The sequence below is a fragment of the Zingiber officinale genome, chromosome 9B (assembly GCF_018446385.1).
Source record: "Zingiber officinale cultivar Zhangliang chromosome 9B, Zo_v1.1, whole genome shotgun sequence".
Classification (NCBI taxonomy): domain Eukaryota; kingdom Viridiplantae; phylum Streptophyta; class Magnoliopsida; order Zingiberales; family Zingiberaceae; genus Zingiber; species Zingiber officinale.
Window position 1 is genome coordinate 8,064,296 of NC_056003.1, and position 72,089 is coordinate 8,136,384.

The following is a 72,089-nucleotide window of genomic DNA, read 5'->3' on the forward strand; positions in this document are numbered from 1 at the left end:
GTGCTTATTGCATACTTTTTTATGTACAAGAAAAATTGGACTTCTATGATCAAATGCATTCAAGCCATATGTTGGAAACTTGTAGGCCGTTAAAGATTTATATTCAAAATTAACTCCATTTCAATGACCATATGGCTCGTCATCCCAACAGGCTGACATTTCTTGATCACGTTTTGAACAAGAAACATACATGTCTCAATATCTATTTTTTACTTAGACAGACACATTTCTTGAGCCTTAACATAACACCACCTAAGAGTATGATATCCCGTCGAAGATATGTAATATATTCCTCACGAAGATCCTAAAGATTTGAGACTTTCACATCATAAAAAATTTCAACGATCACTGATTCCTTGAGAATCGAAGACGATGAACTAGAAATCAGGCAAAGTAAGAACTCATTGCAGATTTCTATAAACATCAAATTAGATTCGAGAGAGGGCAGTAGAAGACTGACCCTATAATGCAAGACTGAAGATGCAAAAATGGTGGACAGAGATGCAAGTCTGGAGAAGCACGGCTGGAGACGCACACGCACGGCTGGAGACGCAGAAAAATAGAGGGCCGAGACGCAAGGCTGGAGACGCGGAGAACAGAGATGCAAGGCTTGAGACGGACGGAGACGCAAGCTAGATAAAAAATGGAGGCACGGTTAGAGATGTGGAGGATGGAGGAACAAGCTCATGGAGAAGAAAAAACGGCGTGCGGTGAAGGCTGGAGACGCACGCTAGCTAGGGCTTGGAATTTTTTTTGAGGTTACGTTATTTATTTTAGAAAGGGTATAATAATGTTAATTATGAATTGTAGAAATTAAAAGTGAGATGGGAAATAGAAGTGTAATTAATGGCATCTGGTTCATCTTTTAACTTCACACGAAAAAAAATTATATATATTTTAAACTTTTTTACTTTAACAAAATTAATGTACCGAAGTAAAATATTGTTAAAATTAATAGTGAAGCCCTTATTTTTTAAATTTTGAAGTAAAAAATAATATTTTACTTCGCTAGTATTATTAACGAAGTTGATTGTTATATATTACTTCGTAATTAACAATTGCCGAAGTAAAGAGTGGCGAAGTAAAAAGCCAAAATTCTACTAGTGACGATAAACTCAGGGAGAGAACATAATTAATTACGACTAGATCATAACTATGATCCAACTTTAATTCTATATGATTCATCCCTTAATCTATAAAAATACGAACCAAGAAATCTTATCCCCGTATTCATTGGCATTCCTTCTTCACAAATTTGATAATATATATTGTACCACAAGCACTTCCTGCAAACATCTTTGTACAGCAGTTTTTTTTTTTTTAAATCGATATAGATCCTCTTTAACCTTCTAGGTTAGAAGCCCTCGTGTGGATACGAAGCCAACGGATTAGGATAGGTGGTAGTCAAAGTTTAAGGTAGGTCAATCTAAGTAACCTTCTCGGTAAACTCTTCTCACACCGAGTATTTAAGGCCGATTCGACATCTCCTAAGGGCTCGCCTCCCACTAGGATGCCATCGGATGTACTCCCTACTTAGCTATTTACGGGGCTCTACTCTCCACCATACTCCGATCAGTTAATGTCGATTGGACATCCTAGGAGCCCAGCTCCCCATTTGGACACCATCAAAGCTTAGTTCCCCACTTAGCTACTTACGGGGCTCTAATCCCACCACACTTCAATCGGTTAATGCCGATTGAATATCCCAAGGGCCCAACTTCCCACTCGGATGCCATCAGACCCAGTTTCCTGCTTAGCCACTTATGGGGCTCTGTTCTCAACTATACTCCGATTGGTTAATGTTGATTGGGCATCCCAGGGGCCTAACTCCCCACTCAGATGACATCAGGGCCTAGCTTCCCACTTAGCTACTATGGACTTAGTTACCCCCAATCGGAAATTGGGCTCCTTGTCCTCGACCCATCTCCCTATTAGTAGGATAGATGACCAGTGGCCCATGAACCTACTTTGTTATTAATACTTCACGTGGGTTTGCCAAAGAGTTAAGGAAACCATATCCTTATGTAGATATGGAATACTCCTCTCATACCTACGATGAGACTGTTGGATACATTAAAAGCATAGAGATTAGACATGATGTCTAACAGTGACGTAATGCCTCTTTAACATGGGAATTACAAGGGCATTATAAAAGGGGTCCTTCTCCATTGATGAAGATACACTAGTTAACGAGCTCACTTTCCATCCCATTGTTCTTCTTCCATCTAGGATATTGATTTGACCGTAAGAGTAGCTGCGGTAGGGACCTCCCATGCCTGCTTACTGATGATCTTTTTCCTCCTCCTTATGCTTGTGCTTGTAGGCATTCCTAGCTTGAAATCTTTTCCAGTCAACTTCCAAGTCATCTCACCGATAGTTCACCTTTCACCATTCCAGATGAGATCAAAATTTGACGCAGTCAGTGGGAACACTACACTTGATCTGGAACATGAAGATGGACGACGTCATAAAATTTACCACCGTCACTTTGTCATAAGAAAACTTCAACTTACTATTGATGGCTAAGGTGCAAGCACTAACACAAAAGCAACAAGTAGCAGAGCCTTCCCTCTCTAAAGCACCTACAACGTTGTCTGAGGCACCACAAGCTACGGAGAGAAGGTCCAAGCCAAGGTAACAAGCCGAGTTTCCCAGAGCCTTGGTTCGAACACCTGCCGAGGGCTTTACCAGAGCTGAGTGGTCCCATGGATCTTCTGTTTGAGATTCACATCATCAAGATCCAAAGCGGGGCAAGGCCGCTGCTACAAGTTATTCATCTGAGCAGCCAAGCGTGCCTTTCTCCTAAGAGATCCTTGAAGATAAGATGCCCAAGCGTTTCCAATCCTTGTCAGTCAGAGAATATGGAAATTCCACCGATCCTGAAGACTATCTCCGCAGATTTGAAAATGCTGCTCTGCTACACCAGTATACGAATGGTGGCAAATGCCGAGTGTTTTTAACAAGTCTTTCATGCTTGGCACAGAGATGGTTTGATCGACTCCCTGCTAGTTCCATCACATACTTCAAAGATTTCAAAAGGACCTTCCGTCACCATTTGTCCAGCAACGGAAGGTACTACAAGACCAACTTGAGCCTATTCACCTTTAAGCAGGGAGCAAAGGAGTAATTAAATGCTTATATAAGGCGGTTTAATCAAATAGCTATGGTGTTCCTTCGACCACTTATGAAATACTGATGAGTGTTTTTTTTCATAACACTTATAGAAGTCGGAGTGGAAGGTTGCTTGAGAAGGCCGAAAAATGAGTTCAGGTGAGCCCTATTCCGGATGGCCAAAATCACCCAAGCGACCGGAGCCGGAGCGGAAGCCAGACGAAAAGTCAACTTGTTGTTGACTGTGGTTCGGGCACCTGGAGTGATTAAAGGCGCCCGAAGTCCGGGCACCTGGACCACTTCTGGTGTTGGGGTCCGAGCGCCCGGAGCGGGTCCGAACACCCGGACCAGAAAGTTTATTAAGATGCCACCTATTGTTGTCCAGTATGACCAGAATAAAGTTCCATCTACGTCCAGGTACCTAGAAACCTTCCAAGCTCCCCGATCAGGGCTATAAATACAACTTTAATCCCAGTAGCTAAACACAATACTTGTAAACGTTCTACCTTCAGTTTAGCTTTGTAATTCAGTATTTTAACTTCTGTAAGAGACTTCTCTGCTTGAAGGAGGCTTTAGTAGACTATCAACGTCTTGGATTAGCAATCTTCTTATTGCAAATCAAGTAAAATCTCCGTGTCTCTTTCTCTTATTAATTTGCTATTTCTTTTTTTATACAAGTGTTTATGTTGATAAAGCTATAAGTCGAGAAAGGTATTTATTTTTTATTTTAGGCTATTCACCCTCCTCTAGTCGGCCGTAAGGGACCAACAAAGAGGACCTCAGTTAGCTATGATATAAGAGTAAGGATACATTCCTTACCAAAAGTGAAGGGCAGCTAAGCTTTGATCAAACTCAGCTAAAAAATATAGAGGGGACCCTCTTGGAGCAACTTGTGCATATTAAACTTCAAGCCGACTAAGCTTTCCATCGTTGAAATGAAAGTGGGCTCCCAAAGATAGTCGCCCAACTTTGGGACAGGGGCAAATCCATTTGTCAGTCGGTCGGCCAAGATACTAGCAAGTCTAATTTAATGAAAAAATATTGGGATTTCCATCCCTTATTGGAAGAAAGTATTTTATCAAAAAGACAATCTTCGGTCGGGCTTGAAAATAAAACCCTTGCCTTCGATTTTTTAGGATAATAAAAATAATAGAAGACATGAGGGATCAGGATGATACAGTATAAGCAGAAAAGGATGACTATCCCACATATTAGTCAGATAGAATTTGGGGCTAGCTATTGGAGAGGGAGGTGGAAGTATTGAGATACCTCAAAGAAGAAACTAGGGATGGAGAAATATAGACCTCCCAAAAGCTGATCCCTGAAAAAGACAATGTAACTAGGAGAAGGAAGATGAGGTCGATCAAGAGTGTTGGAAATGATTATATGACGGTCCTCCAGGATCTCAAAAGTGAGCTTTATCTGATCCACATCCCCACCATTAAGGTCGGAGACATGAAGGTGTACCACAAGGTGGGGACATGCATAGGGATTTCAAGGGCCATGGTTTGAAATAGAAGGAAAAGTTACATAATGCTGTGGAAAAACTTACAATAAAAAAGTCGAAGGAAAGCTCAGAGGAAATCGCTGGAGACTACGAATGATGAGTGCTAGAGAAGAAGAAGAAGAAGAATGCGTGAGTGATACACCTAGGCCAGCGGTGCTTATAAACCTTAAGGGCTTCGAAGCACAGTCGTTCGATCTCAAGGACAAAAAGGTAGGCTAATTACAACAACCCTTCAATTAAGGAGCCGAACTGCCAGAAGCCTAACCATCAATCGCTCCCTCGAAAAAAATCAACCAGGGGCATGGGTGGATCATGTGACGACACCATAGGAGATGACATTTATGATGGATATGACAAGTGAATCATCACCATGATATGCCATCATGCGTATCACCATGCATTACTGTGCATTTATGACACCTAACACACTTCTTTTCGAGGTGGATAACAATAATGGTAAGATTAACGGAGTGACGTCAGCTTGGGCGAGTAAGCCGATCAGAAAACTAAAACATGTGGAGGTCTAGTCAGTCAGTCCTTGGCCTCTTTCGATTAGACTTGAAGGGGAGATTTGTGATATAGCGAATGATGAGAAGCCCCTAGGTGGGGGTTGGAAGGTCAATAGGCTGGGATAGGTGGTAGTCAAAGTCCAAGGTAGGATAACCCGAGTAATTGACCAAGTGAACTCTTCCCATGTCGACCGGTTATAGTCTATCAGACATCCCAGGGGCTCTACTCCCCACCACACTCTGATCAGATAATGTCGTTCGAACATCCTAGGGGCTTAGCTCCCCACTCAGATGCCATCGGAGCCCAACTCCCTACTTAGCTATTTACGAGGCTCTAATCCCCACTACACTCTGATTGGCTAATGTTGATTAGACAACTTAGGGGCTTAGGTCCCCACTCAGATGCCATAGGGGCCTAGCTCCCCACAATGACTTACGAGGCTCTTCTCCCCATAACAATCTGATTGGCTAATATCGATCAGATATCCTAGGGGCCCAGTTCCCCATTTGGATGTCATCGGGCCTAGCTCCCCATCTAACTACTTATAGGGCTTTATTGTCCACCACACTCTGATCGGCTAATGTCAATCGGACATCCTAGGGACCCAACTCCTCACTTAGCTACTTACGAATCTAGTCACCCCCGACTAAAAACTGGACTCCTTATCCTTGGCCCGTTTCCCTACTAGTGGGATATACAACCAGCGACCCATAGGCTTTTTGGTTTATGAACTCTTTTAGTCATTAATACTTCACATGGGTTTGTTAGAGTTTGGGAAACCATATCCTTGTGCAGATATGAGATACTCCTCCCATACCTACGATGAGACTGCTGGATACATTGGAAGAATGACAATTAGACATGATGTCTAAGAGTGACATGATGCCTCATTAATGTGGGGATTACATGGGAATTATAAAAGGGGATCTTTCTCAGTTGGCACAGGTATGCTAGTTAATGAGTTTACTTTCCATCCCACTATTCTTCTTCCATCCAGGATATTGACTTGACAGTCAGAGTAGCTGTACCAGGAACCCCTAGCCTGCTTACTTATGATCTTTGTCCTCTTCCTTTTGCTTGTGCTTGTAGGCATTCCCAGCTTGAAATCTTCTTCGAGTCAACCTCCAAGCTAGCTCACCGGTAGTTCACCTTTCATCGCTTCCAAACGAGATCAATATATATTAACCTACACATTCAATGTGTAAACCTTGTGAGCACCAAATATATATATATATATATTTTTATTTTTTAGAGCTTAGGGTTTAGAATTTAGAGTTTAGTCTTTAATATTTAGGAGTTGAGTTATAGTATTAATGTTATAGAAATTTTAAAAAAATTGAAAAAAATTTACACATGGTGCTCACATCTTGTGCACCATTGGTTGTGTAGAATAACAATCCTCTATATATATAAAATATTTTTTTGTTTGAATTTTTTTTTATGATTACACTATAACTCAAACTTTAAACCCTAACCAAAAAAATCATAAATAGCATAATTTCAAGCTAAAAAAAATAAATTAAAACTGTGCATCTCAGTCGTGCAAGACCGATCCACAACATAAAATTACTATATATATATATATATATATATATATATATATATATATATATATATATATATATATATATATATATATATATATATATATATATATATATATGATTGATTCATTGCTCACCTTCTATGCTTGACTAAGGGGATGCACCCACCTAGACAACGCTAATTGCAGTCACATAGGTGAACCCTCTTAGTCGGCTCATGTCGCGCATGGTAAGTGAGGATCCACCCTCTATACACACACACACACATATTCATAAGTGTGCAGGGTAAGGGTGTGCAGGGTAAAAATCCCATATATATATACACATAGGTATGTGAAAAGCTGTCAACCTCTAGTCAATTGTGAAGGGAGGTAAATCACGACTATCCCTGAAGCCCCTCACAACCCATCCCTAAGTATGTCAAGGGAGGTAAATCATGGTGTCAGTTTATAGCCGACTGCTAAGTGGCTAAAGGCTGGGAGGTCCCCTAAGGGTATGTGCCTGTTGGGAATTGATCCGTTATTCCATTGTAACAAAACAGTCAACCTCTAATCAACTGGGCATCCCGTGGTAACAATATTAGGGATGACAATATACTCTAAACCTAATAGAGGATCCGATATCCGATCTGAATGAAGGAGGGTATAGAGGGACTAACAATATCCTTTGGTTGAAAGATGATAGTTGGATGAAAAGAAGAAAATTTATTAGTATAGAAGATAACCGATGTCCGATATTTTAATGAGTATGAGAATGGATATCTGATACTTAATGGATATGAGAATCCAAATACATTACATTGTCATCCTAGATGATCCTATGTGAAACTGGACAAGATGACTCATTAGGTACATGGCTTCGGCGTTGACCGTGAGAGGACTGGGCTGGGGGAGGAGGACGTTGAGCGCTCCCTTTCTGCACACACTAGAGAGAGCAAAGGAAAATGTTAGAGTGAGAACTAGGGAGGGAGTCCATAGCACAAGTGTTAGTTAGAGCCCTAGAGCCAATCATTTGATGATTGTTGTATGGACTCGTTGTATCATATTCTTATATATATATATATATATATATATATATATAAAGACATTTGTTTATGGTTATTATGCTTACTTGTATTGGTGTCAAATAACTAAGTATAATAGCGTCCTTGAGTAGAAGGTTCTTACCTATATCAATCGATTAGTTGAATCGATAGTGAGATGATATAGGGAACACTACTCTTAATCATTCCTAGTCAAGTATTAGCATTCAAGGACAATGTTAATGCAACGAGACTAGCATGTAGGTCAACTCGATGACTTGATCTCACAAGTCATGGATATAGAGATATCAAGTTGACACATGGGTATGCATTGGAGAATGTATACTGAATGACCCGCCATGAGAAAGTATCATATACTTTCTCATGTGGCTATTAGTATGACTATTAGTCATTGGACCTGAAGTCACCATGGTTCCCTACATAAGGAGTTGCATACTTTGGCTTCGTCAAACGTCACCCGTAACTGGGTGGACTATAAAGGCGATTACTGGGTATGTAACAAATTATGCGGAGGGATGTGAGTGATGTAGATGGGATCTATCCCTCCTATATGACGGGAGAGACATCGATATTCTTGATAGAGTGAGACCTCTAAATGCATGGTCATGCTCAAATGAGTCAATATGAGATGTTGAACTCATTTGATTAAGTGAGTCTACTTAGGATTCAAGATTTAGATTGATTAAAGGATGACACGGTCTATGCCTCACATTGATCGATCTAGATGTCAAGGATAGAATGACACTTATCATATATTGTGAAGAGTCACAATTAGTAGTCACAAGGTGATGTTGGATCTTAACATTCTTATAACTTGGATAGTAATGATGTATTGCTAGATATCGCTCATTACTTATGCTTATAAATGGGTTTAGGAGTATTGCCAATGTTATAAGAACCTATAGGGTCACACACAAAGGGCAATTAGATAGAGATTAGGTTCATTTGATAAACCTAAAGGATTAGGTCCATGTGATGAACCAAATTAGATTAAGAGTAATCGAAATTAGACTAATTGAGTTAGACTCAATTTGGTTCATGTGTTAGATGAGTCTAATTTGGACTTAGACTCATTGAGTCAATTTAATTCAATGAATAGAGATTCATTAAATTAAAATTGACTTGAACTAATGATTAGATTTGATCAACCATGGGAGAGAAGTGGCCAAGTTTGACTTGACTTGAGAGGAAGATGAAGGGTCAAGTTTGACTTGACCATTTGCCACCTCATTGGTGAGTTGGCAAAGAGTGAGCCAATGATGATGCTCCACAACATCATGATTGCTTAAGTGGGATGTCACCTCATGGGAGTTACCAAGAGTTGTGACTCTTGGTATTCCATGGAGGTTATTAACCTCATTCATGTGGCCGGCCACTCATTGATTGGGTGAGTTTCATTTCTTTTGTGTAACTCTCATCTTCTTCCTCAAACTCTCTCTTCTCTCCCTCTCCTCCACCTTGGCCGAACCTTTCAAAGGTGCTATCACACCTTTTGTTTGGTTTCTCCATCTCTTGCTTGTGTGGATACACATAGAGGAGTATCTACTTTGATACTCTCGAGATCCGGCGAACCTTGGACGAGCGGGATTAGCGAAGGGCATCGCATCAAGGGTAAAGCTCTTCTCCTTTGTAGATTTAGTTTAGATCTAGGCTAGAAACTCATACTCAAAGTTTTACGTAAATTTTATTTCTTCACACGGATCCGGTGGCGGGGTTTCGGGGTTTCCGCAACGCAAAAAGCGGTTTTTGCGGTCCGAAAAATTCAACAGTGGTATCAGAGCCACGTGCGAAGCGCGTACGAGTTTTTGTTTATATTTTTATGAAAAATATCAGTTCTGTAATATTCTGTAAATTTACCATTTTTATAGATTTTATGGGTATTTTTCTCGTAGAAGCGAAGCACAAGAGTTTAGACACTTGTAGGCTTCGACTACCGAGAAAATTTTTCCAAAACGGCAAGGTTTCGGCCCAAATCATTTTGGGACAGCAGATTAAGGTGCTGTAGGATCGCTTAGGAACACTCGCGATGGTTATATCGCGAGTAGGAGTGCTACCCCTAACCCCGCAAGGGGCTTCGTTCCGCGATTGCGCCCAAAAAATGTTAAACAGTACCGCCGGGAATTTTTACTCATAAAATCATAAAAATATTAGACAAAATTACATAAATTTATGGAAATTACATAATTTAGAATTGTGTATCATTTTGTGATGGTCATGGCCCAAAAGACCCCAATCTGATTGGAAATTGTATTGTAATTCATAATACAGCCTGCGTGCCGTCATGTGATTGTGCATGTTGTATATTTGATACGCGACCTGCGCGTCGTGCCTTTCTATTTATTTATTCCTGTTGTAAATAGTTTAGACTCGAATGTAACTTGTGTTTCACCTTTTGTAATGTACAAAATGAGGCGGTGGAAGGTTCACTCGAGACGGAGTTACGCGGAGGTGCGAGCAACACAAGGTGGTCAAAGGAAGGAGCTTGAGAAGTTGTTGACCTTAGGTTGACCATCCGATCTTCTCATTAGCTTGAGAAGATCGTAGTAGGGTCATGACTAATCATAAAATTAATTAATTGCTTGTGTGTGTATATGTGATGCATGCTAGATTAGTAATTAATTAGTGTCTTAACAATTAGATTAAATCTAAGTCGCGCACATGATGCACCTCCATGATTAGATTAGATCTAAATCGAGTATATGATACACATCATCGATTAGATTAGATCTCAATCACGTCAACTAAAAAATGTCTACCATGCCGTGATACCTATCACTACCTCGATCACATGTTGTTGTTGAATCTGCCAAAGCAGAGCAACACATATTATCTTGGTAAGGTACGGAGGCACAATCTTGGTCCCGCCTATCAACGCATGGGTGAGTAAAAACTCAATTAGATTGAGTACAACTAGTTAAATCAAGTTTAACTGTAGGCATTTATCCAATAGTTAGAAGATGGGACAAAATCACGTTTATATTAACTCTTGGGCGTATTAGCCAAAGCTAACTCGAGTTTTAATATAAATGCGGATCTTGATCCTATATACAAGAGTTGCATAGAGATGTAATTGGTAATTAGTTATCTACCGATCATACTAAGTCTTGGGCGATTTAGCTAAAGCTAACTCAGGGCATAGTATGATGTGGATCTTGTCCCACATGAATTATAGAATTCAGTGGGAGCATCATTTAATTAAAGGCCTAATTAGATGATTAATAGAATATGATATTTATTTTCTGTATTTTTCTGTTGTAGATTATCATGTCGTCAAACACGAATTCCTTCTCCCTGCGTTCTGTCCTCGATAAGGACAAGCTAAACGGAGCTAACTTCCTGGACTGGTACAGGAACCTGAGAATCGTTCTCACACAGGAACGAAAACTGTACGTTCTGGAGCAACCCATTCCCGAGGCACCTCCTGCCACTGCCACGCGAGCTGATCGAGATGTTTACAAGAAGCATCAAGATGACGCATTAGATGTGTCCTGTCTAATGCTTGCGACCATGAACTCTGAGCTTCAGAAGCAACATGAGTTGATGTGTGCTTATGATATGGTTGAACATCTGCGTCAACTATATCAAGGACAAGCGAGGCACGAGAGATTCGAGATCTCTAAGGCACTGTTTCAGTACAAGATGCAAGATGGGACTCCCGTAGGCCCATATGTACTCAAGATGATTGGGTACATAGAAAACCTACAGAGGTTGGGATTTCACCTTGGCCAAGAGCTGGCCATTGACTTGATCTTACAGTCCTTACCAGAGAGCTACAGTCAGTTTGTCATGAACTACAACATGAACGAAATTGACAAGCCACTGCCCAAGCTGCTTAGCATGTTAAGAACTTGTGAGCTCAACCTTAAGAAGGTTAAGCCCAACTCTATTCTGATGGTTCAGAAACACAAGGGCAAGGGCAAGCCCAAAGGCAAGGGAAAGTCCCAAGCCAAGGGCAAAGGCAAGGCACTGAAACCCAAAGGAGGGGTTGCCAAGGATGCTACCTGTTTCCACTGCGATCAGACCGGGCACTGGAAGAGGAACTGTAAAGTTTACCTGGAAGATCTTAAGAAGAAGAGAAGTGAGACTTCCACTTCAGGTATCTATGTTATAGAAGTTAATCTATCTATTTCTTCATCATGGGTATTAGATACCGGATGTGCTTCTCACATTTGTACTAATGTGCAGGCGCTGAGAAATAGCAGGGAATTGACGAAGGGCGAGGTGGACCTACGAGTAGGCAATGGAGCACGGGTTGTTGCTGTTGCTGTAGGAACTTATCATCTATCTCTGCCTTCTGGGCTTGTATTAGAATTAGATGAATATTGCTATGTGCCTGCTTTAACTAAGAACATAATTTTAGTTTCTTGTTTGGATAAGAAAGGTTTTTCATTTATAACAAAGAACAAATGTTGTTCAGTTTATTTAAATGATATGTTCTATTGTAGTGCACCTCTGATGAACGGACTCTATATTCTAGACCTTGAGAACCCTATCTATAACATAAGTACCAAGAGGTTCAAGTCAAAAGACATGAACCAAACTTATATCTGGCACTGTCGTTTAGGTCATATAAATGACAAACGCTTATCCCAGCTCCATAAAGATGGTTTGCTGGACTCATTTGATTTCGAATTATATGAGACATGCGAGTCATGCCTACTGGGCAAGATGACCAAGACTCCCTTTAGTGGACACAGCGAGAGAGCGACTGACTTGTTAGGACTTATACATAGTGATGTATGTGGCCCTTTCAATGTCGTTGCTAGAGGTGGTTATAGGTACTTCATTACATTTACTGATGACTTCAGTAGATATGGTTATGTATATATGATGACACATAAATTAGAATCCTTTGAAAAGTTCAAAGAATTCAAGAATGAAGTACAAAATCAGCTTGACAAGAGTATTAAGATACTTCGATCAGATCGAGGTGGTGAATACCTTAGCCATGAGTTTCGTGACTATCTAGCTGAGTGTGCAACTCACTCCTCCTGGAACACCACAGTGGAATGGTGTATCCGAAAGGAGGAATCGGACCTTATTAGATATAGTATGATCTATGATGAGTCACACAGATCTTCCCATGTATTTTTGGGGCTATGCTCTAGACACAGCAGCCTTCATACTCAACCGAGTTCCATCCAAGGCTGTAATAAAGACACCATATAGGATATGGACTGGGAGAGATGCCCAGGTGTCTTTTATGAGGATTTGGGGTTGTGAGACTTACGTTAGACGTCAAGTCTCAGACAAACTGGGACCCAAATCCGACAAGTGCTATTTCATTGGATATCCCAAGGAAACGAAGGGATATTACTTCTACATTCCCAGTCAACACAAGGTAGTTGTGGCTAAGACTGGGATATTTCTAGAAAGGGACTTTGTTTCTAGAAAGACTAGTGGGAGTACGTTCAATCTTGAAGAAGTTCAAAATGTGGACCATAGCACTAAAGCCTCGATGGAAGTTGAACTGGAACCACAAAGTGTTGTGGATGATGTTGTTCCACAAGGAGTTGAGGAACCATAACCAGTTCAAGTAGACCTACCTCTTCACAAATCTGATAGGGTACGTCGTCAGCCTGAGAGATACTCATTTCTCTTGTCTGACCATGATGACGTTGTGCTCATTGAGGATGAGCCTACCTCCTATCAGGAAGCTGTGATGAGACCAGATTCCGAGAAATGGCTAGAGGCCATTAGATCCGAGATGGAATCCATGTACACTAACCGAGTATGGACTTTGGTTGATCCACCTAAAGGAGTCAAACCCATTGGGTGTAAGTGGGTCTTTAAGAGAAAGATTGACATGGATGGACTTATTTATAAGGGTCACTTGGTAGCTAAAGGTTTCGAGTAAATTCATGGTATTGACTATAATGAAACTTTTTCTCCAGTAGTGATGTTTAAGTCTATTCGGATCATGCTTGCTATTGCAGCGTACCACGATTATGAGATCTAGCAGATGGATATCAAAATCATGTTTCTGAATGGAAACCTGCTCGAGGATGTGTACATGACACAACCTGAGGGTTTGTAGATCCACAGCATACTGACAGAGTATGCAAGCTACATAGGTCCATTTATGAACTAAAGCAAGCTTCTCAGAGCTGGAATCTTCGATTCGATGATGCGATCAAATAGTTTGGTTTCATCAAGAATGAAGATGAACCTTGTGTCTACAAGAAGGTTGTAGGGAACATAGTTGTCTTCCTTATATTGTATGTGGATGACATACTACTCATTGGGAAAGACATCCCTTTACTGTAGTCTGTCAAGACTTGGCTAGGGACTTGTTTCTCAATGAAGGACTTAGGTGAAGCATCCCGCATTCTAGGCATACAGATCTATAGAGATAGATCTACGAGATTGCTTGGCCTAAGTCAGAGTACATACATTGACAAGGTATTACTTCGGTTGGCTATACAGAACTCCAAGAAGGGATTTTTGCCGATGTCACATGGTGTGAGTCTTTCGAAGACTCAAAGTCCCTCTTCTAGAGAGGAGAGAGACCGCATGAATCAGATCCATTATGCTTCAGCCATAGGATCTATCATGTACGTCATGCTATGCACTCGTCCTGATGTCTCATATGCTTTGAGCATGACGAGCAGATACCAGTCAGATCCAGGTGAAAGTCACTGGATAGCAGTCAAGAATATTCTTAAGTACTTGAGAAGGACTAAAGAATATTTCTTGATATATGGAGGCGATAACGAGCTAGTTGTAAAGGGTTACAGTGATGCTACATTCCAAACTGATCAGGATGATTATCGATCACAGTTAGGGTTCGTGTTTTGCATAAATGGTGGTGTTGTGAGCTGGAAGAGTTCGAAGCAAGACACAGTAGCTGATTCTAAACAGAGGCCGAGTATATTGCTGCATCAGAAGTAGCAAAGGAGACAGTTTGGATCCGCAAGTTCATTACTGAGCTTGGGGTGGTTCCTAGCATAGCTAATCCCATAGAGCTCTATTGTGACAACAATGGAGCAATAGCACATGGCAAGGAACTTCGCTCACACCAGCGGACCAAACACATACTACGGCGCTTCCATCTCATTCGAGAGATCATCGATAGAGGAGATGTGAAGATTTGCAGAGTACCCATTGAGGTTAACATCGCAGATCCCTTGACCAAGACTTTGACACAGAGAAAGAATGATGGTCACACTAGGTCATTGGACCTTAGAGCCTATACTGATTGGCACTAGTGCTAGTGGGAGATTGTTAGTTAGAGTCCTAGAGCCAATCATTTGATGATTGTTGTATGGACTCGTTGTATCATATTCTTATATATATATATATATATATATATATATATATTTGTTTATGGTTATTATGCTTACTTGTATTGGTGCCAAATAACTAAGTATAATATCATCCTTGAGTAGAAGGTTCTTACCTATATCAATCGGTTAGTTGAATCGATAGTGAGATGATATAGGGAACACTACTCTTAATCATTCCTAGTCAAGTATTAGCATTCAAGGACAATGTTAATGCAACGAGACTAGCATGTAGGTCAACTCGATGACTTGATCTCACAAGTCATGAATATAGAGATATCAAGTTGACACATGGGTATGCATTGGAGAATGTATACTGAATGACCCGCCATGAGAAAGTATCATGGATCGTTATATGAGTGTCATATACTTTCTCATGTGACTATTAGTATGACTATTAGTCCTTGGACCTGAAGTCACCATGGTTCCCTACATAAGGAGTTGCATACTTTGGCTTCGTCAAACGTCACCCGTAACTGGGTGAACTATAAAGGCGATTACTAGGTATGTAACAAATTATGCGGAGGGATGTGAGTGATGCAGATGGGATCTATCCCTCCTATATGACGGGAGAGACATCGATATTCTTGATAGAGTGAGACCACTAAGTGCATGGTCATGCCCAAATGAGTCAATATGAGATGTTGAGCTTATTTGATTAAGTGAGTCTACTTGAGATTCAAGAATTAGATTGATTAGAGGATGACACGGTCTATGCCTCACATTGATCGATCTAGATGTCAAGGATAGAAGGACACTTGTCATATATTGTGAAGAGTCACAATTAATAGTCACAAGGTGATGTTGGATCTCAACATTCTTATAACTGGGTAGTAATGATGTGTTGCTAGATATCGCTCATTACTTATGGTTCTAAATGGATTTAGGAGCATTGTCAATGTTATAAGAACCTATAGGGTCACACACAAAGGGCAATTAGATGGAGATTAGGTTCATTTGATGAATCTAAAGGATTAGGTCCATGTGATGAACCAAATTGGATTAAGAGTAATCCAAATTAGACTAATTGAGTTTGACTCAATTTGGTTCATGTGTTAGATGAGTCTAATTTGGACTTAGACTCATTGAGCCAATTTAATTCAATGAATAGAGATTCATTAAATTAAAATTGACTTGAACCAATTATTAGATTTGATCAACCATGAGAGAGAAGTGGTCAAGTTTGACTTGACTTGAGAGGAAGATGAAGGGTCAAGTTTGACTTGACCATTTGACACCTCATTGGTGAGTTGGCAAAGAGTGGGCCAATGATGATGCTCCACATCATCATGATTGCTTAAGTGGGATGTCACCTCATGGGAGTTACCAAGAGTTGTGACTCTTAGTATTCCATGGAGGTTATTAACCTCATTTATGTGGTCGGCCACTCATTGATTGGGTGAGTTTCATTTCTTTTGTGTAACTCTCATCTTCTTCCTCAAACTCTCTCTTCTCTCCCTCTCCTCCACCTTGGCTGAACCTTTCAAAGGTGCTAGCACACCTTTTGTTTGGTTTCTCCATCTCTTGCTTGTGTGGATTCACATAGAGGAGTATCTACTTTGATACTCTCGAGATACGGCGAACCTTGGATGAGCGGGATTAGCGAAGGGCATCGCATCAAGGGTAAAGCTCTTCTCCTTTGTAGATCTAGTTTAGATCTAGGCTAGAAACTCATACTTGAAGTTTTATGTAAATTTTATTTCTTCGCACGGATTCGGTGGCGGGGTTTCGGGGTTTCCGCAACGCAAAAAGTGGTTTTTGCGACCCGAAAACCCAACAACAAGCCCTCCGACACTTAAGTCAGTATTATAGACGAGCGAAAATGGAGAAAAAGAAGATGAACAGTAGAATAGTAGTAGATGCGCTTGTGTGCGTGTAGCATAGCGTTCTCCAGCATCCCTATCCGACAGAGAGGACCCCTTTTTATACTAATCCTCATAACCTCTGTAATAGTAAGATATCTAAGAATGTTTGGTGGCAGAAGATGTTGGACAATAAAATATTCCCTGACAAGTGTTTGTTATTCTATGACAAGTTGTTAAGATTACTGATCCTTATAACCTCCGTAATAGTAAGGCATCAGAGAATTTTGGATGTTAGAAGATGTTGGGCAGTGGAATATTCCCTGACGAGTACTTGTTATTCTTTGATAAATTGTTAAGATTTTCTGACAAGGTTGTGTCATAGAGGAAATTCGACCTTCACTTTAGGTCGGCTGGCCATATACTGGAGACATTGCAAGAGTGGAGAGTTGAACCCCAAAAGTCCGACAGACTCTGTGGCCACCTGGGAGTATGTTGGGAGTTGAGCTCGTGAGAAAATGAGGAACTGAGCTTTGGGGGTCGGACCGACTATGTGCTTGGTCAGGAGTGTGTTGGGAGTCCGACCGATTCTAGGAGTTTGTTCGGTCTAATATCCGCTCAATCATGAAGTCCAGTCGGCTATGGAGCATTTGAACGTTTCGAGGGCTTGGCCTCTTGCAAACTAAGTATTCACCCAGCTAGATAATCTAGACGGCTAACCCTCTGTTTGGATGTGGTGAACAAAGGTTCATTAATGGAAGGGAAAGGCAGAGGAAGGGAAGGGAAGTAAAATATTTACATTTTCCTTTCTTGGGAGGGAGGGAAGACTCATTAATGTAACATGTGTCACTATGTTTGAGAGAAAAGTGAGGATAATGAAGGTTAAATATATAAAGTTACAAAATTACCCTAACTTTTGTTAAAGATTTAAGCATTCAAAAATCTAGTGTATCTTGCATACATTTATTAGTTAAGACTTACATGTTTAAGTAATTGTAGGTCATTTGTTAAAGTCGGCATTGGCGTTGGCATCGAAGTTACCGTCGATGTCGAAGTCGGTGTTGGCATCGAAGTCGGCGTCGAATTCGGCTTCGGTGTCGAAGTCGATGTCAGCGTCGACATCGAAGTCGACATTGGTGTCGAAGTCAGCATCGGCGTCGACATTGAAGTCGTGAGCATCAACATCGGTGTCAAATATAGCATCGACATCGAAGTTTGCATCGACGGAGTGCGAGCATCAAGCAGTGCAAGTGTTTTCATTACAACACAAATAATATCTAAAACAATAATTTTTAGAATTAATATAATAAAACAGAGAAAATTTAAATATAAATTTTTTTAGTTTTCCTTACCCTTCCTTACATTCTAAATCGGGATGTAATCTTTCCTTTTCATATCTCACTTTCTCTCAAACAAAATTTCAAGTCTCCCTTCTCCTCTCCTACCCTTTACTCCCCTCTCCTTCCTTCACCTCCTCCCAAACAGATGAAGGTCGGCCCTAACTTGGACCCTGAGCAGAGCATTAACCCTCCTTAATTTTGACCGTCAATATTAGCCCAACTTCGATCCCAACTTTCATGCTCTACTTTATTCGCATTCGGAGTATCACTGGACAATACACTAGACAAAACACACACAAAATAGACAATAAACCAACGGTAATTAAGAGCATCCATAGTGGGAGCTCCGAAGGATTCGGAGCTCCCACTGCAGACGTGGCAAAATGGAAGAAGCTCCCTCCCATAGTGGGAGGGAGCTTTTTCCCCATTGCTAAGAAATGGTTCCATTTGTATGGAACCGCTTTTTTACCATTTTTTTTATTTTTTAATTAGAAATTATTTTTAAATTAGGAAAAAAAATATATGATTTGGAGGTTTAAAAAATATAGGATCATAAAGTTTAATGTTAGCAATTTATAAATTTAAATTTTATAAAAATTTAATGATGTATAATGTAAAATAGAAAAGAGAAATAGAAAATATATATAGTGAAAAATGTAAGATCCATGAAGGAGTTGTTGAGAGATTTTTTTATTGTGTAAAGAAATATGAGGTTTTTAATTTTTTGACGTGGCACAGACGTGTTAAAAAAGGATACTCTAATAATCGATTGGCATGCTGTGCATGACGACGGTCTCGACGGTGAATCCAGGGCCAAAGCCGAAGAGGACACCCCAGTGGAAGCCGTCGCCGGTGGTGGCCTTCCCATCCTCCGCTGACCTGCGCCGCATCTCGTCCAGAATGAACAGAACGGAGGGGCTGGACATGTTGCCGTACTCGCTGAGCACCTGCCGCGACGCCGCCATTTTCTCCTTCCCCAGTGCCAGTTTGGCCTCGACCTGGTCCAGGATGGCAGAACCCCCCGGGTGGACAATCCAGAAGATGGTGTTCCAGTCGTCGATCCCCAGCGGCGCGAACGCCTCCACCAGGCTCTTCTCGATGTTCTTGGAGATGAGCGCCGGCACGTCCTTGACCAGGTGGACCATGAACCCCGCCTCCCCCAGGCGCCCGTAGACGGCGCCCTCCGAATCCGGCAGGATCGTCTGGCTCGCTGACACCAGCTCGAACAGAGGCCGCTCTGTTTCTGGGTTCGGGTCCGCCCCCACGATCACCGCCCCTGCTCCGTCCCCGAACAAGGCCTGCGCCACCAGGCTTTCCTGGTGCGACTCCGACGGCCCGCGGAACGCCAGCGCCGTGATCTCGGAGCACACTACCAGCACGCGCGCGCCGCGGTTGTTCTCCGCCAGGTCCTTCGCCAGGCGGAGCGCGGTGCCGCCAGCGAAGCAGCCCTGCTGGTACAACATGAAGCGGTTTACCGAGGGGCAGAGGCCGAGGAGCTTGGTGATCTGGTAGTCGGCGCCCGGCATGTCTACGCCGGAGGTGGTGCAGAAGACGAGGTGTGTGATCTTGAATTTGGGCTGCCCCCATTCTTCGATGGCCTTCGCTGCGGCCTCCTTCCCCAGCTTGGGCACCTCCACCGCTACTATGTCCTGCCGCTCGTCCAACGAGGGCTCCATGTACGCGCACATATTCGGGTTCTCCAACAGCATCTCCTCCGTCAGATGCGTGTATCGCTTCCGTATCATCGTCTTTTCGCCTGAATATTCAACAATTAAGTAGAGAATGATTTATCATAATTCATAACAGAAAGAGCAATAATAAAGAGCATTTGAAATATCAAAATCGTGACAGATTAATTGACTGACTTTTCAGTCGAATTGAGTCAAGACGAAAGGAAAATGAGAGTTGAAGATATTTGAAAACTATTTTACATATTTTGGATATTTTAAAAACTAAAACTAAACTTTATAACCAAAAAGATAAACTTTTTAATATTTATTTGTCTTCTTCCTCCTGAGAATTTAAACATATAGGAGTTGCGGAGATACGGCCCTGCAAGACCAGGAGATGAGTCTATTTGAAGAGGGAGGTTGTGGATTTTTACCGTAGCAAAACATATGTAAAAAAATAGCAGACGTACAAATCCTCTTAAACTTCTCCTTGAGCTCAGTGAGATGCTCGCTCTTGGTCATGCGGAAGTACTGATCAGGGTAATCAACTTGGTAGACGACGTTGGCCGGAGTGGCCGTGCCGATGGCCAGCACAGCCGCCCGACCCTCCGCCCGCTGAGCCCATCGGATCTCCTGGAGTGTAGCCATCGTAATATACGTGTGAATATACCTGCACCACCACCGCCACCGCCGCCGTCCGGAATCTATTAATTATGGGAAGTGCAGAGACGGAGCGGGATATTTATTGACTGCAAAAACAAAAAGAAAGAACAGGACCGATGATTTGGTACGACGGCTGGGTCTGTTTGGTGCATGAGTTAGCCACGTCGCCTGTCGACATTTTTCTTTTGGCTGATGGGACGAGCAGATCTATTCGCCTGTTAAAAAAAAAATAAAAATCAGAAAATGGAATATGTGTAATTATGTTACGTTCCGATCGTAATTAATTATAATCTTTTTTTAAAATTTTCATCTCTATTATATTATAATTTAAATTAGTACGGACGTTAAGAAGTCGCTCAAAGACCGTTCCCACTTAGCATCACTTGAACAGGTTGATAGCTTCACCGCTATATTGTCGTGCAGATGCAAATTCTACGCGAATTTTCCTTAAAAAAATAATAAAAGTTCATGAGAGATTTCCTTATTTCCCCGTCTAGTCTTTTCGCTATTAATTATGAAATATACGATTTGGAGAATAATAACAATATAAATTGTATAATTAAGAATGGTAAATTGTAAAAGAATCTAAAACCTATTAAAATAAAAACTATGGTTACGTTGGCACCATATATTATCTGCCATTCATTTTTTAACATCAGAAATATTACTTTTACTATTTTTTAATTTTCTGAGTCTTTGTCTTCGAGATAAAAGATTATACTTAACCACTGCATTTTAAAAAAAAATAATTTAGCCATAATTTATCTAAACGTATTCATTTTAATCTCAAATTACTCTTCACCCATAATTATTCGATCATCAAATTTTAAATTTATGCTCTTAATTATCTGAAGTAAAGAATATATAAAGTAAATATTCTAATGACTTGATCTCTTTACTCGGAGAGAAAATAATAAGAAAGACAATGCCCATATAACTTGATCCCTCAAGTCGGACAACCCCATGGAGTCTAATTAAGAATAAATAGTAGAATATATGAACAACTCGATTTCATGACTTAGACAAAACAACGAGATTGGCAATGGCGGAGTCAGCCCAGGTCAATTACTTGGACTGATCTCAAGATGTAGGTCACAAGCGTTGACACAGAGATTACCAACGTCGTCATTCTAACCTAGCCGCTGACGGCGACATCGCCGCCCCGGGCTAGCCGTCGACACCAACATCGCCGCCCCAGGCTAATCCCTAATTTTTCTCATTTTTTCCCTTTCTTGCCTTGTAATTTTGGTTCTCGCCGTCGTTGGCTACCCGGGCTACAGCCCGAGTAGCCATGAACTTGGCTCCGCCCTTGGAGATTGGGAAGCGAAGAATAGAAGACCAACGTCAATCTCGTAGCTCGGATAGATAGATGAGGAGAGAAAAATAAAAGACCATGTTTAATCCCGCGACTCAAATAGATCGATGAAGTTAGGGAGAAAATAATAAAAGACGAGGCTCGATCTTGCAACTACTTGAATAGATCGGTGACATTAGGGAGAGAATAATAGATATGCCCAAGTTCAATCATATGACTTGAATAGATTAACTTAGTTGAGTGTTGGTGCAATCGACTTTTGGTTAGGATTTGATAAAGTTAACTAAGTTCGAGTTGACTTGAGGTGAGATTTTGATATTTGATCAATATATTATTTTTGTCGAGTGAGATGTCAAATAGGTCAAGGTTGACTGAATTAAGAGTGAGCAAAAGTTCGATTAAATTTAACAAATCGACCGAACCGATTGAATTTAAAAATTCAATTCGATGATTTTAGTATTTCCTTTTTCTTAAAAACAAATCAATTTATTCGGCTCGGTTTCGGTTTTAAAAATCCTTATTCGGTTAAACCGAAATAAAAAGTTGAATATGTAAATCTCCCATATTAAAAAAACACCAATTTCGATTAAATCTCCCATGATTTCATCATTGTGAATAAACATGGGCTAATTCGATTTTTCGATCGAATTAATAGATATTTTATTGGTTCGATTTGTTTGATTTTTTATTAAAAAATTTAGTCGATTCGGTTAGTTTTAAAAAAAATTGGTTGATTTGATTTCGATTAATTTGATTTGGTTTTAACTGAATACTCAGTCCTAAATCGGATACTTGACAGCCGATCAATATGTTAAGTTGTTTGATTGAAAAGTCACGTAGGTCAAAGTTGATCGAATACATGACAAGATATGAAAAGTCCAAGTGAATCACGGTTGACTAGACATTGACGGTCAGAAGTCCAATATGGAGTTGGCATGAGATGAAAAATTCAAATGGATCACAGTTGACTAGACACTTGGTGATCGGAAGTCCAATAAGTAGTTTTCAAGAGAAAAGTCTAATTGAGTTACGGTTGACTTGACACTTATCGGTCGGAAGTCCAACAAGGAGCTACCATGAGGCGTGAATTCCCAGAAGGTCAAGGTTGATTGGATGCCAAGCAATAATAAAGTCCCGCTAGGTCAAGATTGATCGGATGCTAGGAAACGAGAAAGTCCCGATAGAGCAAACTTCCAAAGGTCATACCTGAAGGCGCTGGAATTCCGTTCTGTTTAAATTTTCCTGTACAAAAATTGTACAAGTATAGAACTATTCCTAGCAACCCGCATGTTCGATCAGACATGTGTTTGGTTAATCAAGCAAGTTCTTGATTGATCAAAGCACACCTTGATCGAAGTACAAGATAGCTGGTCTCTTGTGTTGGTATTCAAAATTGATACGAAGAAAACAAAACTAATTACGCAGCGGAATTAAAGAACTAGTTGTACCTTTCTTCGTAGCTAAAGATCTCTTGATCTTCTGCCGTATTCCACTCATTTTCTTGGACGTCGTGTGGGCGACGATCTACCAAGACAAAACCACCCTCCTATTCTCGATTTTCAAACCGCCGGTTACAAAAGGAGGCTCTAGGATGGGGCACCTTCTAATCTTCTTCCTCTTCTTCAAGTCGTCGTCCACCAATGGATTGCTAGGAAGGGGAAGGGGCGCCGGCCCTAGCTAGGAGAGGAAGGGAGCGCCGACCCTAAACAAGGAGAGGAGGGGCGGCCCTTGGTGGAGGTGGCGCCGACCCTAGGTGGAGGATAAGGTGGCGTCGACCACAAGGGGAGAAGAGAATTGTGGAATTAGAAAATTAGGTTTTTGGGGCCACCACCTACTCCTTTTTATAGGTTTACTGTTTGTTACCAAGAAAGAAAAATAACAGAATTCTGTTTAGAAAAAATCTCTCTTTCTATAATGGAGAAAACTAACCAAGTTAAGTTAAACCAAGTTAAGTTAAACCAAACCAAGTTATGGATGGGTGGATGCGAGACTTTATATAGAGGCTACAACAGGGACCTAGAGGAGGAATTAGTTTAGGCCTCCTAATGGGCTTGGGCTTCCTGTGTTCGGCCCGAACACCCAACCTAAGTCCATCAATAATGACTCATATCACTAAAGGGTTATTATTGAACTACCGCACCAATTTCATATTACAATATAGGCTCTTTCTTATCATGAGTGCATTAAACTCCCTGTATTTAAGATATCATATGTCCATTAATTAAACGAGTTACTGACAACTCAATTAATTAACATCTGATTCCAAGAGTAGTACCACTCAACCTTATTATCATGCTGGACTAAGTCCACCTGCAGAGTTTACATGATAATCCTTATGAGCTCCTTAAGGGGGCATCATCAGCCTAAATAATTAGGACACAGATTTCTTTTATAATCAACAACACACCATATAAATAGTATTATTTATCAACTCATCGGGCCTATTTATTTAACTAATAAATCTCACCCATTGATAAGTTAAAGAAATAAATACTAAGTATACGTGCTTATTATTATATAGGAATTAAGAGAACGTACATCCATAATAACAGAGGTTCTATTCTTTTATATAGTCAGTATAAATCGAACAACCTCAAATGGTCCTGCTCAATACACACTTAGTGTACTAGTGTAATTTTATAGTCAAGATAGACTAATACCAAATTACATTACAACCGTCCCAATGGTTTGTCCCAATCCATCTTAGTTGTGAGCTATTATTTATAATTTATAAGGAATTGATAACATGATCTTCTGTATGGCACCACACATCATGTTATTTACAATATAAATTAAATGGACAACTGCATTGACATATATATAAATATAAAATGCAAATATTTGACCAAAGTGATTCTCATTTCAAAATATTTCAAAACAGATGTTTATACAAAAGCTAGGCTTATAGTATACATCTCAACAATCTCCCACTTATACTAAAAGACTATGCTGTCATACATCTGATTCCCATCCCCTCAATATGCCTATCAAAAGCTCTCACCGGAAGGGCCTTAGTGAAAGGATCTGCCAGGTTATCTGCTAATGTAATCTTGGCGACAACAACCTCTCCTCATTTTACGATGTCTCGTATCAGGTGGTACTTGCGCTCAATGTGTTTACTTGCCTTATGAGCTCATGGTTTCTTCGAGTTTGATACTGCACCACTGTTATCACAATAAATTGTGATAACTTTAGGCAAACCAGGAATCACATTTAAATCTATCAAAAAGTTTCTGAGTCATACAACTTCTTTGGATGCCTCAGAGATTGTCACATACTTAGCTTCCATGGTGGAGTCTGAAACGTATTTCTGCTTAACACTCCTCCATGTTATGGCTCCACCTCCCAAAGTAAACACATACCCCGAGATTAATTTACTGCTGTCCTTATCTGATTGGAAGTCCGAATCCATGTAACCCACATGGAGCAAATCATCTGCCTGGTAAACCAACATATAATCTCTAGTCCTCTTCAGGTACTTTAATATATGCTTTATGGCAGTCCAATGTCTCAGTCCTGGGTTAGTTTGATATCTGCTAACCATGCCCATGGAAAAATAGATATCCGGTCTCGTACATAGCATCACATACATTAGGCTTCCTACAGCCGAAACATAAGGAACTTCCTTCATCTCCTCTATCTCCTTTGATGTCTTAGGACACATCTCTTTAGATAAAGGTACTCTATGCCGAAAAGGTAAAAAACCTTTCTTGGAGTTTTGCATACTAAAACGAGCTAGGATAGTATCGATGCATGAAGCTTGGGATAAGCACAACATCCTTTTCTTGCGATCCCTTATTACTTTGATCCCAAGAATATGTCCACATTCTCCCAAGTCCTTCATATCAAACTGCTTGGACAACCATATCATTACGCCTGACAACACTTTGACATTATTGCCAATGAGCAAAATATCATCTACGTATAGTACAAGAAATACCATCACGTTTCCGTCACTTTTCTTGTATACACAGACACTAAATGAATCCATAAGACTGGATCACTTCATCAAACCGGATGTTCCAAGATCTCGAAGCTTGCTTCAGTTCATAAATGGACTGATTGAGCTTACATACAAGATGCTTTTTGCCCTTCGCAATGAATCCCTCTGGTTGCTTCTGTTGGAACCCCAAGGCTGTTTTAATGTGATCAACAAGTTAAGTTAGGTCTTGTGTATTTTTAACCTTGTGTCTAAGTGTGCAGGAGCTTAGGAGCATAGGTAGTCGAGCGGAAGATGCATCTACTGAGAAGGACGACACGCGGTGCGTCCGAGGGACGAGGCGCTGCAGAAGAGTACACCAGCAGATGAGAAAGAAGCGTGCGGTGGTTCCGAGGGACGAGAAGCCGGAGCGGAGGACTGCTCGAGGAGCAAGAGACGCAGCTAGCGAGAAGGTCGGCACAGGGTGCGACCGAGGGACCAAGACTGCGGATGAGTACACTGGCGGACCAGAAGGAAGCACGCGGCGATTCCGAGGGACGAGAAGCTAGAGCGGAAGCCTACTCGAGAAGACCGGAAGTTGGGTTCGGGTGAGTCCTATTTCAGATGGCAGAGATCACCTAAGCGAGCAGAAGACTCGGTCTGAGGTAAACGGAGCCGGAGCAGAAGACCCGGGCTGGAAAAAGTCAACGGGGTTGACTTTTCCCTCCGGGCGCCTTGAGCCGTCCGGGGCGCTCGGAACCCTTCTGGGTGCCCGGAGTTGATTTTTTGACCAGATTGCATCAAACGTGATCTGAACGTTGGGGGATAAAGTTTTATTCCCCCCAGGGCACCCAGAATCCCTTCGGGGCGCCTTGACCAAGGCTATAAATACAGCCTTGGTCCAGAAGCTTTTCAATAATCAGAACTCAAGAATTGTAATTCCAACGCTTATGTGCTTTAGTTTAGAGTTGAGCTTCTGTTTCTGTGCTTAAATGTTGTAAGGGGCTTCTCTGCCTGAAGGAGATATTCTAGTGCGCTTCATCTTCCTTGGATTAACAACCTCCCCGGTTGTAATCAAGTAAACCTCTTGTCTCTTACTTTTAGTTTATATGCTTACTTTATTTATGCAAGTGTTAGTTTAAGAGTTCGAGAAGGGTTGGTTTTGTTTTTGTGTTTACAAGATATCCAACCCCCTTCTATCGGGCCCGCAACGGTCCAACAAGTGATATCAGAGCCGAGATACTTCAGAAGGACTAACCGCCTACTGAAGCAACAAAACGATGGCCGGAGCTAACGTCTACCCACCAACATTCGAGGGGGAGTTTACTCTTTGGAAGCAACAAATGGAGGTATATCTAAACACAGATTTTGGTATTTCTTTAATAATGAAATTTGGTTATGATGCATCGAAGAACACGAACGGAGAAGAAATCAACAAATGCCTCTGGACCGAGAAGCTACGTGACGAGTCTATGGCAAACGCTCGGGCAGAATTTCACCTTCTAAGCGTAATACCAGATGAAGATCTTAATAGAATCGGAGAATACAAAAGCGTAAAAGAACTTTGGGAAAAGTTCTTGAAGATCTACGATAAAACAGTTGAAGTTGAATCCAACTCCTCGATGGACACCAAGTCACCATCAGAACAGTCCGAGAACGAGGAAACTGCCGAGATAGCTGAACTCCATCTCGAGGACACAGAAAGATTATCCCAGATGAGCATCAATGAAGGGGGAGAATCTTCGAAAGAAAGCAATTCAATAGGGGGAGAATCAACGACTGACAAGGTAAGTAAGGTATGGTTTCCACCTCCTGACCAGTTGACTTATTCAATCAAAACGTTGCCGCAAGATTTCTGCAAATTAGAAATATTATCGAAAGAGTTTTTTGGATTAGAAAATCTTTTATTGAAAGACTTTTGCAAATTAGAAGCATTGCCAAAAGATTCTTGTGAGCTATAAAATACTTTGTCGAACGAATTGTCAAAATATTTTTTACCAATTATTTTGTCAAAATAATTTTCTACATGTTTAATATTGCTTGTCTTAAATCTGAAAAATTATGATAGATTAAAATGGAAATTTAGATATCATGATGATGTTAAAGAAATGGCAGTAACTTAGAACGAATTTTGTTTAAATAATAAAAAAAATAAATTATCTTTGCCTAAGTCAAAAGTTTTTCTGAAATTAGAAATTTCTGCTTAAAATTTTTACTTAGAAAAATCTTCAAAAAAAAAAAAAAAATATATATATATATATATATATATATTTGCAATTTTGCCTAAGTCAAAAAGTTCTTCTGAAATTAGAAATTTCTGCTTAAAATTTTTACTTAGAAAAATCTTCAAAAAATATTTTTGCAAAGTTGCCTAAGTCAAAGTTTTTTTAAAAAAGTTTAACTTAGAAAATTTTCGTACTTAAAATTATTTATATGAAAATTATTAAAAAAATTTTGAAAGTTCTCAAAATTTTCTAAGCTTTTTTTCCCTTAGATTTTTTTTCTTGGAACCCCATTTTTTTTATGTGATCAAAGGGGAGAAGAAAAAGTATAAGTCTAGGGGGAGGTATGTTGGACCCCGTGGTAGTTTTGATGTGATCAACCAAGTTGGTTAGGTCCTGCTGTATTTGATCCCTGTGTCTGAGTGTGCAGGAGCTTAGGAACACAGGAAGTCGAGCGGAAGACGCAGCTAGCGAGAAGGACGGCACGGGAAGGGAGCCGACGGGCTCGGTGCGTCCGAAGGACGAGAGAGCTGCAGAAGAGTACTCCGGTGGGCGTGAAGAGCGTGCGCGGCGTTCGAGGGACGTGAAGCCGGGACGGAAGGCTGCTCGAGGAAAAGGCCATAAATTGGGTTCGGGTGAGCCCTATTTCGGTTGGCCGAAATCACCCAAACAAACGGAGCTTCGGAAGACAAAGTGAAGAAGAAAAGGAGTCAAAAGAGGCTGGAAGTTACTGTAGCAGAAATTACTGTAGCAGGAACCTTGAAGGCGCCTTAAACACATTGAAGGCGCCTTAAACACATTGAAGGCGCCTTGAATGGATTGTTTAAGGCGCCTTGAGCAGGCCAGTTTGACCGTTTACGCTGTGGATAAAGTTTTATCCGCAGATTGAGTTGGAGACGCCTTGGACTCTCGGGATAAGATTTCCAGGGCCTATATAAAGGCCCCTGGAGCTTGGAATTCAACAACAACTCAAGCAATCAACTGTGTAGTGTTTCCTAACAATAGTTCTGAGCTTCCAAAGTGTAAAAGGCTTCTCCGCCTTCAGAGAAGGAGAATTTTTCTACTGCACTTTTTCTACTGCCCTGGATTAACAACTTTCTTGGTTGTAACCAGGTTAAAATCCTGATCTTCTCTGTATTTCTTTATTTAGTTTTTATTGCTTTATTAATTTATCACTATTGCACTAATTGAGTTGAAAGTACGAGGAGGGTATAGTTTAATTTTTGTTTTCAGCAATTCACCCCCTCTTGCCGGCCTCCGCTGCACTAACAAGTGGTATCAGAGTCGGACCACCTCAGAAGGACTAACCGCCGACTGAAGCACGAAGATCTAGACGATGGCCGGAGCCAGTGACTACCCACCTGCATTCGAGGGGGAGTTTGCTTCATGGAAGCAAAAAATGGAGGTATACCTTAAGTCTGATTTTGGTATTTATTTAATAATGAAATCTGGTTATGAAGCACCAAAGAAAGTAAACGGAGAAGAGCTCGAGAAATACCTCTGGAACGAGAAGCAACGTGATGAGTCGATGGCAAATGCGCGGGCTGAATTTCATCTTCTAACCACAATACCAAATGAAGATCTCGATAAAGTCGGAGAGTACAATAGCGCAAAAGAACTTTGGGAAAAGTTCTTAAAGATCTATGAAGAGTCTGAATCCAAGGTAAATGCCGCAACAGCCCCAACAGCCGAATTCCATCCTGAAGCCATAGAAAGCTCATCCCAGATGAGCATCGATGAAGGGGAAGAGACTTCGGAAGAAAGCAACTCGACAGGGGGAGAATCAACAGCTGACAAGGTAAGTCAGGTATGGTCTCCACCTTCTGAACAATTAATTACATTAATCGAGAAGGTACCTGAAAATTTTTACGAATTAAAAATTAAATCTTCGAAAGAATTTTTTGGATTAGAAAAAATTTTGTCGATCGAATCTTTCCAATTAAAAACACCTTCGAAATATTTTTTACCAACTATTTTGTTGAAAGAATTTCTGAAACTAAAAACATTGCCAAAAGATTCTTGTGAGTTACAAAATAATTTGTTGAACGAATTATCAAAAGATCTTTTATCAATTATTTTGTCAAAACAATTTTTCGTATACTTAATATTGTTTTCCTTAAATCTAAAAAATTATGATAAACTAAAGTGGAAATTTAGATATCATAATAAGGTTAGAGAAATGACAATAACTTGAGAATGAATTTTGTTTTAATAATAATAATAATAAAAATTATTATTTTCGCCTAAGTTAAAAGTCTTTTCTATAATTCGAAAAAGTAATTTAACTTAGAATTTTTTTTAAATATTCTTCTGAAAAATTCAAAAATTCATTTTACTAAAAATTTTTGGAAAATTTTTTAACTTGAAATTTTTTTTTTGTGGAAACTTTTGACTTGCAAAATTTTACCTAGAAATTTTTTCAAAATTTCATTCTTACTTGGAATATTTTTGAACCATTTATTTTACCTAACATATTGTTGGATAATTCTCTCTATTTTTATTAACCCCGTTTTTGCTGTGATCAAAGGGGGAGAGAAAAGTACAAGTTTAGGGGGAGTTAGAAAATTTTAAAATTTAAATTTATTTTTCTATTTTTTGTTGCAATTTTACTAATTGCAAAAATTATACTTAACTTGTTAGTTTAGTAATTTTTCTTTAAAATTACTTTTTATGTCTATTTTTAACCCTAACTTGAACTTGGGTTAATGCACATCAAAACGGGGGAGATTGTTGGACCCCGTGATAGTTTTGATGTGATCAACCAAGTTGGTTAGGTCCTGCTGTATTTGATCCCTGTGTCTGAGTGTGCAGGAGCTTAGGAACACAGGAAGTCGAGCGGAAGACGCAGCTAGCGAGAAGGACGGCACGGGAAGGGAGCCGATGGGCTCGGTGCGTCCGAAGGACGAGAGAGCTGCGGAAGAGTACTCCGGTGGGCGTGAAGAGCGTGCGCGGCGTTCGAGGGACGTGAAGCCGAGACGGAAGGCTGCTTGAGGAGAAGGCCGGAAATTGGGTTCGGGTGAGCCCTATTTCGGTTGGCCGAAATCACCCAAACAAACGGAGCTTCGGAAGAAAAGGAGTCAAAAGAGGCTGGAAGTTACTGTAGCAGAAATTACTGTAGCAGGAACCTTGAAGGCGCCTTGAATGGATTGTTTAAGACGCCTTGAGCAGGCCAGTTTGACCGTTTACGCTGCGGATAAAGTTTTATTCGCAGATTGAGTTGGAGGCGCCTTAAACCTTGTTGGAGGCGCCTTGGACTCTCGGGATAAGATTTCCAGGGCCTATATAAAGGCCCCTGGAGCTAGGAATTCAACAACAACTCAAGCAATCAACTGTGTAGTGTTTCCTAACAATAGTTCTGAGCTTCCAAAGTGTAAAAGACTTCTCCGCCTTCAGAGAAGGAGAATTTTTCTACTGCGCTTTTTCTACTGCCCTGGATTAACAACCTTCTTGGTTGTAACCAGGTTAAAATCCTGATCTTCACTGTATTTCTTTATTTAGGTTTTATTGCTTTATTAATTTATCAATATTGCACTAATTGAGTTGAAAGTACGAGGAGGGTATAGTTTAATTTTTGTTTTCAGCAATTCACCCCCCTCTTGCCGGCCTCCGCTGCACCAACAAGGTAGACATTGAAAATTGAAAATTTTTGAAATTTATTTTTTCTATCTTATTGCACGTTATTGCAATATAAATTATTTATTTTTATGTCTATTTTTAACCCTAGCTTAACTTGGGTTGATCACATCAAAAAGTAAGAGATTGTTAGAACCCCAAGGCTATTTTAGTGTGATCAACAAGTTAAGTTAGATCTTGTGTGTTTTTAACCTTGTGTCTAAGTGTGTCGGAGCTTAGGAGCACAGGTAGTCGAGCGGAAGACGCAACTAGCGAAAAGGAAGACACGCGGTGCGTCCGAGAGATGAGGCACTGCGGAAGAGTACACCGGTGGACGAGAAGGAAGCGTGCGGTGGTTCCGAGGGACGAGAAGTCGGAGCGGAAGACTGCTCGAGGAGCAAGAGACGCAGCTAGCGAGAAGGTCGGCATGGGGTGCGACCGAGGGACGAAGACTGCGTATGAGTACGCTGGCGGACGAGAAGGAAGCACGCGGTGATTCCGAGGAACGAGAAGCCGGAGCGGAAGCATGCTCGTGAAGACTGGAAGTTGGGTTCGGGTGAGCCCTATTCCGGATGGCAGAGATCACTCAAGCGAGCGGAAGACTCAGTCTGAGGCAAACGGAGGTGGAGCAGAAGACCCGGGCTGGAAAAAGTCAACGGGGTTGACTTTTTCCTCCGGGACACCCGAAGTTGTAGGGGGCGCTCAGACCCCTCCGGGGCGCCCGGAGCTGTCGGTTGCGCCCGGACCCCTTCGGGGCGCTCGGAACCCTTCCGGGCGCCCGAAGTTGATTTTTTGACCAGATCGCGTCAAACACGATCTGAACGTTGGGGGATAAAGTTTTATCCCCCCTAGGGCGCCCGGAATCCCTTCGGGCACCCCGACCAAGGCTATAAATACAACCTTGTTCCAGAAGCTTTTCAATAATCAGAACTCAAGAATTGTATTTCCAACGCTTGTGTGCTTTAGTTTAGAGTTGAGCTTCTGTTTCTGTGCTTAAATGCTGTAAGGGGCTTCTCTGCCTGAAGGAGATATTCTAGTGCGCTTCATCTTCCTTGGATTAACAACCTCCCCGGTTATAACCAAGTAAACCTCTTGTATCGTACTTTTAGTTTATATGCTTACTTTATTTATGCAAGTGTTAGTTTAAGAGTTCGAGAATGGTTGGTTTTGTTTTTGTGTTTACAGGATATCCAACCCCCTTCTATTCGGCCCGCAACGGTCCAACAACTTCATATAGATGTTTTCTTCAAGACTTCTGTTAAGGAAACCTATCTTGACATCCATTTGCCAAATCTCATAATCCATATGAGCAGCAATAGATAAAAGAATCTGGATATACAGCATGACTACCGGGGGAAAAGTTTCCTCATAATTGATTCTCTCTTTCTGAGTATACCCCTTTGTTAGGACCTTCGGATAGCGGCTAGAGAGGGGGGGTGTGAATAGCCGACCCCAAATTCTCGTTTCTTCCTACAATTTGAGTTAGCGCAGCGGAAATAAAAAATAGAAACGAAAATGGAGAAGATCAAACCTCAAACGCGATGATATAACGAGGTTCGGAGATGATACTCCTACTCCTCGGCGTGTCCGTAAGGTGGACGAATCCTATCAATCCGTCGGTGGATGAGACCTCGGAAAATCGGCTAATAAAAACTCCTTCTGGGTGGAGAAATCTCGCCACAATCTCTCTTGCAACAGCAAGATCAGAGTACAAGAAATATAGCAAGAAGTCAAGAACAATATGTATGTAAAACACTAGTTTGCTTGCCTTCTCGTCGACTGTTGATGAAGCAGCAACTTCACGGATGCCAACCACAGCAGCAGCTGATCAGTTGGAGTCCAGCCGAGGGAAGCTCACACGAAGCTTCAGCAGTGGAGAGCTCAACAAAGCTCAGATCGCAAGTAGGAAGAAGAGTAAGTTCGTTGCACTGTTGATGTAGAGGCCCTTTATATCCTGAACCTACGAAGAAGACAAAGAAGAAGCAGAAATCTAGCCGTTGTGACTCAACGGCTAGGCCTGGACCGATCAGGCTCCACCCTGATCGGTCCAGGGCGGATCTGATCGGTTTGGGGACCGATCAGGCCCTACGCTGATCGGTCCCCAGACCGATCCCAACTCTCTACGCTGATCGGTCCCCGACCGATCCCAACTCTCACATAGAGTTGGTTGCGATCCCCGATCGGTCTGTGGACCGATCAACCTTCTTACTGATCGGTCACCAGACCGATCAGATAACTCACAGAAAGTTTCTGTGTGGTTACTGATCGGTCCACAGACCGATCAGATAACCAAGGTATCACTGGATCGGTCGACAGACCGATCCAGACAGCCAAAGTATCACCGGATCGGTCAACAGACCGATCCAATGCCTCTGTTGGTTTTAGAGCTTCCCAACCCTAAACCCTAACGTCTTCCTGGTCTAGAGAACGAGCTACCGAGCCCTCTCTGACCTAGTCCGGAGAACGAGCTACCGAGCCCTCTCTGACCTAGTTTGGAGAACGAGCTGCGGAGCCCTCTCCGACTTCGTCCGGTCCAGAGAACGAGCTACCGAGCCCTCTCTGACCTAGTCCGGAGAACGAGCTGCCGAGCCCTCTCCGACTTCGTCCGGTCCAGAGAACGAGCTACCGAGCCCTCTCCGACCTCCCATGCTAAGCTTCCATACTTGGACTTTTCCCCGTGCCAAGCTCCCTGCTTGGACTTTTCCCGTGCCAAGCTCCCTGCTTAGACTTTTCCGTGCCAAGTCTCCATACTTGGACTTTTCCCGTGCCAAGCTCCCTGCTTGGACTTTTTCGTGCCAAGTCTCCATACTTGGACTTTTCCCTAATCAGGTCAACTCAAGTCGGGTCAACCAGATCAACCTTGACCAAAGGTTGCACCCACAATCCCCGAAGTTCATATTCTTGTCAAACATCAAAATACAACTTCTCTATTCTTGTCAAACATCAAAATATACCTCGAGTCAGGTCAACTCGAGTCGGGTCACCCAAATCAACCTTGACCTAAGCTTGCACCAATAATCTCCCCCTTTTTGATGTTTGACAAAAACCATAATCAAGTTAGGTTAACCCGATAACCTAACTTAGGTTTTCCAATAGTTCTCCAATGTTCTTCCTCGAACATTCTCTGAACATTCTCCCCAAACTCCAATGTTCTTCCTTGAACATTCTCTAGACATTCTCCCCCTTTTTGACACACATCAAAAAGAGTGGATCAAGGTCAAGAGTTTCTTCCTAATGAAAGTCCCATACCTTTCATTGAAACCCTTAATTTCCCCCTTGATACTAAAATCAACAATCAACTTAGTGATAATCCCATATCACTCATCCTCAAAAATCTTTACGAGTAAAAACTCCCCCTAAAGGTCAACTCCCCCTTGACCATTAGGTAAAACTCCTCCTAAAGGTCAACTCCTCCCTGACCATTGCACCAACAATGTCTTGGAGAGTTTCAACCCTTTAGAAATCTAAAGCACCAACTTCCATAGCTGAAATTTCAGACAACAGTCGAAAATCAGCATTTTGGCATGCTCTGATCGGTCACCAGACCGATCAGGACTCCACTGGATCAGTCACCAGACCGATCCACACTGCCCTGGATCGGTCCAGTGATCGATCCAGGCTTCCTTGGACCGATCAGTATCTTCTCTGATCGGTCCACAACTCTCTGATAAGGATTTCTGATTTTTCTTTCGAAATTCAGAAACCCCTAAAAAATCACAGAAAATTCCAAAAATTGTAAAATTTTGAGGATACATTCCTCATAACATATATTATCATGGAAAAATAGTTTTCTATGAAAATAACTTCCATTTTTAAATCTTGATACAAAGTTCGAAAGACTTTGAAATAGCTCAAGGTTAATCCATCTTTGTATCAACTTGCTCAATGATGAATGCTATCACTAGAAAAGCTTCATCAAGGTTTTTCAAATCAATTTTGAAATGATTTTAAACCATTCAATTTAGGACCGCAATCTTAGGGCTAAATGTACATGACTTGTACACAAGTTTTCCCTATGATCCTCAATTTCGAATTAGGCTCATCTAGGTACAAGAACTATGCACCTTGATCCTAACTCATCATCCTAATATCTCACACACATCTAAGGTGTATCAAACACATCCAAGTCAATTTTGATGTGAGATATGAGTTTAGATCATCTTAAGCTAAGTTCTCATGCATTTTCTAAACAACAATTAGATCTCCATATCAAATTATGTTTTTATCCTTAAATCAATTTAATTGATCATAAATGCAAGAGATGATGACATGACATAAAATAATATCATAAGTGGAAATAAGTGCCAATGTCATGATGTCATGGCATAAAGTATGAAACTTAAATAAGGCATGACATATAACTAACCTAAGTATTATCATGACATTTTAAATGATAATAAGTTAAATATGATGTCATGACATGGCATATGACAAACAATGTATGGCAAATAACATATAAAGGTATAGAAAATACCTAATTCTAGCCTTAGTTGTCATTTTTGATAATTTTGATCATTTTACCATAAATTCTATATTCCTAAATGTAATAGACCTAAAATCATATACTAAAGATTTTTAGATCACTATGTGCCAATTAGATTGACCCTAGAAAACTCCTCAAATGTGGTTGACACATCCTAATCACCTTAGGAATAATTTTTAATTTCATTTTCAAGGCTTGATTACACCTTGAAAATTCCTAAAATGCCACCTTTTGCCATGAGTAGGTTAACTACCTATCCAATTAAGGTTGGCACACCCTAAACCATCTAGCGTGAAGGAATCACACTCCTAGGAACTCAATACCTATTTGAGCTCATTGGGTTCACTAAATATTCACTAGGGATGACTTCCCTAGCAACCCTCCTAGGCTTTAAAGCCTTGGTCATTTGGGATTCATCAAGATCAACTCTAGGGGTGACTCCCCTTGTGACCTTGGTGATGGTCTTCCTAGCCCTAGGTCTTGTTCCATAATCGAATGGAACATTATGATAAGCAGGCTTGACCACTTGAGACTTAGGTTTGTGACCCAAACCTCTCATGTCCTTGGGCTTTGATTTTTGACCCTTAGACCCTAGAGTTGACTTCTCCAAATTCTTAAGGGCCTTTTCTAAAGTGTCAAGTCTTGACCTCAAGACTTGATTTTCCTTCTTTAATACCTCAAGCTTTAATTTTCCATTTTTCTTTGAGGTATTCCTAGGCATATGTCTAGTTGTTTTGGGATTCCTATCTAGGTTTTCCTTAACCTTAGATGAGTTAACTCTAGGGTTGGCATTTCTAGCATTGTCCTTATCTAGGCTAACATGTTTGGCACCTAAGCACATGTATCGATTTCTATGGTTATCATGCTTATCATTATTGACAATTGTAATAAAACTACTAACATGTGTCTTATTAGAATTGCAAGAATGAGCCTTAAAGGATACCTTAGGGTTTGCCTTAGCTCCCCCCATAGATGTGCTTGGTCTCTTTTCCTTGTGAGGTTGCCTCCCCCTTGGACATTGACTCCTATAATGTCCCCTTTGCTTTCATTGGAAGCACACCACGTGCTCCTTGCCCTTGCGTATCGGGACTCCGACTTCCTTGACTTTTGGTGCCGGTGGAGTCTTCCTAATCCTCTTTGGACATTTACTTTTGTAATGCCCATATTCCCTACACTCAAAGCACATTATATGTAATTTACTTGAAATTAAGTTACTTGAGTTACATAGGGTTGAGGATGGATATAAGCTCTCTCCTTCATCCCTTCCGGAGGTAGAGGTTTCTTCTTCTTGCTCCAGTCTTGAAGAAGAACTCTCCTCCTCTTCTTCCTTAGATGTTGAGTAGCCCTCAACTTCTAATTCCATACCTCCATGATGTGATCTACTTGGCTCACTTGACTCCTCTTCATGACTTGAATTGGAGCTCTCCTCATGGAACTTAGCCAAGTTGTTCCACAACTCCTTGGCATTGTTGTATCTACCTATCTTACACAAGATATCATTAGGTAATGAAAATTCAAAGATTTTCGTTACCTCGTCGTTGATTATGGATTGGTGGATTTATTCCTTCGTCCACTTCTTCTTTTCGGGAGGTTCTCCTTCTTTATCCACCGGAGGAATAAAACCTACTTGTACACAATTCCAATTTACTAGGTTAGTCATAAGAAAATACTTCATTCTTACCTTCCAAAACGCGAAGTCGTCGCGATCGTAGAAGGGTGGAATCGTGACGTCTTCTCCAAGTTGATCCATTCTCTAGCTTGTGCTCCCCCGGGTGTTAATCCGACGAAGAGCGACCTCGCTCTGATACCACTTGTTAGGACCTTCGGATAGCGGCTAGAGAGGGGGGGTGTGAATAGCCGACCCCAAATTCTCGTTTCTTCCTACAATTTGAGTTAGCGCAGCAGAAATAAAAAGTAGAAACGAAAATGGAGAAGATCAAACCTCAAACGCGACGATATAACGAGGTTCGGAGATGATACTCCTACTCCTCGGCGTGTCCGTAAGGTGAACGAATCCTATCAATCCGTCGGTGGATGAGACCCCGGAAAACCGGCTAATAAAAACTCCTTCTGGGTGGAGAAACCTCGCCACAATCTCTCTTGCAACAGCAAGATCAGAGTACAAGAAATACAGCAAGAAGTCAAGAACAATATGTATGTAAAACACTAGTTTGCTTGCCTTCTCGTCGACTGTTGATGAAGCAGCAACTTCACGGATGCCAACCACAGCAGCAGCTGATCAGTTGGAGTCCAGCCGAGGGAAGCTCACACGAAGCTTCAGCAGTGGAGAGCTCAACAAAGCTCAGATCGCAAGTAGGAAGAAGAGTAAGTTCGTTGCACTGTTGATGTAGAGGCCCTTTATATCCTGAACCTGCGAAGAAGACAAAGAAGAAGCAGAAATCCAGTCGTTGTGACTCAACGGCTAGGCCTGGACCGATCAGGCTCCACCCTGATCGGTCCAGGGCGGATCTGATCGGTCTGGGGACCGATCAGGCCCTACGCTGATCGGTCCCCAGACCGATCCCAACTCTCATAGAGAGTTGGTTGCGATCCCTGATCGGTCTGTGGACCGATCAGCCTATAGGTTGATCGGTCACCAGACCGATCAGATAACTCACAGAAAGTTTCTGTGTGGTTACTGATCGGTCCACAGACCGATCAGATAACCAAGGTATCACTGGATCGGTCTACAGACCGATCCAGATAGCCAAAGTATCACTGGATTAGTCAACAGACCGATCCAATGCCTCTGTTGGTTTTAGAGCTTCCCAGCCCTAAACCCTAAGGTCTTCCTGGTCTAGAGAACGAGCTACCGAGCCCTCTCTGACCTAGTCCAGAGAACGAGCTACCGAGCCCTCTCCGACTCCATCGTCCGGGTCAGAGAACGAGCTACCGAGCCCTCTCTGACCTAGTTTAGAGAACGAGCTGCGGAGCCCTCTCCGACTTTTTCTGGTCCAGAGAACGAGCTACCAAGCCCTCTCTAACCTAGTCCGGAGAACGAGCTGCCGAACCCTCTCCGACTTCGTCCGGTCCAGAGAACGAGCTACCGAGCCCTCTCCGACCTCCCATGCCAAGCTTCCATACTTGGACTTTTCCCCGTGCCAAGCTCCCTGCTTGTACTTTTTCGTGCCAAGTCTCTATACTTGGACTTTTCCCGTGCCAAGCTCCCTGCTTGGACTTTTCCGTGCCAAGTCTCGATACTTGGACTTTTCCCGTGCCAAGCTCCCTGCTTGGACTTTTCCGTGCCAAGTCTCCATACTTGGACTTTTCCCGAATCTGGTCAACTCAAGTCGGGTCAACCAGATCAACCTTGACCAAAGGTTGCACCCACAATCCCCCAAGTTCCTATTCTTGTCAAACAACAAAATACAACTTCCCTATTCTTGTCAAACATCAAAATATACTTCGAGTCAGGTCAACTCGAGTCGGGTCACCCAGGTCAACCTTGACCTAAGGTTGCACCAACACCCTTTGCAACAAGGCTTGCTTTAAAGGTTTCCACCTTCCCGTCTGTTCCTCTTTTTCTTTTGTAGACCCATTTACATCCAACGGCTTTTACACCATTTGGTGGTTCTACAAGCTCCCAGACCTGATTAGAATGCATAGATTCTATTTCAGAGCTCATTGCACATTGCCAAGATGCTGCATCTTTATCTTGGAGTGCTTCATCATATGTCAAGGGATCAACTTCATGTTCACTAGGGATTAAGTCCGAAGACTATCCTAAAATATGAATATGTCAGGTTGCCTAACAACCCTCCTACTATGACGAGGCACTACTTGTAATTGTGCATCATTTGTGGCACGTGTTACAGTTACTTGTGATATCTCATCTTGTACCGTTGGTACTAAAGTAGAAGTGTCCTCTCTTATTTCCTCGAGAACAATTTTACTCATGGGCTTGTGGTTCATTACATAGTCTTCTTCTAAAAATCGAGCATTGGTGCTAACAATGACCTTATGATCTTTAGGACTATAAAACAAACCACCTTTAGTTCCTCTATGATATCCCACGAACAAGCGAACTTCTGTACGTGATTCCAACTTATCATCGTCTCCCTTCAGCACATGTGCTGGACTACCCCAAATCCGAATGTGTTTTAAACTAGTCTTACGCTCATTCCATAATTCTGTGGGAGTAGAGGGTACTGATTTAGAAGGTACCAAGTTCAGAATGTACGCCATCGTTTCCAGAGCATATCCCTAAAATGAATTTGGTAATTCTAAATAATTCATCATTGATCTAACCATTTCCATAAGAGTCCTATTCCTTCGTTCCGCCACACCATTCTATTGGGATGTACCAGGTGCAGACAATTGGGATTGAATCCCGACCTCTGATAATTAACTCCTAAACTCTCCTAAGAGGTACTCTCCACCACGATCAGACCGTGGTGTCTTGATACTTTTACCATGACGTTTCTCCATATCAGCCTTGTACTTTTTGAACTTATCAAAGCACTTGGATAGTCATGCCTTTAATTTTCTTAGCTATCGACTCTCTTACCCTTGTCTTCCATTGGAGCTCTAGTACCGGTGGAGAAACAAAGGGTGGGGGAAATCTTCTTAGGGCCGACAGCAATGAATATCCCACGTTGGATTCTAGGTGAGGATTTTTTTTATAAAGTGGAGACGTTAATTTTGTCTAAATTCTATCAACTATACCATATAAATCTTATTATATGTATACCAAGCAGTCAATTTGATATTGGATAAAAATTTCCTATCCATATCCATATCATATATACATAGTAATATTTAATTCACATATTAAAATTTATTATACATACGTTTCTTATATAATCTATATTACCATTACATTTACTTTATATATATAATATATCATTAATTTAATATTGAATCAAATCTCTTATACCTATCCATATATATCATATACATAATTTCACGTTCAAGACATATCCATATCTTCAATTAAAATCTCCTAAGTATAAAATAGACACAACCAGGAGCATGTATATAAACATAGGCATAAGCATACTAGCTAGCATAAACGTACATACTTTGGATGAACAGAAGCATAAGCATATAATTAAACTAAGCATGAAATAGATATAATCATGAGCATGTATATAAACATAGGTATAAGCATACTAGCTGGCATAAACGTACATACTATGGGTGAACAGAAGCATAAGCATAAGCATAAGCATAAGCATAAGCATAAGCATGTAATTAAACTAAGCATGAAATAGATATAATCATGAGCATGTATATAAACATAGGCATAAGTATACTAGCTGGCATAAACGTACATACTATGGGTGAACATAAGCATAAGCATAAGCATGTAATTAAACTAAGCATGAAATAGATATAATCATGAGCATGCATATAAACATAGGCAAAAGCATACTAGCTAGCATAAACGTACATACTATGGGTGAACAAAAGCATAAGCATGTAAATAAGCTAAACATGGAAAAGATCATAATCACATAGAGTTAGTGAGCTCCTAGGCTAAGGGCACCGATCACACTCAACTACATAATTTGGCGAGCTCCCGGGTTAAGGGCACCGGTCACACTCTGCCATGTAAGATTGGCGAGCTCCCCGGCTAAGGACACCAGTCACACTAAGGACACCGGTCACACTCTACCACATAAGATTGGCGGGTGAGCTCCCGGGCTAAGGACACCGGTCACACTCGACCACATAAATTTTGGTGAGCTCCCGGGCTATGGACACCTGTCACACTCGACCACATAATTACATAAACATAGACATAAACTTAATCATGCACTCAACATAAATTTGATCACTACATAAACATGGACATAAACTTAACACTTAACATAGCATGCAAATTCATAACATAAGCTTAAACGTAGACTTGTGCATCAACATAGCATAAGCATGTATAGCAACTTAGACATGGCATAATCGTAAACCTAAATATATGCATGCAAATTCATATCATAAGTTAAGCCTAAACTTATACATCAAGAATTGGCTACTTCTACCTAGCAATAAGTGTGGGAGCATTAACTCGTGCATGAAATCTCCTAAGAACCACGGGGATTCATTTATCTTAAAGCTAATTCTAACAAACTATATTCTAATTTTAATTCCGTTGGTTAAGTTAAGAGGAAGGGTTTGCCATTTCATCCCAAATTATCCATAAATCATCTTGGTCCCATTATAAAATAAAGAAATGAATTGGTGGGATCATATATAATCTAATCATAAAAATTCATTTATATCACAAGACAGAAAGGGCATGTAGATAAGTTTCCACCATTATATATATGCAAGTGTCTCCTTAAGCGTGCAAAAATATTGCTTCATGGAAATCAAAAGTAACCTACTACATGGCTCCATTGCATGAACATGGCAACAATTAATAGCAAATGTCATGACATCTCTTGTATAAATAATTTTCAACCAAATAAATTTCTCTTAACTTTAGAAGGGAGAAACACGTCAGCAAATTATAATGAAACACCTTAACTCAAGAATCGAACATAGAGACATGAATAAAAATTAAGATGATTGCACTTATAGTTGCCGCATGTAGGAATTAAAACCACCGAAACTAGACTCTACAAAATCTGAAATCTACATCAATACAATAATTTGGAGAACAAGAAAAGAACCTAAACTATGGGATTATCTTCCTAAAACAGTAAAGATTATTAGAAGTCATAGGATCCAAATTCCACAAAATATAAGAACTAAATAAAGCATTACACAAGTAGAGAACGTGCCTTTAATTTTCTTAGCTATCGACTCTCCGAACTTTATCTTCCCTTGGAGCTCTAGTACTGGTGGAGAAACAAAGGGTGGGGGAAATCTTCTTAGGGCCGGCGGCAATGAATATCCCACGTTGAATTCTAGGTAAGGGTTTTTATATAAAGTGGAGGCGTTAATTTTGTCTAAATTCTATCAACTATACCATATAAATCTTATTATATGTATACCAATTTGATATTGGATAAAATTTACTATCCATATCCATATCATATATACATAGTAATATTTAATTCACATATTAAAATTTATTATACATACATTTCTTATATAATTTATATTACATATTACATATACAAATTTATAAAATATATTTATGATACTATAGTTTTCAAGTTTCCAACTATATAATTCCTATTACGTATTTTATATCATATAAAATATTTTATTCCATATTAATTAGATATCCATCTATCATACATACATAGTAATATTTAATTCACATATTATGCATATAAATTCATATATTTTTATTTACTTATTAGTTATGTTTCCTAAATGATAAGTCCTATATATTATTCTTATAGATCTTGATATTAAGACTTTGTTTGGGAGTTTTAAATTGGAGAGAAAGGTGGGTTGGGTAGGTTTGGATTGGGTTGAAAATCAGTTTTTTAAAAAATTACCCAACCTGAACCCGACCCGAACTCGACTCTAACTCAAAACCTATAAACCCGAACCCGAACCCGTTCCACCCCGGACAACCCACCAACCCGGTAATTTTTTAAAAAACTGATTTTCAACCCAACCCGAATTCATCCTATTCATCCGAATTGACACTCCTGGCTAAGCCCCTAATTAAAAGTTTAAAAGTTAAAACATTAAATACAAAAAAAATGGTTTGGTCTAGTGGGTTCGGGTTGGTTCGGGTTTATGGGTGACCTGATTCTTAATTCAGGTCAACCCGGGTTGACCTGAACCCAACCCAACCTGGAAAAAAAAATCGGGTCAGATTTCGAGTTCAACCCAATCTGACCCTAATCCAAAAACCCCAACCCTAACCCAATATTTTTCGTGTCGACTCGGGTCGAGTTATGGGGCCGAGTTCATTTTTGACACCCCTAGTACTAACCTAGCTTTCAAGTCACACTATGTGAAAAATGACTTTTTACTTCGCCACAATTTACTTCGTCAATTTAAATATACGAAGTAAAAGTGTATAAGCAACTTCGCTGAAAAAATCGACGAAGTATATACAAATATAGACTTCGCAGATTTAAAAACACGGGCTTCGCTTTAAACTGAAATAAGCTATTACTTCGGAAAGTTGTTAAATACCGAAGTAGTAACGTCGTGAATACAATTTTTAGTGTTTACTCCGAAGTAATAGTACAAGAGTTAACTTTTATTTTGAGACAACTTTTATTTCCCCCCACTTTTTCGTTTTCTTGGGTTAGGGCTTTCCTCTGCCGAAATTGATTTTTTGGACCTCCTCTTCCTTCCCCTTCATTTCAGTCCTCTCCGTTCTTCCTCGTTAGGGCTTCCGATTTGGAGTCTTAGGCAACAGAGACGAAGGTTTCCTCGTTAGGGCTTCCGAAATAAGGTTTGGCAACTTGAACTTTCTTACGCAGGGTTTAGGTTGCAAGTGTTTGAGATATACCGTATGTTTTCAATTTGACAGAGCTGGCAGAAGGCTGAGGTACAGGTTTCTTTCCTTCGATTTCTTTTTCTTATTCTTCTTCTTTTTCTCCTCCTTTATTTTGCAAAATCATGTTTTAGACGGTCTCCAATTTGTTGTAGGTTTGGTGCTATTCTTCCAACAAAGACAAGTGTTTGAAATTTTTTTTTGCTTTTTTTTTCAGTCTCTATGTTTACGAGGTCATTACCTAAAGGGCTGATTCATGATGCTTTCTTGGAGTAGATACTTCTGTTTTCGGTTGTTCTTTATTTGGTTTGTTGTTGTGGATCGTGATGAGACCAGTGGTGGGGGCTGCCATAGTCCTCACTGGTCAGTGGGAAGGCAAGGAACACAAATTTCCAGCGACGGCAACTGCTTCTGGTGGCCAGCAGACCTTCAAAGGTTTCTCCTGTGAAGTCTTGGGGAAGAAGAGTGTGGCAACCTTGGAAACCGTGGCCAGCAAGGCAAGAGAGGTTGCATTCAAATTTTGTGCCCCGAAAGTCAAAATGAACAGGGAGGGCAGTGGTTTCAAGAATGGCACGTCACCGCTGGAGCTATGCACGGCATTTTCCAAAGTCGAGATCAGTCAAGGCACGACATTTGAAATACAAAATTTGAATTCATTCTAAGCAATTCAGTCAAGACACGACATTTGAAATTTTGAAATTTGAATTCAGTCAAAGAAATTCAGTCAAGACACGGCATTTGCGGCATTTGAAAGTCGAAAATTGAATTCAATAAAAAAAATTCAGTCAAGGCACGTCATTTCAAATTCAAAATTTGAATTCACAATTTGTTGATGTAAAATAGTATCAACTACTTCAATTATTACCAAAAATTTCAAAGTAGTATCTATCTATTATTTCGATCCAGAACGAAGCTAAATGTAATTTAATCGATAATTACTTCAGGAATTAACGATATGACGAAGTAAAAGTAATCCATTACTTCATTTTTAACCGAAATTAAAGTAGATATATTACTTCACAACAAATACTAAACGATGAAGTCGAAAAAGATTAATTACTTCGGTGTTTTTAAAAACCGACGAAGTTATATGCACTTTTTACTTCGTAATATGTCCGAACCCGACACCCAATACGACTTCATTTTTTCTGGGCCTACGACTTCGGAGTTTATCCGAAGTAAAATGAATCTTTTTACTACACGCATGTCTACTTCGGTAAAAATAAGTCTTTTACTTCAGGTAATCAACGAAGTAAAAAGTCGTTTTTCACATAATGGATCACCGCTATATTCTGACCATCGAGCCACTATTTCATTCTCTCCGTATTGTGGTTGTATTTCAATCTGCGCACTGTTATTACTATTCGACTTTGTATCGTTATTATATCTCAACCTGCGTACTGATATTATATCTTGACCTACATGCTGACGTCATATTTTTTTTTTTTTTTGATGGACTACACCTCTTTACCTTCTCAAAAATAGAGAGATAATCCCCGGGATTATGGTATAGCGATAGGATATTTAGATTGTCACCTAAACACTATCTGTTAGAGCCTAGCTATGACAAATTTACATAAATTTTTTACATTACCGGCTTGATTAATCATTTTTGTCCCAATATCGGCCTGATTAATCATTTTTGTCCCAATATTGAGAGGTGATTAGAACGCAGATAACATCATCGATATTATTATTAGAAAGAGCATACGGAAAACATACATATAAAATGCGACGATCCGTTGTAGTAATTAATAATTGATTGGCTTGCTGTGCAAGACGACGGTCTCGACGGTGAGTCCAGGGCCGAAGCCAAAGAGGACGCCCCAGTTGAAGCCGTCGCCGGTGGTGGCCTTCCCCTCCTCCGCCGACCTGCGCCGCATTTCGTCCAGAATGAACAGAACGCAGGCGCTGACCATGTTGCCGTACTCGCTGAGCACCTGCCGCCATCTTCTCCTTCTCCAGCCCCAGCTTGGCTTCGATCTGGTCCAGGATGGCGGGGCCCCCCGGGTGGGCAATCCAGAAGATGGAGTTCCAGTCATCGATTCCCAGCGGCGCAAACGCATCCACCAGGCTATTCTCGATGTTCTTGGAGATGAGCTCCGGCACATCCTTGAGCACGTGGATGATGAGCCCCGCCTCCCGAAGGTCCCCGTGGATGGCTCCCTCCGAGTCCGGCAGGATCGTCTGGCTCGCCGACACCAGCTCGAACAGAGGCCGTTCTGTTTCCAGGTCCGGGTCCGCCCCGACAATCACCGCCCCTGCTCCGTCCGCGAACAGAGCCTGACCCACCAGGTTGTCCAGGTGCGACTCCGACGGCCCGCGGAACGTCAACGCCGTGATCTCGGAGCACACCACCAGCACGCGCGCGCAGCGGTTGTTCTCCGCCAGGTCCTTGGCTAGGCGGAGCACGGTGCCGGCGGCGAAGCAGCCTTGCTGGTACATCATGTAGCGGTTTACCGAGGGGCGGAGACCGAGGAGCTTGGTGATCTGGTAGTCGGCGCCCGGCATGTCTACGCTGGTGGTGGTGCAGAAGATGAGGTGAGTGATCTTGGATTTGGGCTGGCCCCATTCCTTGATGGCCTTCGCCGCCGCCTCCTTCCCCAGCTTCGGCACCTCCACCACCACGATTTCCTGCCGCTCGTCCAGCGACGGCTCCATGTACGCGCACATATTCGGGTTCTCCCTCAGCATCTCCTCAGTCAGGTGCATGTATCGCTTCCGTATCATCGACTTGTCGCCTGAACTCAACAATTAATTAGAAGTAAATCATATAATAACAAAATAAACATATGCATAAAAAATAGTAGCAACGAACGTACACATTCTTTTAAACTTCTCCTTAAGCTCAGTGAGGTGGTCGCTCTTGGTCATGCGGAAGTAGTTGTCAGCGTAATCAGCCTGGTAGACGACGTTGGCTGGAGTGGCCGTGCCTATGGCCAGAATCGCCGCCGGACCCTCCGCCCGCTGACTCCGTCGGATCTCCTGGACTTTGGCCATCGTAATATACGTGTGTATATACCAACCGCTGCACCGCCGCTTGCAGGAATCTACTACTTATGGGGACTAGGTGAAGAGACGGAGCGAGCAATTTATAGACAATGAAAAGAAGAGTAGGGGACGGATAATGTGGCACGTCGGCTGTGTTCGGTTTAGTGCATCCGCTGGCCACGAGGCTTACCCAAGGGTGGAGCCAGCCCGCCTGATCTATGATCTACTCGGGCTGATGCGGAGTGGAATCCGTCTGAGTGATTTATCCGGGTTGATCCCAGACTATGGGCAATGAGTGTCGATGCTGACACCGCCGCCCTATTTTTTTTCCCACCATAAATCTTAATTTTCTCGTCGCTGTCGGTCCGGGCTATATCCCGGTTAAACCATAACCTGGCTTCATCAGTGTGCCAAGTTGATTTTAGGCCCCGAGCTGGCTTCCTCTTATTCTTTCTCTTCTCGTTATTGGCTTGTTCTCAACTTCATCGTCCCGATCGAGCTAAAGCCTGGATAGACTATATAGCATGGCTCCACCCGTAGACTTACCGACTCTTCCCTTCCGGTTAGCAACTTAGCATGGGATCTCACGCCCAACTGCCTCTGAGGGGTGGTATCTTCACCGCTATGTATACTTAGTTTTACGTATTATTCAAAATAAGTAGTCATTTTTTAATTCATCAATATCTCTTTCTATGTTTTTTGAAATAAATAGTTAAAAAATATTTCGATATTATTATTTAATTAAATTTTAAATTTCACGAGAATTCTGATAAGATTAGAAAGTGTTAAAAAAATATTTCTGTTTAAGATCATTTCTTCTGATAAGATTAGAAAGTGCTATTAAGACAGATGAACTTTATATTCTATAAATGATAGATTATGGTCGGTTATTGCTTAATAATTTTCAATATTGCTACACATTCTATATTAGAAATAGATAGTTCTTAGTTATCGGATATGTGTTGTGATATGTGCTTATTATAAAATCAAAAACATCATACTTAACCACTATATTTTTAAAAAATAATTTAATCATGAAATAATTTACCCAAATATTTCATAATATTCATTTTAATCTCAAAAATACTCTTCACCACTCTTAATTATCTAATTTCATACGATGATGGACCCAACTCGGATGATCTATCTGGATTGATCTTTGGCGGTGGGCTATGAGACACTGTCATCTCTCTATTTTTTTCTTTCTCAAGTGCCCCGCTCATTAATTTTCTCTGCTATGAGCTTACCTACCTTTTACTGCCTTAGGGCATCCTTGATATGGATATTTCTTTAAATATCCTTAGATGTTAAATTTTCATGACAAAGGAATATTAGAAATCAACAGGTAAAAATTTCTTTTCAGGGGATATTAAAATAAAAACTTATATAATTAAGCATGATAAAGAAAATTTAAAACTAATTACAATAAAATTGAAATAAATACCGACACCCCAGTTTCATAATTTAAGGCTTCAAGCATGAAATAATTTATCCAAATATTTCAAAATATTCATTTTAATGTCAGAATACTCTCCACCCTCTTAATTATCTAAGTTCATATTCTAATTTTCTATTTCACTCATAAAACTTGAGTTTATGGGCCAGTTTTTTCCATTTAATACACAACCATTAAAGTAGGTTTATTATAAATCTATGACTTCCATTTTTATTTCGCATTTAATTTTTTTTTTCATAAACCTACATCTGAGTATTCATGATTCATTTTATCTTTTTTTTTTAAAAAAAAAATATTCAACTTCAATATTTTTACTCGGGGGTGTTTAATTTAAGGGAATAGGAGTCGGGAATAGAAATAAAAATCATTGATTGTCATTGTTAATATTTGGATTATAGGAATAGGTAATGCTAAATGACCAGAATCTAGCCAGCTATAATTCATGTATGCATGTATGTACAAGGGTATTTTAGTAATATCATATGCATATATTAATTACATGCATGTATTATGATTGGCCGATAGAAAATTCTAGCTGGCCAGATTCTGGCCAATAAGATTTACTCTATAGGAATAGGAATACAAATAAGGGAATGAATCCTTGAAATTAGGTAATAATTTATTCTCATGTACCTCCCCTTCAATGAGTCATTACCCTATTTTCATCAATAAAAATATTCTCTTATTCCAAAATACCCTTGACTTAAAACTAAAATTTGCTCCTTTAATATCAAATATCAAAATATATTTATTTATTTTTTCTTTCATATTACTTCTCTCTCCTTATTATCTCTCATCATATTTTCTCTCTCATTGTTTTATCACACAATTTCTCTCTCCTTAATCTCTTCTATCACACTCTCTTTCCTCTTTTTTTTTCTCATTATACTTTCTCTCTTATCATACTTTCTCTCTCCTCAATCTCTTCCATCGCACTCTCTTCCTTCTTTTTTTCATCATACTTTCTCTCTTCTCAATCTTTCCCATCACACTCTCTTTTCTCTTTTTATTCTCTCACACTTTTACTTTCATCACACTTTTTCTCTGCTTAATCTCTCTTGTCACACTTCCTCTTTTTTTTCCTTAACACACTTTCTCTCTCATCATACTTTCTCTCTCACAATACTTTCTCTCTCCCCAATCTCTCCCATCACACTCACTATTCTTTTTTTTTCTTATTACACTTTCTCTCTTATCATACTTTCTCTCTCGTCATATTTTCTCTTCTCAATCTCTCTCATCACACTTTCTCCTCATTTTTTTCTCATTACATTTGCTCTCTCTTCATCCTCTCTCATCATACTTTCTCTCACATCATATTTTCTCTCTCATCATGCTCTCTCCTATCACATTCTCTTTTCTCATTTTCTCTCATCACACTTTCTCTCTCTTCATTTTTTCTCATCATATTTTCTCTCTCCTCATACTTTCTCTCTTATCATTTTCTTTCATCATATTTTTCTTTCGAATTTATCTTCCTCTCACATTTAATTTTTTCTCTTATTTTCCTTAAAAAGTAAAAAATAAAATTTTTAATTTATTTCGATAGAAAATATATCATTAGTTAAACATTAATTATAAAAATGATATCTATATTCATATTTATTTTTTATTGTATAATATAATAATTTTTATTCCAATTCTTATTGATTGAAAAGAATCAAACGTCCCCACATATTTTAACTTCAATATTAACATCCCTTCTATGACAATTCATATTATTGGTTTAGTGCAGCAGGTAATGCCATTAATTCAGTCACTTCACGAGATGCTCATACAGTAACACATCATCCATGCAAGTTTTAAAAATAAGGAAAAGGTCCTATTTATAAAATATAGATCTTTTTAGCCCGATATGGCGTGATGGCAAATAGCTGGACATATCTCTCGAGAAGTGGGTCGGATCTCTCATGTCAGGATCTGTTGAATTTTTTTGAATTTACTCGATGATTGAATAAGATCTGAAGATCTGAATACATGATTAAAAAAACTCTAAGCACTGAAATCGAAATACAGACACCCCATGTTCATAAAAATTAATTTAAGCATGAATTAATTTACCCAAATATTTCATAACAGGACACATCTCGCTAGAAGTGGGTCTGATGATCTGTCACGTCACGAACTGTTGTATTTTTTTAATTTACTTGACGATTGAATAATATCTAAATATTACCCTAACTCCTCCGTCATCTAAATTTTACGTACAGTCTTAATATTTTAAAATTTTTAGTTTTACTCCCTAATTAAATATTTTAATTATTCTTTATATTTATATATAAAAATTTTAAAAATAAATATATATAGTTTTTTAAATTTAACACATTAAATTAAAATTTAATTTATTTTCTAATAATTTCATCATGACTTTTTAAATGATCCCGAATTACATTAAAAAAATATATATATTAAATTATCTTTAAATGATATTGAGTTTAAAAATAATTATATTAAGTAGAAAAAAAATCAAGATGAATTTAATAAAAACTATACTTGATTTTAATTTAAAGTATTAAATTTAAAAATATATATATTTATTTTTAAATTTTTTATATAAAAATATAAAGAATAATTAAATAATAATATCTGGAAAGTTGAAATAATAAAATTTTATATAGAGTGGAGTGAAAATAAAATTGGTTAGACATAAAAACTACATATAAAATTAAATTTATGAATAAAGGTTTTTTCTTCAATTTATTTTAAAAAAATTACACATATTTTTGAAAATATCTCTACGCACTGTTCTGAAGAAGGCTATAGGAAGATAGCTCGCAGCGGGACTGCCGCCACTTTTGACCGCTTGGACATTGCAGGTCGTGTAGCCGGTGACCATGGCAATCATTTTGCGGTCAGTGAAATCGTGGCCGCTCGTTGACGATAGGGTCTGGTGGTCATGATCTACTATGAGCCTGTTGCTCACACTATGATTGTCTGAACGATTTTTTTTTCTAAATGTTATTGTTAAAAAGAAAGATAAAAATATAGAAAATATAAATGTGCATGTGCTTTTCTGCTAATATGAAAGTCAGTCGTGGGTTTTAGACATTTTTTAAACTTGAATGGGTGATACGGTAAATTTACTAAAATTTAATTAGGATGAAGTGCAAGAGCCGATGAAAAACAATATGAAAACTTTTTTTATTTTTTTAATAATTCTATTTGTCGTATAGTGGATCTAAAAGCAATGTAAAATTGTGAGAATAGATTTCAAATGCAAATTTTTTTTTTCTCCCCTACAACCGCACACCCCACCCCCTTCCCCCTCTCTTCCATTCAAATGACCTTTCTATCCCTTTTTTTTTAATTTTTTAATTTAGTTTTATTTTTAAATTAATTCTGTTTATTATTTTTCATTAAAACTTATATATATATTTTTAATTTTATTTAATTTTTATATTTTTTAATTAATTTTATTTATTATTTTTCATTAATACTTATATATATTTTTTAATTTTTTTAATTTTTATTTAGTTTTATTTTTAAAATTAATTTTGTTTATTATTTTTTCATTAATACTTATATATATTTTAATTTTATTTAATTTATATTTTGTTTTATTTTTTTAACTAATTTTGTTTATTATTTTTCATTAATACTTATATATATATATTTTAATTTTTATTTAGTTTTATTTTTTAATTAATTTTGTTTATTATTTTTTCATTAATACTTATATATATTTTTTAATTTTATTTAGTTTTATTTTTAATTAATTTTGGTTATTATTTTTTAATTTTATTTAATTTTTATTTACTTTTATTTCTTTAATCAATTTTCTTTATTATTTTTATCAATTTTTTTATTTTTTATTTTATATAATTTTTAATATATGTCAAAATCTCTCTTTACTTTAAATTACCTTCCTAATTCGATATTTAAATTACCCCTCATTCAACTCTTGACACATGTCAAATCTTCTCTCCCTTTAAAGCATTCCTCCCTCCAACTATTGACACATAACACATGTCAGAATCTCTCACATTCTTTAAATTACCCATCCTCCAACTATTGACACATGTCAAAACACCCTCTCCCTTTAAATTACCCCTCTTTAACGCTTGACATATGTCAGAATCTTCCCTCCATTTAAATTACCCCCTTCCAACCCTTGACATATGTCAAAATCTCTCATCCCTTTTAATTAATTTTATTTAATTTTATTTAGTCTTATTTCTTTAATCAATTTTGCTTATTATTTTTTAATCAAATTTTTTTATTTTTTTTATATCATTTTTAATATATGTCAGAATCTCTACCTTCCTAATTCGACACTTAAATTACACTCATCCAACTCTTGATACATGTCAGAATCTTCTCTCCCTTTAAATCATTCCTCCCTCCAACGCTTGACACATAGCACATGTCAGAATCTCTTATCCTCTTTAAATTATTCATTCTCCAACCATTGACATCTGTCAAAACACCCATCTCTTTAAATTACTCCTCTTCAACGCTTGACATATGTCAGAACCTCCCCTCTAGGGGTGAGTATTCGGTTAAAACCGAACCGAACCGAACCGAATTAACCGAACCGAACCGAACCGATTTGTTTTTGAATAAACCGAACCGAACCGATTTTCGATAAAAACCGAACCGAACCGAACCGAATTTTCAAGAAAACCGAACAAACCGAACCGAAAAAACCGAATAAACCGATTTTTTCTAAAAATTTGGTTTAGCTTAATAAAAATTTGGTTTGGTCTAAAATTTATGGTCTAAAAAACCGATTTGGTTTAAAAATTCGGTCTATTCGGTTTATTCGGTTTAACCGAATAAAAAAAATCAAAACCGAACCCGAACCGAATTAACCGAATTAACCGATTTTTTAGAAATAAAAAACCGAATTTCCGAATAAACCGAACCGAATTTTTAAATTCGGTCGATTTAATCGGTTTATTCGGTTTAACCGAACTTTTGCTCACCCCTACTCCCCTCCCTTTAAATCACCCCCTTCCAACCTTTGACATATATTAAAATCTCTCATCCCTTTAAATTACCCCCTTCCAACCCTTGACATATATCGAAATCTCTCATCACTTTAAATTACCCCCTTTCAACCCTTGACACATGTTAAAATTTCTCATCCTTTTAAATTACTCCACTTCCAATTCTTGACACATGCCAGAACTCCTCACTCTCTTTAAATTACCCATCCTCCAATCCTTGACACATGCCAAAACACCCCTCTCCATTTAAATTACCTCCTTCAATCCTTGATAGATGTCAGAACCTCCTCTCTCCTTAAATTACCCACCCTTTAACTCTTAACACATGTCAGAACCTCCCCTCCCCTTAAATTACCCACCCTTCAACTCTTGACACATGTCAAAACCTCTCCCTTTAAATCCTCCTCTCACACTTTATTTTTAGTCACTCTTCAGTCACACCTCCCTCCACTGCTATCTCCCTCTCAGCTCTCATTCTCTCTTCCTAAAACATAGTTATTTTCATAGCCATTACTTTTCGTAATTCATAGAAGGAAACTATGGATGATTATTTGGGTTTATTTTCAGATAGTTGGTCAATTGAGAATGATGTTCCTAGTAGAAAGAGTATCTCCAACAACAGTCACGATTATACAGTCAAATTTACCACAGATCAGGTTAGTTATTATCATTATTTTATGCATATTCGTTATTTATTTTATTAGTAGAGAAATTATATTAAAATTGGATAATGTCATACTTGTATGTCTTTGTTATATTTTTTTATATAAATATTTAAAAGTAGAGAAGATATGATAAATTGGGTAAAGACAGTTGATCTGAAGAATGATATTATAGTGGTTATTAAAAATTTTACTAATTTAAAAAGTGGTAAGCTACCAAAGTGCCATCTTATGTGTGAAAGAGGTGGAAAGTACAAACCGCCACGATATCTAGTTGATGGACAATTCTTAAAAAGAAATATTGGGATTAAAAAATGTAAATACTCATTTGAGCTGCGAGGTATACCAATACCTCCAGATGGCGTGATGTGGGGTTTAAGGTGTTGGATCGCGGCGGCCAACTAAAAGGGGGGTTGAATATCCTGCAAGAAATAAAAACACAAAACCCTTCTCGACTTTTCTTAAACTAACACTTGCATAAAATAAATAAGCAGAAAGTAAAAGAAGAAGCTCACAAAGATTTGACTTGGTTACAACCGGGAAGGTTGTTAATTCAAGGAAAATATCGCACTAGTACTCCTTCAGGCGGAGAAGCCTCTTACAGCAATAATGCATAGAAAAATAGAAGTTAAACTACAACTGGAAGCGCACAAGTGTTGAAATACACAATTTCTGAGTTGTTGAAAAGCTTCTGGACCAATGTTGTATTTATAACCTTGGTCGGGGTGCCTCGAAGGGTTCCAGACACTCTGGGGGGATAAAACTTTATCCCAAACGCATAGATCTCGGTTTGACCGAGATTTCGATATATTTTCGGTCCGGGCACTTGGAAGGGTTCTGAGCGCCCCAGATTGTTCCGAGCGCCCGGGTGGGAAAGTCAACCCCATTGACTTTTTCAGCCTGAGTCTTCTGCTCCGACTCCGTTCACCTCAGTTTGAGTCTTCTGCTCGCTTGGGTGATCTCTGCCATCCAGAATAGAGCTCACCCGAACCTAACTTCGGGTCTTCTCGAGCAGACTTCCGCTCCGACTTCTCATCCCTCGGAATCGTTGCATGCTTCCTTCTCGTTCGTTAGTGTACTCATCCGCAGTCTTTATCCCTCGGTCGCACCCCGTACCGACCTTCTCGCTAGTTGCGTCTCTTTCTCCCCGAGTAGTCTTCCGCTCTGACTTCTCGTCCCTCTGAACCACCGCACACTTCATTCTCGTCCGCCGGTGTACTCTTCCACAGCGCCTCGTCCCTCGGACGCACCGCGTGTCGTCCTTCATGCTAGTTACGTCTTCCGCTCGACTACCTGTGCTCCTAAGCTCCTGCACACTTAGACACAAGGTTAAAAATACACAGGACCTAACTTAACTTGTTGATCACACCAAAACAACATTGGGGTTCTAACATAAGGGTTGTCTGTGGTTTTCATAATCATCAATTAGTAGAATATATTGATGGTCATGAGTACCCGAGTATGTTAAAACCAATAGAGAAAGAATTTATGCTCAACATGACTAAAAACATCACACCTCATGAAATTCTTAGTATTTTGAAGGAAAGAGACCCGACAAATACTATGAGGATCAAAAGCATTTACAATATCATTTTCACAAATAAATCCGCTAAACAAGCCGACCTAAATTATATTCAGTATGTCTTGGACCAATTAATCAAGAAAGAATACCTTCATAATTACTGTACAAATCTAGACACCAACGAAATCACAGATATTCTTTGGGTTCATCCAAAAAGTCTAGAGCTGTCTGTCAACTTTTCATCCGTGTTGATCATTGATGCAACATACAAGACCAATGAGTATCAGATACCACTATTGGAGGTTGTGGGTATCACATCCACAATGTGAACTTACTCACTTATGTTCGCATATCTTAGTAATGAGAGGACAGAGCAACTGACATGGACATTAGATACCTTAAAGAAGTGAATGGTTGAAAAGAAGACATCGTTGCCATTGGTGTTTGTTTCAAATTGGGATTTGGCGCTTATTAATGCCATCGAAACATGTTTTTCCAATGGACGTCACATCCTTTGTATTTGACACATAAACTAGCGCGTAATAAAGAAATGCACCCTTATGCTTGGTCTGGAGTGACAACATTTTTATGCATCGTAGCACGCACTCATTAATTCATCGATACAATGATCTTACCAGCAGAAGTGGGATGTCATGCGCAAGGAGTATCAATGATTCGAGGGTGTTCTAAATTACCTTTAGGATACATAGTTACACCCTTACAAAGAGTGGTTTGTTTCAGCATGGGTTGATACATGTATGCACCTTGGGAGTAATTCAAATCAAAGGTATAGTCACTTTATAGATTTATTATTTAAATTTTGTTCATTATTGTAGTGTTTCAATTCTTTTCAATATTAAAACACAATGCATTTTTTTTTATTACAGGGCATAGTCTGCACATGCGAGATTGAAGTTATATTTGAGAGACACCATGCCATCCCTACAGACATCTTTTGAAAAAATACATAAGATGTTGAGAATTCAGTTCGGGGATATTAAGAAGTTGTTCGAGAAATCTCTCAATATTTCACGCCATCAACATTCACATGATGACATTTTCAATCAAATAAGGTATCATATTTCATTATAGGCAATGTAGTTGATTTCTCGTCAGCTAAAATGCATTGAGGAAGTATCTCACCAGCTAGTCGGTAGATGTAACTGTTCTATCAAAATTGTATACGAATTGCTACGCGAGCATGATCTTGCACATTACCATTACTTTTCCATTCCAATTCTGCTTCAGAGTATCAACGCTCATTGGAGGAGATTGTCGATGTACGCACATCAGTTTAATGACGAGGGAGCACAACCTAACAGGACATCCCACGTTGTTGAGATATTAGATGGGATGGATCCACATATACGAGAGCATATGATAGACAAGTTCTTCGATATGATAGATCCATCTCAAAGTACAGTTCGAGCCCATTCATATATACAACATAGAACATAGAGGTCGACCTACGAGTAGAGATGAGCAAAGTGGACGTCGTATATCTTCTTTTGCAGATGCATCTACTTCAGGATCTAGGGTCTCTCAACCGAATGCAACATCTCAAGGGAGAGAAAGTATTATGAAAAAATAATAAATAAAATTAAGTAAAAAATAAAACTAAATAAAATTTAAAATTAAAGTATCGATAAAAAATAAAAAAAAATTAATTAAAAAATAAAAATAAATAAAATTTATATAAAATTATTTAAAATAAAGTATTGATTAAAAATAATAAATAAAATTGATTAAAAAATAAAATTTAAAAATATATCGTATTGATAAAAAAAAATTAAATTAATTTAAAAATAAAACTAAATAAAAACTAAATAAAATTTAAAATATATAAATATGAGAATTATTTTTAAACAAAATTAATTTAAAAAATAAAACTAAATGAAAAATAAATAAAATTTAAAAAATAAAAAGAAAAAGGCAGAGACATTTGAAACGGAGAGAGAGAGAGAGAGAGAGAGAGAGAGAGAGGAGGTGAGAGGGGATGGTGTCAGATTGGGGGGAGGGCAACTCTTTTTAATCTTCAGTCGACAAGTATTGAGTGATCGATGATGTCATAATTAATAAAAATTAAATTGAGAAATTATTGAAACGATTAAAGCATGTCACCTTTCTAAGGAATTACAGTCATGATTTTCATAGATTTTTCACTTCTATCTATCGTACCCAAAATACCCAAGTACGAGCATCATCCACGGATTTGAAATCTATCCTCATAATTTTACTTTACTTTTAGATCCATTATACGACAAATAGAATTATTAAAAAAATAAAAAAAGTTTTCATATTGTTTTACAAATTACCCAAAGTACGCGCATCATCCACGGATGAGAGCATCATCTCAATTTAATTTTTAATTTGATTTTTATTAATTATGACATCATCGATCGCTCAATATTTGCCGATTGAAGATTCAAATCATGGAGAATAATCAAAGGCCAAAGGCACACCACCTCCCGTGTACTTCCCATTCTACTCCTTTCGGAAACATTAATACTCTATTTACTCTCAAGTGTGGATAAAGGAAGGAAAAAAATTTATGGTGAAAAATTATTCTCAGAGGAAGAGAAGAGAAAGGGTAAAGAAATCTTTTTTTTTATATTTTTATTTATCTTCATTGAGGAAAATGAATACATGCAACATAATTTTATAAATAAAAAAAGGTACATGCGTCATTTTTTGATACATGGTATAATTTTATAAGTTAAAAAGGGTACATACATCATTATTTTTTGGTATATGATATAATTTTGTGAATGAAAAGGGGTACATGTATCATTTTTTTTTTCCATCCGCTGTTTTCCGTCCGATTTTGAGATGATCGATTTTAACTCCAAAACTATCCGTGGATGGATTGCGTGTCTCTTCCATCTGAAAATTTCAATAAAATAAACGATGAAAACTTTTTCACTACAGAAATTTTTCCTTAATTTTATTTTCCGCTCTATAAAATAAACCGAGCATCATATTTCAAACATTTAAATTTTAAAATAATTTCAATCATTCTTACAATTTCAAGATTTCTCCCCCTAAAGCAAATATCACTCCTGTTTTTTGTTTTTATCTATCGATTATACAACTCAATTTTTTTTTAAAAAAATTAACTACTAAATTCTTAATGAAGATTTAACATAATCTACTTTCTTAAAATCTACTCTTTCATACTATTACAAATTTATATAAATCCAAATAATTTAGGTTCATTGGTGAATTTTGATAAAAACCTACTAATCTACTTAGAGAGCTTCAATTGTACTTATTCTAACTCTCATGAGTTTCTGAAGTGCCAATCATTACAAAATCTATCAAATTTACCGACGGAATTATATTCTATCGTACTTATTTAATATTGTTGACGAAATTTCACTTCCGCTGGCAAGTGAATTTTTTTTCGAGATTCCCGATAGAATTCTAAATTCCGTCAGGAATTTCCGACGAAATTAGGATACCGTCGAGAATCCCAAAATTATTAGGGCACCCGTGCCCTTCCTTCCTCTCGCACGTGCGTGTCTTTCTTCGGTGGCAATTTCTCCAGGTAATCTTCAACCCTGATTTTTTCCCTCTTCCCAATCTTCAGTGGTTGCCGGTGTAGATGGTGCTAAGCATAGCAGCATTTTCTCTCACCAGAGTCTGACAGCCAGCACGCGGCTAGCGGCGTGTCCAATCGCCAACACATGGCTGGCGGCATTTCCCCCGCTAGCACGTGGCTGTTGTAGTGTGCTGCCCCAGCCGCGTGCTGGCAGCGTGTTTGACCGCCAGTAGTGTGCTTGCAACGTATTTGACCGCCAGTCGCGTGCTGGCGTCGTGTTCGGCCGCTAGCCGCATGCTAGCGGCTGTGCTGTTCACTAGCTGTTGGCTGCCGGTCGCTAGCTGTTGGCCGTCGGCCGCCAGCTATTGGCTATCAGCCATCAGCTATTGGAAGCCACCTGTTGGCAGTGTGGTCGACCACTACCTGTTGGATGTGGTTGGTCGTGTCGCCGACCACCGCCTGCTAGATGCGGTTGTCAGCATGCCCGGCCGCTAGCTCGCAGCCAAGAGCTTGTACGGTCATCAACCTTTACTAAATTTCTAACTAATTTTAGTTAAATTTTTGTTATGATGGTTTTTGTTTAATTTTAGCTATTTTTTTATTTTTTATTTTGTTGCATTCGTTGCTCTTTTCTGATTAGACTACTCTTTTTAAGTATAATTTCTTAAACAGTACATTTACATATATGCTATATTAAATAATTGACATCTTGATGGTGATTTATAGGTTAATAGTACATATATGTTTTATGGTGATTGTTATGCTTGTGTAAATTTTTGCTTTTGATAGTTGACATCTTGATTTTAATAATACGAGTATTAAACATGTTAATTGATTGAGTTACATAGTTCTCGGCATATTAACCAATTTGGAGATACAAATACTTGTGTAAGGTATGCAACTAAGTGAGAGCACCCTAGGATAAGTGCTATATTGAAATTTTAAATGAACAAGAATATTTAATATCATATGAAAGAATTAAAGTTTCCTTAATTCCTATTTTATATTTGATTGCTTTATTTAAGTTTAAATAAAATTATACCAATTTAATAGTGTTTTAAATTGTATCTAGGGATGTCAATAGGTAGGATTTCATATCCTTCGTACTTATCCCCATTTATTATATCTATACCCATACCCATCGGGTATTTAATTTTCATACTCATCCCCATACTCGTCGGATTTTCGGGTATCCATATCCTACCCATCATCCTTATTACTCCCTACCATTCTCATTTTTTTTAAAAAAAATTATTTCAATATATATCGGGTAGGGTATGGGTAGGATTTTACCATATCCGTCTCCATACGCATACTTGAATACCCATTTACTATAATCAGGTATAAAAATTCCCTCCATATCCTCCTCTATTCAGGTCGAATGTCAGATTATCTATCAGATTCAGGTGAAATTACTATCCCTAAATGTACAATCGATTAGAAAATAGATTTGTTAGAGATGATTTTATTGCTAAAGTTGAAGAGTTTATGAACTTTGCTAAAAGTCATCTAGAATGTATGAATGGTGTCGAGTTACGGTGTTCGTGTAATTATTCAAAATGTAAAAATAGAGCCTTCCGTGATGAGGATACCGTGAAAGTACATATATGTAAAAATAGTTTTGTGCTAAATTACTACAATTGGTATTGTCACGAAAAACCTTATTTGTATGAACTAATTGGACCTTCTAGTGGTTCGTCATCTGGCACAACTTTTACTGCGCCTGAATCATCAACTAATGATGTTTCAATGCAATTAATGGTTCATGATGTGATGAATGCTGCAGTTGATTATTCCAATATAAATGAAATACTAACACCTAAATATCAACAACTATATGAAATGTTAAAGACTAGTGAAAGATAAGTGGGGGAAGACATTCCTGTATGACCGTTGCAACCGGCTAGAAGGGGGGTTGAATAGCCCTGTAAAAATAAAACACAACCCTTCCCGACTTTTCAAACTAACACTTGTATATAAAATAGAAAAGCAATAAATCAAAACAGAAAAAGACGAGGCACCAGATGTTTACTTGGTTACAACCGGGGAGGTTGTTAATCCAAGAAAAATGATCGCACTACTATCTCCTTCAGGCGGAGAAGCTTCTTTTACAGTAATGTAGGCACAGCAAGAAAGAAGCTAATCTAAACAGTGGAAGCGCACAAGCGTTGTTACAATTTCTGAACTGATTAAAAAACTTCTGGACCAAGGCTATATTTATAGCCTTGGTCGGGGCGCCCCGGGCTGGTCCAGGCGCCCCGGACTGTTCCGAGCGCCTCGGACCCTAAAGTCAACCAGTTTTGACTTTTTCATCTGGAGACCACTGCTCCGGTTTAGTTCGCCTCGGTTCGGGTCTTCTACTCCGGATCCGCTCGCTTGGGTGATCTCTGCCATCCGGAAAATGGCTCACCCGAACCCAACTTCTGGTCTTCTCGAGCGGGCTTCCCTCTGGCTTCTTGTCCCTCAGAATCGCCGCGTGTTTCCTTCTCGTCCGCCGACGTACTCATCCGCAGTCTTCATCCATCGAACGCACCGCGTGCCATCCTTCTCGCTAGCTGCGTCTCTTGCTCCTCGAGCAGTCTTCTGCTCCGGCTTTCATCCCTCGGAACCCCCGCACGCTTCCTTCTCGTCCGCCGGTGTACTCTTCCACAACGCCTCGTCCATCGGACGCACCTCGTGTCGTCCTTCTTGTTAGCTGCGTCTTCCACTCAACTACCTGTACTCCTAAGCTCCTGCACACTTAGACACAAGGTTAGAAACACACAGGACCTAACTTAACTTGTTGATCACACCAAAACAACCTTAGGGTTCCAACAATCTCCCCCTTTTTGGTGTGAGCAACCCAAGTTAAGCTAGGGTAAAAATAGACATGAAATAAACTTAACTAAATTTGCAATTAAGTGAAAAAAATAAAATAAGTTAAATTTTGGTCTACCTCCCCCTAGACTTATACTAATCCTTCTCCCCCTTTGATAAAAAAAAATGGGATTTTTAAAAAAATCTAAGGGTTAAAGACTTAGAAAATTTTGAGATCCTTAAAAATTTACAATAATTTTCACATAAACAGTCTAAAAAAAATTTAAGTAAAATTTTAAGAAATTTTTCTAAGTGAAATTACAAGAAAATTCTAAAACACTTAAGCATAAATTTTTAATTTCAGAATAACTTTTAACTTAGACAAAAAAAATCTTCTGAAAATTTTCCTAGGTATAAATTTAAGTCTTTGCAAAAATTATTTTAAAAAAAAAATCCTAACTTAAGATTTTTCTAAGTAAAATTTTCTAAGTAGAAATTTCACGTAAAAGTATTTTTATAAGCATAAAAATATTTTGAAAAAATGTTTGAAAAAACTTTTAAAAGCATTAATTAATTCTAATTTTAATGCTTTGACAGAAGGTTAATTAAACATTTATTTCAATATTTTGGCTTTCGGATCGTGGCGAGGCACTAGGCATTCTTGGTTATTGGAGCAACAACCACTTCCTTAAACAAAGTCTCATAGAGAAATTCACTGTTTAATTTTCTCACTAAAGGCGCTAATTTCGTTTAAACTTTAGACTAAGCAAGATTTAGGAACCCAATATAGGTTCCAGCCTATTGGATTAACTAAATATTTCTTAGGTACATATTTTCTTGTAATATTCCTAATTTGTCCCTGGTGATATCGATAATACAAATTTAAATTTTTAAATTTTCTAAAATTAGATGAGCATGCATGATTTTTCAAATTATCTACTTGAATTTCCAGATTTTTATTTTCTGATTTCAATTTCTCATTTTCTAATTTTGATTTGTCTAATTCTTCTAAGGGACAAGACTTAGCTAAAATTACTTTAAAATTTTTATTTTTATTTTCTAATTTGCAGCAATCTTTTGTTAAAAGTTTAATGAACTTAAACATTTTGTCGGGAGGAAGAGATCGTACCTGACTTACCTTGTCGATCTTGTTGTCCGTTTCTCCCCCTGAACTACTGCTTGCTTCCGACGTGGCTCCCCCTTTATCGATGCTCTCGATGCTCATTTCGGAAGAGCTTAACTCGCAGTCGCCCTCTTGATGACTTGCCATTAGAGCAAGTCCGGAGAATGCCTCGACTTCCGACTCCGATGACGTATCGTCCCACATCGCCTTTAGGGCCTTTCGCTTTTGGATAGGCTTCTTACCCTTCTCCTTGTCTTTGTTCTTCAGCTTGGGACAGTTGTCTTTGATGTGCCCTTCTTCGTCGCAGTGGTAGCAGTAGATCGTCCTTTTCTTCTTCCCCTGCGGATGGTTAGTAGATCTGGATTTACAAAGTTTCTTGAATCTTCTTACCATCATTACCATTTCCTCATCGTCGAGAGAAGATTCGACTTTGGTTCATCTCTCGAAGCTTTGAGGGCGACGTTGTTCTTGGGCTCCTTCATTCCTGCACATCTTGACTCATGCACTTCAAATGTTGAAAAGAATTCTTCTAACGAATTTTTTTCTAAGTCTTTAGAAATGTAAAAGGCATCTACTAATGATGCCCATTTGGTATTCCTAGGAAAGGAATTCAAAGTGTACCTTAGCGAATCATTCCTTACTTTTCTCCAAGATTCAAGAGTCCGGTGATGATCTCCTTGATTCTCAAGTCCAGGTGTGCAACCGTCTCGTCTTCCCCAAGTCGCATGCTTGTGAGCTGATTGCAAAGTAGATCTCTTCTGGCGAGCTTGGCTTCGGACGTCCCTTCGTGCAACTCGAGGAACTTCTCCTAAAGTTCCTTTGCCGAGTCATAGTTCCCGATCCTATTGACTTCTTGAGGTGGAAGAACACTTAGCAGATGGTATTCTGCTTTGCCGTTTGCCACGAAGTCGGCCTGCTCCTTTTTCATCCAATTATTTTTCTCCTTACCTTCCGGTGCTGTAAAACCAAATTCCATTGTAAGCATTAATTCAAAATCGGTGGTAAAGAATACCTGCATCAGCTTTTTCCAAGTGGCGAAATCCCCTTCGAATTTCGGTGGATGGATGCTTGGTCCGACTATCTCGTTGCTTCATTCGGCGGTTAGTCCTCCTGAAGCGCCTTAGCTCTGATACCACTTGTAGGACCATTACGGCCGGCTAGAAGGGGGGGGGGCTGAATAGCCCTGTAAAAATAAAACACAACCCTTCCCAACTTTTCAAACTAATACTTGCATATAAAATAGAAAAGCAATAAATCAAAACAGAAAAGACGAGGCACCAGATGTTTACTTGGTTACAATCGGGGAGGTTGTTAATCCAAGGAAAATGATCGCACTACTATCTCCTTCAGGCGGAGAAGCTTCTTTTACAACAATGTAGGCACAGAAAGAAAGAAGTTAATCTAAACAGTGGAAGCGCACAAGCGTTGTTACAATTTCTGAATTGATTAAAAAGCTTCTGGACGAAAGCTATATTTATAGCCTTGGTCGGGGCGCCTGGAGGGTTCCGGGCGCCCTGGGGGGGGGATAAATTTTATCCCCAATCATTCAGATCGATTCAAAGCTCGATCTGGTCAAACTTCACGGTCTGGGCGCCCAGAAGGGTTCCGGGCGCCCTGGGCTAGTCCGGGCGCCCCGGGCTGGTCCGGGCGCCCCGGACTGTTTCGGGCGCCCCAGACCCTAAAGTCAACTAGTTTTGACTTTTTCATCCTGGGACCACTGCTCCGGTTCAGTTCGCCTCGGTCCAGGCCTTCTACTCCGAATCCGCTCACTTGGGTGATCTCTGCCATCCGAAAAAGGGCTTACCCGAACCCAACTTCCGGTCTTCTCGAGCGAGCTTCCCTTCGGTTTCTCGTCCCTCAGAATTGCCGCGTGTTTCCTTCTCGTCCGTCGGCGTACTCATCCGTAGTCTTCGTCACTCGGACGCATCGCGTGCCATCCTTCTCGCTAGCTACGTCTCTTGCTCCTTAAGCAGTCTTCCGCTCTGACTTTCGTCCCTCGAAACCCCCGCACGCTTCCTTCTCGTCCGCCAGTGTACTCTTCCGCAGGACCTCGTCCCTCGGACACATCTCGTGCCATCCTTCTCGCTAGCTGCGTCTTCCACTCGACTACCTGTGCTCCTAAGCTCCTGCACACTTAGACACAAGGTTAGAAACACACAGGACCTAACTTAAGTTGTTGATCACACCAAAACAACCTTGGGATTCCAACAATCCCCTCTGGTCATTCTTAACTATCAGCTACTGTAAGATTATTGAATATAAAAGTAGAATATCATTTTTCAGGAAGATGTTATGATGACACATGCCAATTGATGTCAGAGTTGCTTCTTGCTGATAACATAATGACTGATAGTTTTTATAGTACAAAAAATTGGTTAGAGATTTAGGTTTGTCTGTAGAGAAGATTGATTGTTGTATAAACAACTACATGATATTTTGGAATGAAGATAACAATTTGAGTGAATGCAAAATCTGTACTCACCCTCGTTATAAGTATCATACTCATATACCAGGGAAGAGAAGGAAAAATATTACTTGGAAAATGATGTATTACTTTCCTTTAACTGCTAGACTTTAACACTTATATGCATCTCCCACTACATCTTGCCATATGATGTGACATCATGAACATGAGCATGGAGGTATTATGTGTCATCCTTATGATTCCCCTACATGGAAACATCTTGATACTGTATTTTCCTCCTTTGCAATGAAACCACATAATGTCAAATTAGGATCCGTAGATAGATTATAGCCATTTGGTCAATCGGGACAACAATATTCATCTTGGCTAGTTATATTAACATCGTACAATTTATCACTATGGACGTGCATAAAAGATGAATTTATGTTTCTTATTGTGCTAATTCCTGATCCAACCAATCCCAAAGAGAAGATTGATGTTTTCTTACAACCTCTGATTGATGAGTTGAATGAACTATGGAATATTGGGTCAGTGACTTATGATGTTGCAAGTAAAATTAATTTTAGATTGTATGTTGCATTATTATAGATGATTAGTGATTTTTCCAACATACTCAATATTGTCGGGATGGAGCACAGTTGATAAATTAGCATACCCACACTGTATTACAGATTTTGATGTATTTTTATTTCCTTGTAGTGGAAAGGTATCTTGATTTGATAATTACTATAAATTTTTACCTATTGATCACCCTTTCAGGAGAAATAAAAAAAACTCATAAAAAATATTGTGGTAAGAAAATCTTATCCAACAGTCCATTCTTCAGGTGAAGAAATCATTGAACAAATAGACAGTTATGTATTTCTACCAGTCTCTCAACTTGGTTCCGATGAGTTAAATAAATACATTGTTAGGATGTGCAAGTGTGGTTGGAAGAAAAGAAATATTTTTTAGGAGTTACAATATTAGAAGTATTTACTTATTCGACATAATTTAGATGTCATGCATATTGAAAAAATTTCTTCGATAACATCTTCAACATTGTGATGAATGTGCCTGGAAGAACTAAAGACCCTACAAAATTACATGAGGAATTAAAAGAACTAATCAACATACCAGAGTTGCATTAGGATGAAAAAACCAATAGATTTTCAAATGCTTGTTATACATTGGATAAAGATGGTAAGCAAGCTTTATGTAATTGGTTGAAAGAAATCAAATTTTCAGATGGGTATGCCTCAAATATGGCTCGATGCGTGGATATGAATAGGTTAAAGATGTTTGGAATGAAGAGTCATGATTGTCATATATTCATGCAAAGACCTATTCTAGTAGTTTTCCTTTATTTAATTCCTTATAATGTTTGGCAAGCACTTACAGAATTGAGTATACTTTTTAGAGATTTGACAGCGAGGTATATTATGATGGATGATATGCTTCGACTATAAACAAACATTCCTCTCATATTATGTAAGCTAGAGCATATATTTCCACCCAGTTTCTTTGGTTCACTGGAACATCTACTATTCCATTTACCATACGAGGCACAAATAACAGGTCCTATGCAGTATAAATGGATGTATCCATTCGAATGAGTTTTGAGAAAATTAAAGAATAATGTTGGTAACAAAGAAAGAGTTGAGGGGTCAATATGTAATACTTATCTGGTTGAAGAAGCATCTTCTTTCTGCTCATATTATTTTGCTGATAATGTGCAAACAAGACATTGCATGCATGTGTCCTAGAAATTTTGATGATGCTTCTTAACTGATAGACCCATCAATGCTTTCTATTTTCAAATTTCCTGGTAAGCTAATAGGTGCATCACTTTCTAGATGGTTAGCCCAAAAGAATATCATGCTGTAACTACATACGTACTCTTAAACCGTGAAGAGGTTAAATCATACATAAAGTAAGTTAACTTCTCTAATCAAACATTTATCCCTCATTTAATTAATTTATTTGATATCCCAATTATCTTAAAATTACATTCTTTCCTAGCTTGTATGAACATCAACTATATCTATAAAATTCATCAGTGGGTGTAAGTGAGGAAGCTGAAAAGTTAGTGGCCGAATTTGTATTATGATTTCAAATATATGTAAGTTAGAGAATTTATTAAATTTTTAAGTTCATGTGTATTAAGAAGTGTCCTAATTTATACTATTTTTATAGGTAAAAGACCGTAGAATATCAAGTGTCCAAGATGATAGGATAATGAATCTTGCATCAGAATAAAAGTTGATTATGGTTACTATGTTAATGACCTAAAATTCCTCGTGGCACAACGAGATTCACAGAAATTAACCTATCATTCTGGTGTTTGCTTCAAAGGATCTATGTACAACAATAACACTCAGTTTTATTACTATGGTAGACTTGACGAAATTATATAGGTTGAATATTCTGTATTACCTATAAAAAGGTGTGTGTTATTCAAATATTCATGGTACGATCCTACCACAAGAACAGGTACCATAATACATCCAAATTATAATTTAGTTGAGGTTAATGCAAATAAAAGGTTTAACAAGTTTGAACCTTTTATTTTGGGGTACAAGCGGGATAAGTTTTCTATCTTTAATATCCTATGAAGAGAAGATGTAGTGAATGGTTGTTTTTAGTTAAATGAAGCCTCGCTTGATTATAGAAATGCTGAACACCATCACTGCTCAAAATCATGATGCATTTTAGAATGAAGAAGTGGAGAGATATTCAGTTGATTTATAACTCCAATCCACATCTCAATTACTTATAGATGTTAATGTCACTTAAAAGGAGATAGATGATGGAGAGATGCCAATAGTGAGGATGAATTTGTACTAACAGAGTCTAGCGATGAACACTGATGTGCGTAGTTTACATATGCATTTATGCATGCTTTATCGCACATCTACGGTTTTATCTTCAGTATGTCCTACGCTTTTGCACGCCTTCAATCACTATTTCAATATATTTACTCTTTTGGTTCAGAGATCTACTCTTGTGCATTTTATGATGATAAGAACGCTTTTGAGCGTAAACACACTAAGGAGGAGCATGCAGAGAAAATAGCAGAGTAGGGCCATGCCTTTTGGCACGACTGTGTCACTTAGCCCGAACACAACCAGAACATGACCATGCCCTCAAGCACGACCATGTGGCATTTCCTGTGGACAACAACTTCAGGCTATGTAGATCTACAAGGCCGTATTGTTCCTTCAAAGCTCAACTGGAGTGGGGCCGTGCCTTTTGGCATGGCTATGTCTCATCTCCAGGGACCAACTCTACTTAGGCCATGTGGATTCAACACGGTCGTGCGCTAGTTCTAGCAGCCAACATACTTTGACTATTTTAAAGGGGCACGACCATGGCTGTCACGCCCCAGGTAGTCCCTGCCAGAAGAAATTTTGGCAGCATCTCCCTTGTACGGGTGACAATATGAAACTTCTACTACAAGCCCTCAGGGCCACATATACCTTAGCCAACATGGCCGGAACAATAACAATAAACATAACTAAACAACCACGTAGTTTATATATTTCAGCCTCTGGCAGACACAACCACGTAGTTTATATTTGAAAACCACCTACTCCACTACAACGACGGAAAACGTAAACCCACGACAGAAAATCCAACGCAGCGGGAAAAAAAAAATGCAATAGACCATAAGTCGATAAAATCCTCGAGTACAATCCTACATCACACATTATAAATCAACATAGTAGGTTAACACAAACAAGGTACCCAAGTCCGTAAACAAAAAATTGTCGCGATACGAAGTGGTGGGAGACTAGCGATTGAAATCTCCTGACAGCATCAACCTGAAATGGTAATATTAACGGGGTGAGTCAAATCCTCAGCGGGTATCGGGCTGACATGCATAATACGAAATAACTAGTAGTAATAAATATGTGTACAGTCTCCTGGAGTAATGGAAAATGCATAACTGAAAGAAAAGGAGAAGCTGTACTCACCAGGGCCTCCTATCAGAATAATAAGGTCGTCAGACCAAAAGTAACATGTCCCTGTATGAATGTCAAACATATGCATCTATCCAATATGCAACAAATAAAATGCAGTAAACACAAGCAATAAATGCAATCATGCATATGATGCCAATGACATGTCCTGGTCACTCCTGACGCCAGTCAACCATCTCACACACGATGGTGAGACCGAGTGGGTAGGGCTATGACAACTGTGCACTCTGCCTTCACTGCTCCTGATGAGTGACTGAGTGGACAAGATACTGTCGGAGTACACATATCCTCCTACCCCAAATCATAAGTGGGGGAGCTCAATGCTCTCATCTCCCTGAGCCAGTCCAAAGGAGAGATCCCTGACGTGCTACCACGCTGCGCCACACTACCCATGAGTGGACCAGCGGAGCATTGACAGAGCAAATTGCCACACACCCTGCCTGATATACCACTAACCCATGAGTGGTTGTGTGTGCAAATCCATGTAACTGACGATGAGCTCAACAATAATGGGCCTACCAATCGCACAGCATACAATCATGTAAGATGGTGCATGACACTAAGCATGCAAATCCTGACCATATCTACCTCCATAAAACATGTACCAAAAATAAATGGATCAAATAAACAGATCTAGGTACACGGGTTAGATATGGTAAATGTCTAGTCTGGTATATCACAAGGCATGGTATGTCACTATCTCTATGAGCATAAATAATCATGGCAATAATAAATCAAAAATGCAGAATAGATGAAAGCATGCAACAGGTATCATGTAGTGACATACCTAAGCAATGATAAACATAATTATTACTAAATGCTATAACCTACTATGCATATCAACATGACATATCAAAAGATATAAGTCAAGGTACCCACCTCAAATAGAAGATCCAATCAAGTCAAATCTGACGTCGAGACGCTCGTCTCGAATTAGAGTCCTGCATCGATCAATATATATTTTTATTTAGCTAAACTTCATAAGAATTAAATAGCTAAATAAAATCCCCAAGCTAAATTAGGGAAAACCCTAATCAACATAACCATTTGCCTACCTAAATTAAATCCAACGGTTAACTAGGGTTAATTTTCTTAACCCTAATCATTCCTTTAGATTAATTCTAAATCTAATCAATCTACACATGATCAACTAATTACAACATCCAATTCAAACCACGATCGACAACATAGATTAATTGGCTACCCTTACCTCACTTCACAACCCCTGTTGATCCATAGTCAAGGAGCGTGTTTGTTGCTGGAAACAAGGTGAGCTGTTGGACATACCAGGAAAAACCACAACTCTTGCTGGACACCTCCCCACTTCCCGGAGTAAAAAAAAGAGATAAGGAAATCAACCCAGAAATCTATTCATTGTTACAATCTAGCAACAAATAGCTTCCGTTACCTCTTCTCTTGAATCGCCGGTGCTGATCACGGATCTGGAGAAAGCAGCAATCCCCTGTCAACGACAGAGGTGACCCGAATCAACAGCACCCAAATCAAAACTGTACAGCGAGATGGATACCCACTCATCAATTAGGTGTAGAACACTTACCTCCCATATCCTATCGCCGTCGACCAGAGAGATAGAGAAGATACGACAGCACTAGGGCACAGGGTTGGAGAGATTAGAGAGAAGAAGGTTTTGGTCATGGCTAGTTTTTCCCCCGGAGTCTTGAACACCCTCCACTCCAGCGATCGGGTGGCACTGCCTCAATCTGGTGGCTCTGACCCAAAACTAAGGCACAGGGGAGGCGGCCGACTATCGACACTAGGGTAGAGGGATCGAGGCGTCTGCGAGTGTCGACGCCGTCGGGTGGAGAAGGCGACGGGGAATTAGGGCACGATGGTTGGGGTCGACGTCGGCGTGCAGAGATCAGAAGAGTGGAAAATCGGGCAAAGACGAGGAGAGGATCGGGAGGGCGGCGTCGGTTGGGGGAAGATGAAGGCTCGGCACCATGAGGAGGAGAGGATCGGGAGATGAAGGGGAAGATCGGGGAAAACGAAAAGGAGAGGAGAAAGAGGAGGAGTCGGGCATAGGTTCAGCGACGGGAGAAGAAAAGAAAAAGGGAAAAGGAAAAGAAAAATAGAACTTTTCCTCGTTTAATGGGGTAGCCTAAACAAGCTTTCCCGTGACCCAATCCCCGTAACCTACACCATACGACCTCCGAAAAATTTCTAAAAGATTCATAAAAATTTCAGAAAATTCTGTTATGATTATTCGCCCTTTTTCGGTATTTTACAGTGGCATTGCCCATGGCTGGGGTCATGACAGCCTATAAA

General features: G+C 39.3%; 1 protein-coding gene and 1 pseudogene across 1 annotated transcript; both read right to left on the minus strand.

Annotated features, from left to right (window-relative positions):
- Positions 1 to 18,782: 18,782 nt before the first annotated feature.
- On the minus strand, positions 18,783 to 20,537 carry LOC122025800 (chalcone synthase 2-like). Its single transcript, XM_042584681.1, has 2 exons — positions 20,280 to 20,537; positions 18,783 to 19,895 (listed from the first exon to the last, which is right to left on the minus strand). Exons 1-2 carry the CDS (start codon positions 20,455 to 20,457, stop codon positions 18,898 to 18,900), a joined length of 1,176 nt encoding a protein of 391 aa, XP_042440615.1. The 5' UTR covers positions 20,458 to 20,537; the 3' UTR covers positions 18,783 to 18,897.
- A 25,573-nt stretch (positions 20,538 to 46,110) lies between these two features.
- On the minus strand, positions 46,111 to 47,437 carry LOC122025381 (annotated as a pseudogene).
- Between the last annotated feature and the right edge of the window lie 24,652 nt (positions 47,438 to 72,089).

Coding starts and splice junctions, on each gene's coding strand:
- LOC122025800 (XM_042584681.1), bottom strand. CDS start 20,457: ATGGCTACACTCCAGGAGATCCGATGGGCTCAGCGGGCGGAGGGTCGG. Junction 19,896..20,279: donor GGAGAAGTTTAAGAGGATTT/GTACGTCTGCTA, acceptor TTGAATATTCAG/GCGAAAAGACGATGATACGG.